Source organism: Pristis pectinata, chromosome 2 (genome assembly GCF_009764475.1).
Source record: "Pristis pectinata isolate sPriPec2 chromosome 2, sPriPec2.1.pri, whole genome shotgun sequence".
NCBI lineage: Eukaryota > Metazoa > Chordata > Chondrichthyes > Rhinopristiformes > Pristidae > Pristis > Pristis pectinata.
Window position 1 is genome coordinate 68216287 of NC_067406.1, and position 72089 is coordinate 68288375.

At 41.9% G+C, this 72089-nt stretch overlaps 1 protein-coding gene, 1 long non-coding RNA gene and 1 pseudogene across 2 annotated transcripts; 1 reads left to right on the plus strand and 2 right to left on the minus strand.

The window, feature by feature from the left end:
* Window positions 1-212: 212 nt before the first annotated feature.
* On the minus strand, window positions 213-19859 carry chrna9a (cholinergic receptor, nicotinic, alpha 9a). Its single transcript, XM_052040337.1, is given in 6 exon segments — window positions 213-511; window positions 653-862; window positions 8926-9458; window positions 11593-11747; window positions 12855-13023; window positions 19759-19859. Coding segments are annotated over 6 exon segments (1467 nt in total).
* A 23015-nt stretch (window positions 19860-42874) lies between these two features.
* On the plus strand, window positions 42875-42971 carry LOC127567586 (uncharacterized; annotated as a pseudogene).
* A 17243-nt stretch (window positions 42972-60214) lies between these two features.
* LOC127567346 (uncharacterized) lies at window positions 60215-63055 on the minus strand. Its single transcript, XR_007955863.1, has 2 exons — window positions 62927-63055; window positions 60215-61211 (listed from the first exon to the last, which is right to left on the minus strand). It is a non-coding gene; the product is annotated as an uncharacterized LOC127567346 (long non-coding RNA).
* Between the last annotated feature and the right edge of the window lie 9034 nt (window positions 63056-72089).

Here is a 72089-nt window from a genome sequence, read left to right on the forward strand (position 1 = left end):
ACAGCTGAAGAAAGTGTTTGCAGATGGATTCTACATGCCCTAAATTCAGATTCAGAGAAATAACTTAAAACTTCATGGACCTATTACTTTAAGAGACTTAAAGGGTTATTCCATTTCCAAATTTCACTAGCACCCACATATGAAACTACATTACTACTGGAATTATAATTGACTAAGCAATTAAACATTATATAATGCATGTCAAAATAAAATCATGTTGCCTTTCCTACAATTAAAATGCTCATAAAGAACACCATGACAAAGAAAATCCACATGAAGAAACGATCCATTACTTTAGCCACTTTTTTCCACTCTGCAGATTTTGCATTCGTTGCTTTTTGCTCTCTAAAACAATTGGCTATAAATTCAATGTTTCTTGCCACCCTGCCTCTATGTAAGTAACAGAAACAAGAGGACATGTTAAGATCCTCTTCACTGGCACAACTATTCCCTATGCTTCCTTCAAAATGTCCATTACTTTCTCTGTGGTTGCAAACTGGACATCGATGCACTGGTATCACAGACAGTGCAGAATCTTCTTTCAGCATTGTGTTGTTACATTGGCAGTTTTTAGAAAGCTGGTCCTTTATTGTTAAGTCTTTCTCTTTTCTAAATTTCACATTTGTTTTGGAATTATCCGTCTGCAGTTTACAGTTCTTTTTTTCATCTTTCTTTTGCACCAATGTGCAGGTTTCACCAATGTCATACACAAAAAAGATCTTTGACATGTACTGCAATATGATCACCTTTGCCCATTTTGGAACTGGCTTGGCTTCTGGCCCACAGTGGTGAATATTCATGATGAAAATTGTCAGTGCAGTGGAGGCAGTGATCATTGTCATTGTTGCTATGTAGTATTTACCTGAAAAATAAACAGAATGATCTAATCACAATATTTCCTTCAAGATTATGCACAGAATTTTAAAAAAACATTTTTTTCTCATTAAATCTGTTGCATCTAGTGGTAATGTGTGAAAGATATTCCATTGAACACCAAAAAAAAACTGAATTTATTCAACTAATTCCCCCAAATTTAAGGAAGCCAAATCATTATGTACATATTTTCTCTTATTCTGCCAGCACAATCCATCCATGTCTCCCCTTCACTGAAAACCGAGTTTTGCTTTTTATTTGCTTTGCTGTTTCTTGCCAGTTACCTCCTTCCTCTCTCTCAAAGACATGGATTTTGTCTCAGACTTCTCCTTGAAAGCCACCACTTTCCAATGCCATGTCCATGTGTACACTGGAGCGAGTAGATTTTGAAATTATCCAGTAATTAGTGCCACTTTTATTTACATCAAGAGCATCATCAGAATTTGCTCATCTAATGTCACAAGTCACTGCCAAAACCAGCTGCAGTTATCAATACATTAGATAATTTTCCTAATGTAACCAGGATGTGATGGGATCTAAACACCTGTAATATTGCCCCAGCCAACGTCATCTAATTCATCTCAGACTGTGTCTGCAATGTTTTGGTCCTTACGGTGACTATTCACTATATAAACTAGGCAATATAAACTATATAAATTAGGTAATCACAGGACTACATCTGTGTTTCTAACTCAGTGCCCTAAACAAAACAGAACGCTGGAAGAACTCAGCGGGTCAAACAGCATCTGTGGAGGCTAAAGGTGTAAGTTGACATTTCAAGTCGAGACCCTATATGTGCATCTTCTTTTGTCTTCATAGTTAGGGTTCTAAATATTGGAGACAATATCATCAAAATTCTTTAAAATCCCTTACGGGGGTCTACCAAAATAGCCACACTAGGTACAACAAAAAGCACAGCATCTGGCATGAGATGTGACAGCTCCTTCTCAACTAGTTGGCAGCCTTTGACAGAGTTGACCACACAGCCTTCTCCACCTCCCCTTTCCAATTGTCCATCTGGATGAGGCTTATTCACCTGATTTCATTCTTATTCATCACTTATAGAAACTCCATCTCATGTAATGGGTTCTCTTTGTGCTCCTGAATCATTACTATTGATGTCCCCAAAAAGATACTTGTTCTTCACTCTTTCTATTACCATATTGTTTTTCCTCGACTGTTTTTGAAACCACCGTGAATTTCCATATGCTTGCTCTTCTACGTAACCAACACCTCTCAATCCCTAAAAAGCTATCAGAACGCTTAACTAGATGAGCAGAGCTTTAGAGCAAAGAATCTGCTGGAAGAACTCAGCGAGTTGAGCTGCATCTGTGGATGGAAAGGAATTGTCAATGTTTCAGGTCGAGACCTTGCGTCAGGACTGAGAGTGAAGAGAAAGGATAGCCGGTATAAAGAGCTGGTTTTCAAGTAGGTATTCAAGATGGGTTTAGTGCTTAGCTGGACTGAATCTCTGCTCTAGCTGCCCTTTGCCCTTTTTCATCCCCCCTCTCCATCCTGGTTCCATCCACCCATTAAACCCATACTTCACCCAGTGGACCCCCGCCCCATCTGGCTCCATCTGCCCTTCACCTCTCCCTTCATGGTTCCCATCATCACCTTCCTTACTCATCAGATTCTGGTACTTGTAGCCTTTGCTCATCACCCTCCAGCCTCCGTCTCCACCTTCACCCTCTCTTCCCCCCACGTGGCTCATTCCAACGGGGGCTGGTAGGTGTTAGGTGGACCAAGGAGGGGTGAGGGACGATGGGCAGCAAGAGACACGTGGGAAAGGGTGAGGGGCAGAGTTGGGAGACAGGCAGGTGTGTGATTGGTGGAAGCGGACAAGGAATAAAAAGCAGATAGAGCCAGGTAGGGGGAGGGCAGGGTGAAGGTTGTGACAGAGGCTAGAGGGTGATGTGGGACTCAAGAGGCTACAAATCTGAAATCCGATAAGGAAGGTGATAATGGGATGAAAAACACAATGATGCCGGAGGAGCTTGGCAGGCCAGGCAATATCTGTGGAGAAAAGCAGGGGGTCAACTTTTCAGGTCAGGACCCTTCTCAGGACCTCCAGCATCATCATGTTTTTCATCTAGATTCCAGCAGATGCATTCCTTTGTTTCTCAGGTGATAATGGGAACCATTAAGGGAGAGATGAAAGGCAGATGGAACCAGATGGGGGAGGGGCTCTGGTGGGTGAAGTATGTGGGTAGTCGGTGGATGGAACCATGAAGCAGAGAGGAGATGAAAATGGGTGACTGGGGGGGCTGAAGGAGAGAATCAGTCCAGCTAAACACTAAACCCGTCTTGACAACTCACTTGAAAACCAACTCTTAAACATGATTTTGATCATCTGGCCTACCATTTCCTCAGGTTGCTCACAATGTCAAATTTGTTTGTCAGCTCTCTGGAAGATGTTTTGCTTTGTTAAAACCAATATATAAATCCAAGTTATTGATGTGCGAGGGCAGTTTAGTCTAAAATCAATGCAACTTAGTTTAGTTTCCTCCCTCCCCCTTTTATAGCATGCTGCTTAGCTTTTTCAAATTGAATTCCTGAATTACTGCAATACAATCATTAAGACAGAGGTAAATAAAACAACTTGCATCACAGTAACAGTTTAAACATATAAAGTGTGCTAAAATTAGTAAGTAGAAGAAATTAAACTGTGACATTCAAGATGGAGAAAATTAAAACAACCTTATGACCCATGGGCAACTGAATTGAAGTTTATCCATGATATAATGGAATCATCTTCATTAAACACTTTAGTGTTTTGGCTCTCTAATAAACAGTGATATTTAACAAATAATTTATGTTCAAAGAGCAAAAAATACTGTTTAAGTCAAAGGCATAATGATATTAAATAAAGCACAAACTAAAACAGTTTAATATTTAAACTCTCAATCAAAATAATTAAAACAATGTATCTAGTTATTACCACATCGCAGCATAAAGGAACTCGCTGCATACAAACTGTCCACAATGTGTTTCACATTATAACAGTGATTGACTTAAAGTGCTTCAATGGCTGGAAAGCATTTTTGGTAGGGAAAGGCACTACATGCATACATTTATTTTATTCTAATTTTAAATGCTCTTTCTATTCTGGTTATGAAGAAAAATTCAAAACTGTGTTGCGTCGATGTTTTGAGGCCAAGAAAGCATTTACTGAACTGTCACGTATACTGTTGGAAGGATGTGGTCAGTCTTAAAGTGAAGCCATCGATTTTGAACAAAATGTATAACGCAGCCAAAATAGATTGCTTGAAATTACCCTTCTCTACAATACAACTTCTATATTCATAACATGCAAAGAATGAGCCCATTTTACCTTGTATAATGTTAGTTAATCCATCTAAGATGCAAAGAATAAGAAATCTTTGCTGGAAATCAATGTTGTTAATTCACATTTTTGTGCTAAAAGATTATCACTGACAGCAAGAGTAAACAAAAAAATAAGAAACACTTGCACTTGCTTAGTGCCCTTCATGATTTCAGGACATCCCACAGACAGTGAAATTCATGTGTTATCGCCAAAAATAAATAAAGAGTTTCAATGCAATGGGTCATTTGACAGTAATTAGGAACTGATGCAGTGTTAACAATTTCATCAAACTGGAAGGAATGGGACACAACTTTTTCTGCTTAGCATATTTCATACATAATCACAGAGGACAGCAACTTCATGTCTGACCAACACATCAGCCTAAAAATTCATAAATGTAGAGTTTGAAATTGAACATCTGAAAACTTTTTTTTAAAACCAGAACATTATAATGAATATTGGATTGAAAACTGGCTATCACATAGAAAACAAAGAGTTGGAATAAATGGGTCCTTCTCAGACTGGAGAAGCACGTCTAGATCGGTTCTTGGCCGTCAATTGTTTACTATCAGAAGGCTAAGGAAATCTGGCATGTCCCTGTTGACCCTCATCAGTTTCTATCGATGCACCACAGAAAACATCCTCTCCAGATGCATTGAGAGATGCATAGATAGATTGAGTGAGTGGGTGTAAACTTGGTAAATGAAGTTTAATGTGGAAAAGTGTGGTCATGAATTTCAGCAAGAGGAATCAAAAGGCAGATTATTATTTAAATAGAGAGAGACTGCATGTGAGCAAAGCTCAGAGGGATCGAGTGTTCTAGATAGCAGGCAGGCCCTACAAGCAGTTAAGAAGGCAAGCGGCACGTTGCTCTTTATTGCAAAAGGGTTGATGATTACGAATTGGGAGGTTTTGTTGCAGTTGAACAAGGGTGTTGCTGCAGCCACACCTGGAATACTGTACACAGATTTGGTTCCCTTGCCTAAAAGGAAAGGGTACAATAGCATTGTAGTCGGTTCAAATAGGTTCACCAGGCTAACTCCTGGGATGAGAGGGGTGTCCTTTTGAGAGAGGCTAGACAGTTTGGGTCTGTATTCCTTGGAGCTTAAAACATGCAAGATCTAAAGGAACTTGACAGGCTAGAGATGTTTCACTAGTGGGAGAGTCACTGGTGTAACATAGCTGCAAAATAAGGGGCTGGTCATTTAAAACAGGCCCATGGAAACTTTTTCTCCCAGAGGGCAGTAAATCACTGGAATTCTCTGCCCCCAAGGGTGGTGGAAGCTGGATCATTAGAACTATTTAAGGCGGAGATGGATAAATATTTGAAAGGTCGAGGAATTGAAGATTATGGAGAACTGGCACAGGAGTTGAGGCCAGCGTAGATTAGCAATAATCATATTGAATGGTGGGGTGGGATTGAGGGGCCCGATGACCTACTCCTGCTTCTATTTCCTTGTCTTCTGTGAGTTCATACCAGCCTGGAAGCTGACAGAGCACTTTTCGTCAAGAGTCACCCTTGCAGTTTCTGTATCAGACATGCATCAAATGACTTCAATCCCCAGTGAAGTGTTGCTTAGGCAAGTAGTGCACATTGTCCTGGGTGCACCTATTGTTGATCACTTCAAGAGCCACCATGTAGTTCTGAACTGGATAACCCACTACAGGTAAATCCTTCACTTACCTCTACTTCTTCTGTCAGCCTTCTGTATCCCCACTGTAGAAATTATACCAATCCTTCCACCTGCCCACTGCACTACCCACCAAAGCCTCTGATTGACCCAGGTCCCTAACTCCCCAATCCTCATCTCCTCCTGACAAGGTGCAAACTTCCAGTCAATCACCATGACCAACCACTCCACACCCTCAAAAAGTCTTGATCAGGTCCCGACTGCCACCCAAAGTCTCATCCCCCAAGCCTGGCCCTGGCCCTAGACCCATTTTAATTACACACACTGCAGTGAATAAAGGAAAACGTGCAACAGCCATTCAGCAGTATGTCTCGAGCCCATAATTGAAACAATCACTGGTGTGTGGCGCAACAGTCATGCAACAATCTAGCCGGGCATAGAACAGTTTCTAAATCACCATCTTGTCATAGCTCTTGAAGTAGCAGAAAACCCACCGAGTTTTCCCAATGTTTGAATCTAACTCTGTGTTCAGTCACCAGAAGTTGCTGACTGTCTCTCACTTTAACAGTGGTGTGAACAGGAGACTAGTCATTGTTGTTACAGTAAAATCCAGACCACTTATGACCTGCAAGTGGGGTTATGAGGCTTAATTTCCAGGTGACACGAAATTCAGAAGCATTGTAAAGAATGAAGACTGATGTAGCAGACTGGTGAAATAGGCAGACGTGGCAAATAAAATTTCACACAGCGGTGCACAATGATTCATCTTGGCAAGTAAGAAAGACAGTATGACTGAGCTATACAATTCTGAAAGAGCTACAGGAACAGCACGATCTGTAGTTAAATGTGAACAAGTTTTTGAAGGACAAGGTGAGAATTGTATTAAAAATGCATACGATATGTTGCACTTTGTACACATAGACAGAGAGTACAAAAGTAAAGTAGTCATGTAAATTATTTATAAAACAGTGATTAGACCATTGCTGGAATATTGTGGCCCATTGTCGGTGCCAGAACACAAGGAAGAAAAGGATATAAGCAATCGAGGCAAGAATAGGCCAAATGGCCCCTGAGGCTTGTTCGATCATTCACCAAGAGCATAACTGATCCTGCATCTCAAGTACAATTTCATACCCAATTCTCATATCCCTCAATCACTTCAAGCACCTAAACTCTTATCAGTCATGATTTTACTAAATTACTAAGCATATACAGCCCTTTAAGATAGAGAATTTCAAACACTTACAATTCTTCTATTCAAAGCCTTGAGATGAAGCAGAAGTAGTTTATTGGAACGGTGCCAGGAATAAAAGCCTTTAGTTAAGTTTCGAGACAGAAGGTTGAAGAGAAATTTAGACGAGGTGTTCTGAGAAGAAGGAATTCTGAAGGGAAAAGCCTCCTATTTCAGAAGAGAAATGTGATTGCAGCCATTTCAGAAATTTGACCTGGCAATTCCAATTGCAAATCGCCCTGTGGCAACGGAACAATTTCCAATTCAGTCACACACAGATTGATGGCGGTCATTGCTTGAGGACCAAAATAAGCAGAAACCCCTTCAGCCCTTTCATTCAACACTATCTTCTTGCCAGCTCGCTGACAGTGTTATCCAGAGCTCCACCCTACCCAGTAGGTGAATGCAGGTGAATAGCAATTCAGAAAGTTGATAGGTGACTAGTTGATCATTATCCTCAAAGGACTTCTGTTTAAATTTAATATGCCATGTGTCACGGATTAAAGTTTAAATGGGCACATTTGAACAAAGATTATATTATAAGGGCATATTTCTGGATGATCACTAATCCTTCCCTGGATGACATATGTTTGTGGTTAGGGAAGCAGAATACCCTGTGCGCAGGCCATGGGTGTTAGAACAGCATACTTCTTCACAGTGGTATTGGTTTATTATTGTCACTTGTACTGAGGTACAGTGAAAAACTCATCTTGCATACCGGTCATACAGGTCAATTCATTACACAGGGCAGTTACATTGAGTTAGTACAGAGTACATTGAGGTAGTACAGATAAAAACAATAACAGTACAGAGTAAAGTGTCACAGCTACAGAGAAAGTGCAGTGCAATAAGGTGCAAGGTCACAACAAGGTAGATCATGAGGTCAGAGTCCATCTCATCATATAAGGGAACCGTTCAATAGTCTTATCACAGTGGGGTAGAAGCTGTCCTTAAGCCTGGTGGTACGTGTCCTCAGACTCCTATATCTTGTGTTGGAGAAGAGGAAAAATCTCCACTCATGTTTATTGCAGTGTTGCAAATTGACCTGTTGACTCTAATACCCCAATGTATCGTCAATCGCACTGTGTACAGGCAGAAAAAGATTGGACCGGATTTTGCAGGGACATTAAGAACTGCTGTGAAAAATTGACAACTGACAGGAAGCAAAGCTGAGAGCATGATCAGGGCATCTGTCAAAGGATTTCTCAATGGTTTCACCGGGAGGGCTTGTTCTGGCTCAGTCAGGTGACCAAATTATAACTCATGAGGCCACAGCACTGCTGAGGTTCTTGCCAATCAGACCCAGCATACGCTCAGTGAGAAGGGATCTGTACGAGCCAAGTTTGGGAGTTTGTGTAACTTAGCTGTGAGTGCAGGTCCCACTGGGCCAAATCTAGACTACTACAGGGAAAAACAATCCATTTCACTGAAAGAAGTGTAAGATAGGAATATTTGGAGTTAATTTCATCATGTTTTAGCCTGTTCCATTGCTGTGACTTTGGCAGAGTGTACTTACGTGCAAAGATAATATTACTGCCAAAGTACAGCATGAGAAGCCCAAAGAACAGAACCTTCTATAAGCACTGTTCAGTTAAGATTAGATGTAAATAGCTATGTGCAGATTCTGCAAGGTTTATCGAAAAACAAATGCAATGACTCCACACATACAAGCTTCACTTGAAAGGTTAACTCCAAAACCTAAACTGCCACAACTTTCTTTCAAACCTGGTTTAGTCTGAGAGATTCTACCTTTATGGAAACTAACAAACTGCAAAATGTATGCACAGCTTAGTTCTGAGTAGATAATTCTTGGCAGAACATTTTACTGAGAACGTTAACAGCACTCTAGAATAGTCACTTACCAATCAATGGAACACTTTCAGATGGAGGCATACTTTCTGCAACCATCAGCTGAAACACAGTCAGTGCCAGCAGTACTGTCACACCAAGTGACACCTTCTCTCCAGAGTCAGCTGGTAGGTAAAATCCTAATGGAGCTAGGAACGAGATCATTACACATGGGATCAACAAGTTAAAAATGTAGAAAGAAGACCTCCTTTTGAGAATTAATGTGTATGTGACATCTGGGTATGGGTCTGAACAACAGCCATATGTGATCACATTTTTTGTTGCTGGCATTCCATGTACTTCCCATTCTACATTCTCCACAAAATCAGTCAGGTCTCCACTATCAAGTCCATTCGTGATGTCAACCTGATTTCCATTGTATGTCCACGAGCCAAAAGTAAGGTTACACCTCTGATCATCAAATGGGAAGTATGCCACATCTACGACACACGAGCTCTTGGTAATCGCTGGCGAGTCCCACGTAATCTGCCCATCGTATCTTAAGACCACATTAGTCTCCATGGATCCAGTAGATTCATCATCAGCTCTGAAATAAGTTACCAACAGAACTTACAGTTGGTTACAAAAATACACCTTCATGAGAAAAATTCAATAATATCATTGCTGAGTGGTTTAAAATCAAACAAAAAGGTGAAACACTTATCAAGAGTTTGGAAGTACGCTGGAGAAATTAGAAGCAATTATCTCATGATACAGAATTAACAGGTATCATAAAAAAAAATCTGGCTGTTCACTGGAATCTGGCTGGAACTGATAGATGGAATGGATGAACTCTTGACCCTCACAATCTACGCTGTCATGGCCTTGCACCTTAGTGTCTATCTGCACTGCACTTCCTCTGTAACTGTAACACTATATTCTGTGTTCTGTTATTGCTTTACCCTTGTACTACCAAGGTACTGATGTGATGAAATGATCTGTATGGATGGCATGCAAAACGAACTTTTTCACTGTACCTCATTACATGTGACAATAATAAACCAATTTAATTTGCCAATTTAATTTAATTTACCAATGAAAGCAAAACATATTGACAATACTTTTTTAGGAGACAAAATTGGTAAATGTGAAGGATCGGTGGTATTGGTGAAGGTAAGAATTCTTCTAGATATTCATAATTTGATCTCTTACACAGGGAATGAAATTTCCAATACCAGGTACAAGAGTCCATGAACCAGTACGCCTTCACAGCAAAAGGCAGTGCTAAATCTAGTAAAGAGCACTAAAATTAATAGGTCAGTGAGTTAAATGTGGGCAAGCTAATCAGGAGCAGTGATGACAATAGGTAAGGTTTAAAAATTCAACTAGAAAGTGGAAGAGTTTAATATTTAAACATGGACAGCAAACGGGAATAAAGAAGATTCTAGTAAGAAGGTTAGAGTTAAAGTGGAATGGCAAAGAGAACTACTAATCACAAATGGTCAAAAAGGTTAGAGAAATATGCGATATTAACAAAACAAATTTCAAGCATAATATTTTTATTTCAGATTTCCAGCATCTACAAGCACAATATTGTTATGGATTAAAAAAAGTTTTAAAATTACCAAAATTGAAGAAGATGTCACATAGGGCTCAGAAGGATGATAAAAATAAGAAAAAAAAGAATAATGGAATAATGTTAAATAAAGGAAAAGGCATCCGAGAAGGGACTACAAAAAAGAGAATCACAAGAAGGCATTAAATGGAGCTTTAGAGAATTCCACAAATCAATCAGCAAAAGTGCATTATTTATATATGAAGTGGGACTCCTGAGAGGGAAGGTCAGTGATTCAATGAAGGACAAACTAAAAAGCAAAGATATTGAATAGATTTTTATTGCCTGCGCCTGTTAAGTCTGAATTATGATCCAGACTTTGCATTATCTGTTAGCTTCACTGTTAGAACACAATCAGAACAATTGAGAGCTTACGCCAATTATTCAGCCAATCTACAAAACTGGACACAGATCAATGAGCAATGCACCAGCATGATCTGGCTGTGGCTTGTCTTGCTGATATTGCAAAAACAAATCTTACACTTCATGACTGAAGCACATTAGGCAGTTTTATGAATTATTCTGTACTGTACAGTTATCCTATATGGGATAACCCCATCAGTAACTACAGTTTCCCAGAATGTAACAGTTTTAATATCAAATGCCCGTTCCACCAAACACATGCACTGAACACAGACAACAAGCTGCAGAAGGGCTACCGGGAAACCAAAAGCACAACAGGAGAGAGGAGGCTGAGACCTGCAGAAGAAGGGAATAAGAAAGTAGGGATTCAAGCAGAGATGAAAGAGGACCATGCCCGTATAAGTCAGTAGACCACACAAAAAAAAGGACCTAAAGGTTAGCCCCTTACATTCAAACCTCAGAACTGTGATGTAAATTTCTAGTTTTACGTAAAGCTTAGGACCAATAAAATCACAGAACTCTGGGCCAGCACAAAGTTTTCTGCAAAACAGATTCATTCATACAAAACCAGCATAACCATCAATAAATTAACCTGAACCTACATACATATGCAGGAAAATGAAGATTGTCCGTGTGAACTTGAACAAAATAACTCCTTTTAATATAAACGGAAGTACAATATCAGGAGACTGTGGTATTAAATTTCTAATAAACTATGATTTAAAAATGAAATATGTTCAGCAATTGATGGCATTCCACATACTTGTTATACAGAACAATATCAGGTCTCCATACAGAACTACTAGGTATTCGAATAGCATCAAGTCCATCATACTTGTCTCGATCCCACTTGAGGAAAGCATCAAACCAGATTTGTCGAATCCAAAGGTAAGCAGTCAGAATTTGGTTCCTTTCATCCTATGTGCAAGAAATATAATCTCATAAATCATAATAACAAACTTAAATCAAATACCACTACAAAATATATTTACGTTCCTCATCACACTTCATATACCCTCTTCTTCACAATTATCCTTACCTCTGAATCTATGTTCAACTCTGCAGACTACATTTTCTAATAGCCAATATCAGTAAGGCATAATCAATGGATGGAAGCCTTCTTCAAACACTCTAACTGGTATTCTTACTGCTCTTAGAGAGACAAAACTTGGAAATAGACTTTGGCCCACTGAATCCATGCTGATAATCAATCACCCATTTATATTAATCCTACGTTAATCTTTTTTTTATTATTCTGCCCACATTTTCATTCTCTCCCTCCAAATTCTACCACTCACCCACACACCAGGGGCAATTTATACTGGCCTATCTATTCTGATGAAAAAGACACTGAATCTATTGACATTAACTCTGTTTCTTTCACTATAGATGCTGCCTCATCAGTTGAGAATTTCTAATACTTCTGTCTGTATTTCAGATTTTTTAAACAGCCACAGTATTTAGCTTTCGTGGTCCTTACTGTCTGGATCAGGACTTTAGCAGCATTCTACCATTAATACTGTTGGATCCATCCAACAATGACACAAATTAATTAGCAGTTAAGTCTCCTTTTCAATTGCAGTTGAAAATCCAATTAACAAAACATGCGTGAGCACATTTATTAACCTGCATTTTGCAGAGTATTGAAGAGTAACGAAGCCTAAATTGTCATTGTTCACCATCATTAGCCCACATAAATGAAGTAACTTTGGGATTTACACATATGCATGTTGATTACAGTGATCCAGACATCACCCTCTGGTTCACAGTGGCTAGGAGGGGTGCTGCAATGTTAGGCTCTCAGCACCATTAGGCCGGAGAATGGAAAATCCTGTGCCCAATTGACCAATCAGCAGTGAAACTTGATAAATGAACAAGCCGTTGGCACTTACTATCAAGCTTCACGGTGAACAGTGACCACTTGGGTAGGGAAACAGAGAGACAAGTAATCCTGTGGAACTGTATCTTGAAAGATGAAGTACTTTTATGAGAATTTATAGAAAGAGCTATCGAAGCAGATCTTACCATATCTTTAATTTGTGAGAGGGTGACCTTCAGAGTGACATTCAGTGCTAGATCTGTATCTTCTACAGGCCTGAGTGCATCTGTATAATCTTCAAATAAATTCTTAAACAGCATTTGAGCATATCTTCCATCTGCTGACTCAGTACCTGTTCAAACAATAATCAAGTTCCTGTTTAGTCAACCACACAGGTTTATTTGGAGTTGTATATTGTTCAAACCTAGTTAGGATGGCAGATTACCTTCCCTGAAGGACATGAGTGAACAAAATAGTTCTTTACAACAAAGCAATAGTTTTACAGTCGTTAGCTTTTAATTTCAGATTAATTAAATGTATACTTCCAATCTGTCCTGGTGGGATTCAAACTCATTTCTGCATTACTAGTCCAGTAGTTTCTCTACTCTTTAACTATACAAACATATGAATTAGGAACAGGAGTAGACCACCCAGCCCCTCAAGCTGCTTGTACCACTTAGGATGCAAAATTGAAGTTAAAGTCAGATCAGTCATAATCAAAGATTATGACTGATCTGACTGTGACTTCAACTTTGCATTCCAATCTACATGCAGTAAATTTCACCCCTTGTTTATTAAATATCTATCTAGCTCTGCCTTTAAAAAAACTCGAAGACTCTGTCTCTACTGATCTTTGAGGAAGAAAGCCCCAAAAACTCACCACCCTCAAAGGGAATTTTGTTTTACCACATCCCTGCCTAAAATGTGCGAGCCTTTATTTTAAACATCGACACCTAATTCTCCATTTTCCCACAAGAGGAAACATTTTGTGCACATCCCCCCTCTCAGAATCCCTCAAGAACTTAATTTTCCAAACTCTACCATAGATAGTCAATTCAAATCCAGAACTGGTTAAATTGTTAAATGAGAAGGCTTAGCAGTTCATTCAATCCACTAAAACGAGGTAATGTGTGATGTAGTGCATTTGTGGCGACTCACCTTCCGCACAAGCGAACCGGCTCGGCGGTCGGGGCGCACGTCGTCTGAGCGGCGAGGCCCAAGATGGCGCTGGGCCTTCGTCTTCCCCGAGCGACGGGGGAGAACCCGTGCGCGTGAAAAGTTTTGATGATGTAGCGCATATGTCATTTCCGTTTTGGGAGGGCAGGAACCGCGCCACTTAAAAGGCCCACACAAGGCGGGTAAATAAATCAGTCTTGTTCTACAGCTTGCAGACTCATGTCTTTATTCTCGCATTGCGGTAGCAGCCACTACATTGGTAACCCCGATGGTCCAAACGGATTTTGGAGCCACACAATGACCGACAACGCAGCAGCCAACGCAGTGGCGCTCAAGCTGCCCACCTTTTGGATGCTTTGGCCCCACGTGTGGTTCGACCAGGCCGAAGCCCAGTTCCAACTGCGGCAGATCACCTCCGACTCCACACAGTACTACCACGTGGTCAGCTCCCTGGACCAGGAGACTGTTGCCCTGGTCGGAGACTTCATCCAGTCTCCTCCGGAGGAAGATAAGTACCCGACTTTCAAGGCCCTTCTCATTCAGACCTTTGGCCTCTCCCGTCGTGAGTGCGCCGCCCACCTGCTTCATCTCGACAGCCTGGGGGACAGATCTCCATCGGCCCTGATGAACGAGATGTTGGCCTTGGCTGAGGGACACAAGCCCTGCCTAATGTTCGAGCAGGCCTTCCTTGAACAGCTACTCGACAACATTCACCTGCTGTTGGCCGACGCCGACTTCAGCAACCCACGTGAGGTAGCCGCCCAGACAGATGTCCTGTGGAGGGCCAAACGCAAGAGCGGTTCGTCCGTCGGCCAAATCGCCAGACCATGTGCCCAACGCCTACCTAAACCAGTCCCAGCAGCCGAGCGACCACACCCCAGAAACACAGACGACAACACTGACGACCTACTGTGTTTCTACCATCAGAGGTGGGGCGCGGACGCCCGTTGATGCCGCCCACCCTGCAAGTTTCAGGGTAACACCAGGGCCAGTCGCCACTGATGGCTACGGCAGCTGGCCACCAACACAGTCTCCTATTTGTTTGGGACAAGCAGTCCGGACGTCGCTTCCTTGTCGATACTGGAGCAGAGGTCAGTGTTTTACCTCCAACTGGCCGCGACACTCGCAGTAGGCAACGGGGACCCGTCCTCAAAGCCACAAACGGCACAACAATACGAACTTTCGATTATAATTACAATTCGACAACAGCCGTTTTACCTGGAACTTTACCCTTGCCGCCGTCACCCAGCCACTCCTGGGAGCCGACTTCCTCCGGGCCCACAACCTGTTAGTCGACCTACGAGGGAAACAGCTAGTGCACTCCAGAACCTTCCAAACTTGCTCTCTGGGAGAAGCCAGCCTACCAGCCCCACGCCTGGACTCCATTTCCCTGTCTAGCAACGAGTTCACCAAGCTCCTAGCTGAGTTCCCATCGGTTCTGGCACCTCAGTTCATGAATTCGATGCCCAAACACAGGGTGCGGCACCACATCACTACGACAGGGCCGCCCCTTCACACTCAAGCACAACAACTACCTCCAGACAAGCTCCGCCTGGCGAAGGAGGAGTTCCGCCGCATGGAGGAGCTGGGGATCGTTCGCAGGTCAGACAGCCCCTGGGCCTCCCCCCTGCACATGGTTCCCAAAGCCACCGGCAGGTGGAGGCCCTGCAACGACTATTGCAGGCTGAACGACACCACCACCCCAGACCGCTACCCTGTCCCTCATATCCAGGACTTCGCGGCAAACCTACACGGGGCCCACATTTTCTCCAAGGTGGATCTCGTCCGGGATACCACCAAATCCTGGTCCACCCTGCGGACATCCCCAAAACTGCGCTTATCACTCCGTTCGGCCTCTTCGAATTCCTTCGAATGCCATTCGGCCTTAAGAACGCCGCGCAGACCTTCCAGCGGTTGATGGACATGGTAGGCCGCGACCTGGATTTCGTGTTCATTTATTTAGATGACATTCTCATTGCCAGCCATAACCACCAAGAACACCTTTCCCACCTCCGCCAACTGTACTCCCGCCTCAGTGATTTCGGCCTTACTATCAACCCAGCCAAGTGCCAATTCGGCCTCAACCCTATCGATTTTCTCAGCCACAGAATCACCAGCGATGGAGCAACACCCCTACCCGCCAAGGTAGACGCTATCCGCCACTTTGCCCGTCCCAACAGGGTCAAAGGCCTGCAGGAGTTCATTGGGATGGTCAACTTTTACCATCATTTCATCCCTGCAGCAGCCCATATCATGCACCCTTTGCTCTCGCTGATGTCTGGCAAGGGCAAGGACATCGCCTGGAATGACGAGCCCACGGCTGCCTTCGTTAAGGCCAAAGAAGCACTAGCCGACGCTGCGATGCTGGTACACCCCAGGACAGACGTCCTAACTGCCCTCACGGTGGACGCATCTAACACAGCGGTCAGTGGGGTACTGGAACAACTAATCGAAGGCCATTGGCAACCCTTGGCATTTTTCAGCAGGCACCTTAGGCCACCTGAACTTAAATACAGCGCCTTTGATCGAGAATTACTAGCGCTGTACCTGGCGATCCGGCATTTCCGGTACTTTTTAGAAGGCAGGCCTTTCCCCGCTTTAACTGACCACAAGCCATTGTCTTTCGCCTTCTCTAAGGTCTCCGATCCCTGGTCAGCCCGCCAGCAGCGACATTTGTCCTACATTTCCGAGTTCACAATGGATATCCAACACGTCTCTGGAAAGGACAATGTCGTTGCTGACGCGCTCTCCAGACCGACCATCCACAGCCTGTCCCTGGGTGTAGACTACACGGTCTTGGCTGAAGCACAGCAAGCTGACGACGAGCTGCCCAGTTACAGAACCGCAGTCTCAGGCCTGCTGCTCCAAGATTTTGTAGTTGGCCCAGGTCAACGGACCCTCCTGTGCAACGTCGCAACAGGTCAGCCCCGCCCTATAGTTCCTGCAGCCTGGCGGAAACGCGTTTTCAACTCAGTACACAGGTTGGCGCACCTGTCCATCAGATCTACTGTCCAACTAGTCACCAGCAAGTTCGTCTGGCATGGCCTGCGCAAATAGGTCAGTGAGTGGGCCAAGACTTGTCCGCACTGCCAGACATCAAAAATCCAACAGCACACCAAGATCCCGCCACAGCAGTTCGAGCCTACCCATAGAAGGTTCAACCACATTAACGTCGACCTCGTTGGTCCCCTGCCTGTTTCAAGAGGAGTGCGGTACCTCCTTACCATCGTGGACCGGTTCACAAGGTGGCCAGAGGCAACCCTTCTTTCAGACATCTCGACCGATTCCTGCGCCCGGGCGCTGCTCACAACTTGGGTCTCGCACTTTGGTGTTCCAGCCCACATCACTTCAGAGGTGCCCAGTTTACCTCCAGCCTATGGTCTGCACTAGCGAACATGCTAGGAACGCAGCTGCACACCACCACAGCCTACCACCCTCAGTCAAACAGGTTGGTAGAACGTTTCCACCGCCATCTGAAATCAGCCCTGATGGCCCGCCTGAAAGGTCCTAACTGGGTCGACGAACTTCCTTGGGTCCTGCTCGGCATACGCACTGCCCCCAAGGAGGATCTCCACGCTTCATCAGCTGAGCTCATGTACGGTGCGCCCTGGTCATCCCAGGGGAGTTCATACCCGCCCTTAGGGGGCAAGAGGAACAACCTGCGGCAGTCCTAGGAAGACTGCGCGAGAGGCTCGGCAGCTTGGCACCGATTCCCACTTCGCAACATGGTCAGTCCCCATCCTGTGTGCCCAAGGAACTACGAGACTGTAAGTTCGTTTTCGTTCACAGGGGCACACCACGGGCACCGTTGCAACGACCATACGAGGGGCCGTTCTGGGTTGTCAGAAATAATAGGTCCACCTTTATTTTGGACACTGGGGGCAAGGAAGAAGTCTCTACGACGGACCGCCTCAAACCGGCCCATTTAGACCTACAACAACCAGTCGAGGTCCCAACACCGCAACGCAGAGGCCGACCACCCAAGCGACGGCTAGCACAGCCTGTGAACTTTGGGGACCGCATTGCTGGTTCTGGGGGGGGGGGTTGTGTGGCGACTCGCCGTCCGTGCAAGCGAACCGGCTCGGCGGTCGGGGCGTGCGTTGTCGGAGCGGCGAGGCCCAAGATGGTGCTGGGCCTTCATCTTCCCCGAGCAACAGGGGAGAACCTGCGCGCGCGAAAAGTTTTGATGACGTAGCGCGTACATCACTTCCGTTTTCGGAGGGCGGGAACCGCGCCGCTTAAAAGGCCTGCGCAAGGCGGGTAAATAAATCAATCTGGTTCTACAGCTTGCAGACTCGTGTCTTTATTCTTGCATCGCGGTAGCAGCCGCTACACATTTATATTTTCCTCTTAATCCTCAGGAGGTTCTTAACTGATTTAACCAAGGTGGAATTTAATTACATCCATCAGTCTGTATATTCACATCTCAGCTTATCAATAAACATCCAGCCTTGCCACACTAAACTATTTTAGTCCATCTTCAGAAGGACTGGAGAAGTGCAAGTGAGGGACAACTATTCCAGATCACAAGCATGAGGTTATGCTTATCTTAGACATTAGGCCAACCTATGCAATCTGTGCAAGAGACTGATGGGTTACAGTAGTGCCCAGCACAATTGTACATCCATTAGTTCATCTGCTGATACTTTTATTGCTTCCCAACAAGAGCAGATATTATTGAAAATACAATTCATTTATTTCCTTGATCACTATAAACACATTGCTGTTTTATGGTGGTACTTCTGATAACAGTGTGTCTTTTTTAACCGAGTGGAATGGCAATGGCTGGCTACTTTTTTTTATAATTCATTCATTTTCTGAAATCTGGGTATTACTGGCTTTAATTGCCCACCATTAATTGCCATTGAGTAGGTGGTGGTGAGCTGTGCAGGTGAAGGTATTCCCATGGTATTGTTGGTAGGCATTTCCAAGATTTAAACCCATTGAAAAGAAAGGCTGGTGACATATTTGCAATTCAGGATGATGTGCGAATCAGAGGGAACCTGCAGGCAGTGGTGCACTGGGTGCCCTTGTCCTCTTAGGGTCACAGAGTCATAGACTAATGCAGCAATGGAAACAGGCCCTTTGGCCCAACTGGTCCATGCCAACCTGAATTCACATCTCAACTAGTCCCATTTGCCCGCATTTGGCCCATATACCTCTAAACCTTTCCTATCCATGTACAGCACAGTAGTGTAGCGGTTCAATTCTGGCCACTGTCTGTAAGGAGCCTGTACATTCTCCCCGTGTCTGTGTGGGTTTCCTCCGGGTGCTCCAGTTTCCTCCCACATTCTGAACATATATGGGTTAGGAAGTTGTGGGCATGCTATATTGGTGCCGTAAGTGTGGTGACACTTGTGGGCTGCCCCCAGCACATACTCAGTAATGCAAAAAGACGTATTTCACTGTGTGTTTCGATGTACATGTGACTAATAAAGATATCTCATCTTACCGGTCCAAGCGTCTTTTAAATGTTGTTATTGTACCTGCCTCAACCACTTCCCCTTTGCAGTAAAGGTTGTGAGTTTGGGAGGTGCTGTCAGAGTAGGCTGAACGAGTAACCACAGTGGATTTTGTAGGTGGCACACACTACAGCCACTGTGTATGTCAGTGGTGAGAATGAATCTTTACGTTAGGCTGCTTTAATCTGGATGTTGTCAACCTTTTTGAGAGTCACTGGAGTTGGACTCCTCTAGGCTTACAAGTCAGTGTGTGCCTCTTGATGTACGTGGCAAGCATCTACTAGCTGTTGAGGAAAATGGTAACTTAATGTGGGTGAGCTGCTTCCAATTTCAGTTGAAGATTGACTAGCCACAATATTGTAAATAGTATTTAATACTCCATCTCAAAGTGGGTAGGTTAGTTGACGTGATGCTCAGCTTCCAACAGTTCAGAAGAAGCCACAATACACTACAGTATGAATTAACCCCTTACCTAATTGTGTTGCACGTGCTGTGGCAGTAGTTAGCTGTTATATCTTGTTTGACTTCATGTGGATGGGTCAGATTATCCTGAGCAACAACAATCTCCCACATTTCTGCTTCAGTCAGTCAGGCTCATGATGCTTCCACTCCCTTGGCTGGAGCCATGAGAGTAGAACTGAGGACAGCAAGGAAAACCTATCGTAACCATCTGATTCCCAATGTGATGACAAGATCAATCAACCAGTTTTTGATCGAAGTGCATGTCATCTTTGGAGTCAGTAGAAGAGTTGGGCTTAGCTCCTCTGTCATTTCCATCAAGCAGGAAGGGCAACTGGAGGGTTCTGGAGGCTGGATCATTGGGGGTATTTAAAGAGGAAGTAGATCAGGGAATTGAGAGCTTTGGGGAACTGCCACAGAAGAGGAAGGTGCAGTAGATCAGCCAAGATCATCAGGGTGGACTTGAGGAGCTGAATGGCCTCCTCTTCCTTTCTTATGTTCTTCTTTTCACACTTCAGGCAATACCACAGAAGGCTGGTGTTGCCACACAATCCACACTGCATTACAGCTTGCGTAAGTAGTCAGGTATGGCTGCAATCATGTACATTCCTCCACAGTCATTGCCAGACTTTGGAGAACTTTACACAAATTACAAGGCAAAATAATGCAAATTAACCAGCAATTTAAAAAAAAACACATTTTAGTTATTTCAATGTTCTGGGAAGATAAAAATTAGTTCTAAAATTCACCAATGAAACAATTCCTTGAAAAAATAAACATGAGAAATGCTTTAATTCTATTTTGAAAGCTTTCTCTGAGGAATGATGTTAGTGGTTCAAAAAACATGTCTGCCCCTTTTACGTAGAAAACAAGTCGGAGGCGGCAAGTCTGTTGGAAAGATGCTTAAAAATTAGTCCTTAAGTGCCTTTTGCATAAACTATTTTCCTTACTCAAAACTAACCACTGAAATTCGATATTATGTAGGAAAATAACAAACCTTAAAATTAAACTTCTCTCCTTACCATCAAGGAAAGTACACATTTTCCTTTTTTTATGTTTTGAGACAAGCAATGAACCTGGCCTGACGAAATACAATTTGATATTTCCGTTAACTTACTGTAAAAAAAAATGCACAAATAAAAATAACCAGAACATAATATAGTCTTACCCATTATGAAAAGTGCATTAAAGAAAAAAATTAATTCGTAGGTCAAGACTCTGGTGGACAACTTCATTCTCCGATATCTAGAAGGAATACCTATTCAAAAAGAAAATATTATCAATAAATACAATAATTGTTATAGAACTAGAGAAGTCCTTAAATTGATGGGCATAATCACCAAGTGTTATCCGTTGCAGGAAGAGTCCGCTGCAACCCGCCGAGGTGCTGCTGCTTGGAGCTGACCTGTGCCTCGTGCAACGCAACTGTTGCGCGCGACCAGGTGAGCTGTGAGTGACAGGCGGCTTTGCCCAGGGGTCCAGCCGGTGAGTGACAGGAGGCTGCAGGATAGTGAATGTATCCAACGGGCTAAACAGTTAAGTTCGCCTCAGGAAAATAATGCTGCTCGGTGTTGCAGAATAACATAATTCTTGCATTAAAACCATTAACTTACTGTAAAAAAAATGCACAAATAAAAATAGCCAGAAAGTAATATAGTCTTACCCATTATGAAAAGTGCATTAAAGAAGAAAATAAATTCGTAGGTCAAGACGCAGGTGGACAACTTCATTCTCCGACATCTAGACCTCAAATCAACTAGGAAGGTGTACTTTTTTAGTCGATTTGGTGTAAGTGGGTGAAACTTGTTTGTAATGTTACAGTTATTAAGCTTGCAGTTCTAAACAATTGGCCGTAATTTTTCAATTTTTATTTCCGTGTATTCAAGAAGTGAATGAATCACTAGCTGCTGTTGAACAGATCAACTGGTAAAAGGCAATAAACGGTCTTGGAGCAGGAGGGAAAAATGGGAGTAACAGACAAACACTCAAGCGGTAAAATTCTCCAGCCAATGAATTATGCAAGTGAATGCGAAGACAGGTGCCTTGCGGGGATCATGGGGTCACTGGTGTACATTTTCAGTGTCTGGTTACTCCTTTGGGACACCACGAGTGAAATACTGTTCGGTTGGTGCTGAGTTAAATGAAACACACAGCAAGACACACAACAAACGTCATATTTAAAAGAGAAATCAAATTTATCAGAGGAGTCTGTTCAAATCACTAAAGCTAACATGAAATACAAACAGAAAATTCTGGAAATATTGACTAGGTGACGTGAATCGAGTCAACCCATCTGGTCAATAAACATCAGGAGACAAAACAATTTATTTATAATGAATCTCAGGAAACCGAACATTTGATTAAAACTCCAGCAATGTTCCTTGATTAAAATCAGGTGGATTTCTTAAAAATAATGTATTGGCTGGAGGACAGATGCAAACAATGGCTGTAAGATCAGTTGCAGTGGCTCACCATAGTGTTGACTCCAACCATTCTGAATTGGAGTACTCATTTACTGGAGTACAAATTGTCACACTTTGCAACTCTTCCTGCACATGCAGTGCTCCTTGGTCTGCATTCAGATACAGGGAATACATCAACAACCAGGATTCTAAACACTAAGTTCCCAAACTCAGCCAAGCTGCTTTGGAGTAATGCCAAGTGGAAATAGGAACATGTCCCTGCCTCAGAAAGATTGAACTGGGGAGTAACACAGTAGATCCAATGAAGAAATTCAAGAGAAATACATTTCTTCCAAAAATATGGAACTTGAAACCACATTAGAATGATTGAGTTGAATACTTAGGAGGCATTTAAGGAGAAATTAGGTGAGTACATGAGAGAGAAGGGAGTCAATGGATATGTCAATAGGATGAGGAAGTAGTGTAGGAGAGGATCAAGGGAACAGCAGTGGAGGACAAGCAATTGGGCCAGAGGACCAATTATGTTGCCCTACACAACAAAAGAAAGAATATTTCAATCCATCCCTTCTGCCCTTCATTCATGCCAATCTCTGGGGCCCAAGACTTAAAACACCTGCCACAAACTCTCTGGCGTTGAATGTTTGGAACTGTGCAAAAGAAACTTCATTCAAAGAGAGGAAAATCTAACAAATGATTGCTGTAATGTTTAGACAGGAAGAGATGGCTAAAATGCATTTCAATTTGAACTAGAGAAAGTTGGTATTTTGGTTGTATGTTGCTTGCTTTAAATACAGCCTTGCAAGAAGGCAGTTAGGGCTGGATTGTGTATGCTCTGGCTGGCAATTCCACGTGGAGACTTGTAGCGGAGTCCAGTATTGCTGGTATCTCCCAGTATTACTCTGGGCAATTTGCTTCTGCGATCCTGAACTAGTTAGAACTGTTGTAGGATCAGGGGCCCTGTTTATTTGTATAGGGATTCCTAGCTTGGTGACTAGGACAAAAAAACTAAGTAGCGTGATTTATTCAACACACACAAAATGCTGGAGGAACTCAGAGAGCCTGAAGTTCAAATCCTACTTAGGATCCTGTAGGGTAGCTGTGGAAGTTAATTTAGATGCTGCCTGACCTGCTGAGTTCCTCCAGCATTTTGTGTGTTGCTCCAGATTCCAGCATCTGCAGAATCTCTTGTGTTTCTGTGATTTATTCAAGTCGTTTTATTTTGATATTTTAATTATTTTGTAGAGTTTTAACTTACTTAATTAATTTCTTCAAAATATATTTTAAAAATTATTTTTGCTCCAGACACAAAGCCTCAAGAATACTCAGTTTGAGGCTGACTTGCTACATCTTGTCAGATGACTCACGGGTGCAAAGAGTCAGTTTGATCAAACTAACATTTCTGATCTTGGTAACTGTGAGTGGAGACCATGGATAGAGAGTCCAGACAGTGGGCTGTATCTAATACAGCCTGGACCCTTGTAATGTTTGTCATGATACTAACTTCGCCATACTAGAGTCATACTAGAGAGAAGAAAGTTATTTAACCCATATCAGTGCTCTGAAAAAGCTGTCAAAATCAATCCATCACCTTACTCTTTCCCCACAGCTCTGAAAATGTTTTTTCAAGTATAATTGGTAATTGGTTTATTATTGTCACATGTACCAAGATACAGTGAAAAGCTTTGTTTTGCATGCCATTCAGAGAAATCATTTAAAAAAGTAAGTACATCGAGGTTGTACCAATGGGAAAACAAAGCAGAATGCAGAACATAGTGTTACAGTTACAGAGAAAGTGCAGTGCAGGTAGACAAGTAAGGTGCAAGGGCCATGATGTGGTAGATTGAGAGATCAAGAGGTCATCTTTATTATACAAGAATTCCGTTCAAGAGTCTTATAACAGCAGGACAGAAGCTGACCCTGAGCCTGCTGGTACATATTTTCAAGCTTTTATATCTTCTACCCAATGGAAGGGGGGGGGGGGGGGGAAGAGAGAATGACCAGGGTAAGAGGGGTCTTTAATTATTTTGGCTGCTTTCCTGAGGCAGTGGGAAGTGTAGACAGAGTCAGTGGAGGGAAGGCTGATTCTCATGATGGACTGGGCTGTGTTCACAACTCTCTGCAATTTCTTGCGGCCTAGGGCGGAATAGCTGCCGTACCAAACTGTGATGCATCTGGATAGGATGGTTTCTATGGTGCATCTATAAACATTAGTGAGGGTCAATGGGGACATGCGAAGTTCCTTAGCCTTCTGAGGAAGTAGAGGCACAGGTGTGCTTTCTTGGCCATAGCGTCTACGTGGTTAGATAGGACAAGCTAATGGTGATATTTACACCTAGGAGCTTGACCATCTCCACGTCAGCACCATTGAAACACCCCACTTCCTGAAGTCAATGCTTTGCTGACTTTGAGGGAGAGGTTGATGTCTAGACACCATGCCACTATGCTCTCTATCTCCTTCCTGTACTCCGTCTCATTGTTGTTTGAGATCCAGTCCACTACGGTGGTGTCATCTTCGAACTCGTAGATGGAGTTAGAGCAGAATTTGGCCACACAGTCATGAGTGTACAGGGAGTAAGGTAAGGTGCTGAGGACTCCCATCATATATCTAACTCACATTAATGATACTATGGAGTCTGCTTACACTACCTTTTGGCATTGTGTTCCCATATCACACTGTCTTGCTATTTTAATAAAAATTCCTTTTTCTAGATCAATTGCCAATTTATCTTCATTCAGTTTGATTTTACTCTTTGATTTGAGTAAGGTGTACTGTCTATACTTAGCAATCCACGTGATGTAGGTTTGAAACATTATATTGACTGTAAAATTGTCTTCCATGTCTGTCAAACCCTTTGCATATTAGTCATCTGTTTATTCGCTCCTTGTGCTTGTCATTTGACTTACATTTGCCCAATTGACACTGATCAAGTTTAATGCTATGTCCAAGTATCTAAGTACAGTTTAAATTACTCAGAGAAGATCTGACCTTATTGATATTACTCAGAGGAACGCATTCCTGAGAGTGCATTAAGAAGTAATAAATTGATTTTTATTTATGTTATTTTCTCTCTGCTGGAAGTAATTTCATCATTCAAGATTAATAATTTAAAAATTTTATTTTAGGAAACAGTGAAAATATGCTTCTAAGCCAATTGCAATTTGAATTTGAGAAGAAGAACCATTGTCTAATTATGTAACTACAGCACCAAATGAAATGATGTTGAAAGTCCATTGCCTTTAATTGAGTTTTCAGAAGAACAAAAGAAGGCTCTTCTTTTGCCTTTGGTGATACTCATTAGTGGATCGACCAAATGGCTGTAATACAAGCTTTCATCAGAGGTCAATTTTAGCACTGAGTGCCTTAACAAGTTTTATGTTTCTGAATCTCATTTACCTGCTCTAATTAATCATGAGTGGGCACCAGTGTCATGTTTAATCTCTAACAATTATTTCAACTGTATAATATAAATGCAGCATCATGTTGCATTGCCATTGAGACATCAGGATGATAAGGTAACGGAGACATTGTTTGATTGCTGGGATAGAGTCATTTGTTGAAGAAAACAAATGTATAATTTTCCATGTTCCTCTGACACTCTGTACTTTTTGTATCACCAAATCTACCCATTTCCAATGTGCTTCACAGTCCATGTTCCTCCTAGACTCTCAATGTATTTTCAAATCCATCAACATTGATGCATGTGCGGACATTCCATTGTAGGGAAACTGGGAATTAAGAGGTGGGCTACAATGGTTTCTCCTGCATTAACAAAATGGTTTATATATCACTTTTTACAAACATGGTGCACAGGAGTTAATGGAAGGGTCTGCAAAGGGAAACTTCCACCTGTGACTTCACACCATTTGAGAGATAGGTACTGCAAATTCAGGGATGAGAGTCCTTGGAGGAAGTCAGATTCTAGAACGCAGGAGATCATGTCCGAACACAGCACTTGATGTTAACAATGTTTTCTTTATTCTCCCATACGCACTGATACAGGTTTGTCAGGACCTTAGCTATTGCTTAATAAGGGCAAATGAACCCTTCAATGTTCTGAGATCTCTTTTTTGATAGTTTCCTCCCTTTCAAGAGTTTTGACAGGATCACCAGCAGACAACCCATTCCAAGGACAAGAATTGAGCTTCTAATCTGGCACCAGATCACCTCTATTTGGAAAGCAACAGTGCATAGCTGTCTACCGAGAAGCAATTACTCAGTACAATGAATGCTTCACAGACCACTAGTAAGGAGGAACAAGAATGGAAGTCTTTGGAATCCATAGCTAGTGCATCCAAAGCACTGAGAATACACATTTCAAAGTCACAAGTGGTATCCTTTGTGAATATGATAATAAGCTAGCCCTCTTTGTTTGCCTTAACTGATCAGGTTGACATAATTGATCCAATAAGCAACTTCCAGCTTGTTTTAGCTTCTGATTTATCCAGTCATATTCAGGTATTCATCTGTAATCCTTTCTACTCTTCCTCCTCATCTCATACTTTAGTGCATCCCTAGGTATCCACCCATTATTGATATCTAAAAATACAGTAACATTTTTCACATGTGGGTTGATGGCACTTAGGTCTACACCCCCATCATCTCTCTTGATCTCTGCACTGTATGTGAAGTGTTGGAGTGCTTAACTGACATCCTCTACTGGGTGAGCACAAATTTCCTCCAACTAAATACTAGCGATAAAGCTGTGGTTTCTAGTTCCCACTACAAGCTTCATTTCCTGGACACCAACATTACTATCCTTCCTGGTAAATGTCTGGGCTCCTCCCACCCTGTCTCTTGCAAGGACGCCTTCCCTTTTTCTCAATTTCTCTGTCTCTGCCGCATCTGTACCCATGATAAGGCTTTCCACTCCAGGACATCCGAGACGTCCAATTTCTTTTCTAACTGTGGCTCCCCCCCCCCACCCCACCCCCCCCCACTGTGGTTGAGAGAGCTCACACCCGTATCACTGCCACTTCCTGCATCTCTGCTCTCACCCCTACCCCTCCCAGACCTAAAAAGGATAAGGTCCCCCTTGTCTTCAAATTTCATCCAACCAGCTTACGTATCCAACACCATTCTCCGCCACTTCTGCCATCTCCAACAGGACCCCACCACCAAATATATCTTCCCCTTCCCACCCCTTTCTGCCTTTCTCAGGGACTGCTCTCTTTGCAACTCCCTAGTTCACTCCTCCCCCCCCACCCACTTGTCCCACTCCCCCCCCCCATGAACTTTCCACTGCCCCTGCCATAGGTGTAACACCTGCCCCTACACCACCTCCAACACCTCCATCCAGGGACACAAACAGTCCTTTCAGATGAGACAGAGATTCACCTGCATCTCCCTTAATATCATCTACTGCATTCGGTTCTCCAAGTGTGGCCTCCTCTACATTGGTGAGACCAAGTCCAGGCAAAATCCTGGTAAATCTTTTCTGCACTCTTTCTAGTCTAATAACATATTTCCTATAACAGGGTGACCAAAACTGTACACAATAGTCCAAGTGAGGCCTCACCAACATCTTACGTAACTGCATCATAACTTCCCAACTCCTATACGCAATGTCCCAACCAATAAAGGCCAGTGTGCCAAATGTCTTCTTCACTATCCTATCTACCTGTGACATCACTTTCAGTGAAATATGCACTTGCAGTACTAGGTCCCTCTGTTCCATAACACTCTCAGGGCCCCACCATTCACTGTAGAAATTCTACCCCGTTTTGATCTCCCAGTACCTCACATTTATCTGGAATGAAAGTCATTTGCCAATCCTCAACCCGCATACTTAGCTGATCAAGATCTCCCTGTAATTTTTCATAACCTTCTACACTGCCTACAACATCAGCTATTTTAGTATCATCCGCAAACTTACTAACCATGCCTTGTGCATTGACATTGAAATCGTTTATATAAATTACAAACAACAAAGGTCCCAGCACTGACCCCTGTGGCTGACTGTCCTGAATCAGACCCCATCTCCAAATGTTGGTAGATCCTGTCCCTCAGAATCCCATCCGGCAATTTACCCATCACTGATGTCAGACTCACCAGCCTATAGTTTCCTGGCTTGTTTTTGCTACCCTTTTTAAACAATGGTCCCACATTAGCCACTCTCCAGTCCTCTGGAACCTCACCTGTGGCCAGAGGTGAAGCAAAGATCTATGCAAGGGCTTCACAATTTCTTCTCTAGCTTCCCACAAGGTCCGAGAATGCGCCTGGTCTATATAAATGACTCGGATAAGAATGCACAAGGCATGATTAGTAAGTTTGCAGATGATACTAAGATAGGTGGACAATGAAGTTATCAAAAATTACAGGGGGATCTTGATCAGTTGGGTAAGTGGACCAAGGATTGGCAACTGGCTTTCAATTCAGATAAGTGTGAGGTGTTGCATTTTGGGAAATCAAACCAGGTTAGGACTTACACAGTGAATGGTAGGGCCCTAGAGAGTGTTGTGAAACAGAGGGACCTAGCAGTACAAATATATAGTTTGCTGAAAGAGGCATCACAGTGACAGAGAATTGCTAAAAAGCTGAGGTTAGCAATAAGCATCCTGGGCCTGAACAGTGAATATCCATCACACACCCCTCTTGCTAAGCAAAGATTTCTAGCCCAGCTAGTCCTTGCTGAAAGTAATTTTGCGATCAGTCTCCTTCCAGGATTCCACTTGGGAGCAGACTCTCATTCCACCAATTGTTTCAGTAAGCTACCAGTACTAGAGGAGCTTTTCTTTGATCGCGTCCTCAAGGGGCTCATGGATTACCTCCCGATAGAAGGGTTCTTGTGTCATCATGAATTATCTGAGTATTCACTTCCTTAATCTCAGCTGCACATATCTCTAAACTTTAGAAGAGTTTTAATCATCATTCATTTCATAAATGCATAACAACACAAACATGATTATGATATGATATGACATCTTTATTAGTCACAGGTACATCAAAACACATAGTAAAAAACATCTTTTGCATAGAGTGTTCTGGGGGGTAGCCCGCAAGTGTCGCCATGCTTCCAGTGCCAACATAGCATGCCCACAACTTCCTAACCCATTTTAGTCCATCTTTAATGTTTCTTCTTCTTCATCATCATAAACAGTCTTGCTTGTTTCAACTTTGAAATAATTCAAGCTTTGCTCAGTGTCCTTGTGTATCATTACTTCATCTTGTCAGCTGGTGATGCCTTATGTTAAAATGAAGGTAGTCCATTCCTATTCACATGATTTTTCATATTTTCCTTGGACATTACACAAGATTTATTTTATTTGAATTTTCTGGAAATAGGTCCTGTCAGCAAAACCACTGATTCTTGTTTCATTAGGTTGTGTATTGCTATCTTCTTCTGCCTAAAGATTTGTAACCTTGTGTTTTAGTTGAGGAGAAGTAAAACTCATTAGTTATATCACTTGACAGTATAAATCTGAGGAAAAACAGTTATAGACTTCTCTTGTATGTGTACTGATGTAAGGAGGGGTATAATCCTTCTGTTGTGGATTCTGGTTGGACATCCCATTCCAGATGACCAGAATAAAGCTTCAGAGTGTGTAGGTTAAGTTCAAGTTCCTCCCATTGGAGTGAAAACTCAACTGGGTGCCGTGTTGAGACATTCTGATCCCAACCAGACAATTCACATAAGTTTCTTCCCATTTTGGTGATTCTTGATTCTAAATATATATGTCTAGGTCTCCCCCCTTTACCTTATTTGGGACTGGGCCTGATTTGGAGGAAGTGATTCATCTTCCTAACTTTCTGTTTCGCTAGAAAACTTTAACTGCGCAAAGATTGTCCACTCTGTTCTGTCAGACAATGGAATTTTATCAACTGAGTATGCAGATTGTTCTTGTAACATTAAGTATAACATAAATGGTAGTATCGGTAGGCTTAGTGATCCTACTTGTTGCATTGTAGGAGTACCACATACACAATATACACCTACACCTAAATAGTACCAAAATACATCTAAATAATTCTACTTTGTGACAATATAATGCTTTGGAGGCCTGAGAGGCCTTGGGGTCATATCATTATTTTTGAAGAAGTTGTAACAGAATGGGCAAAAGGATTATCAGGAGTATAGCATTCCCTAGGAGTAGCCATCTTTCTTCTTCTGGTAAGTCTTTTACGATAGTAAAGGATAAAACACATGATATAGTAAGACATGTCGGTTTGAATATAAATGTCAAAGGGGTAAACCATGAGGGTATGACGCCATCATTAGCAGTGAACAATATATTAACAAAGTACAATATATAAAGTCTTAAGAACCATATTATATAGAAGGTTACCCATGTCAAAAAATATACATGTAGTACCCAAATGGGTCAGTAGAAAATACTTGTCAACTCATCTTTTCTTGAAATTGTGTTGTTAGATCGATTCTCCACGATAGATACATCAAGACCCACCTCAAGATGAGTCGAGAAACATGCCTATCCGAAGGCAATAATGGTGATCAGGATTAGGGAAAGCAGAGGAAGAGGATGACACGGTAAGGGTGGTCCCTGCTCTTCATTCTTCCAAGGTTGAGGATGAACCTGAGGAACAGGCAGAAGGCGAGGATGTAAGCCAAAACAGACATATGGGAGATAATCCATTGTACCGCAGGAGATATATTGGATTTAGCAGAGTTGGAGGAGCTGCCGCAATCATATAATAAACAGAAGTCATCCAGCTTCACTCCTTCACTGCTTCAGTACTTCAACAGTCGGAGCACTATAAACAATAATCTCAGTGGCTACAGGGTTAAATATTGGGAAACTCCAATCTCTAAACTAATTACCCTCAATTCCTCGATCTTTCAAATATGTATCTATCTCCACCTTAAGTACATCTAATGATCTAGCCTCCACCACCCTGTGGGGCAGAGAATTCCAGAGACCCACTGCCCTCAGAGAAGAAATTTCTATGCTCCTCTGTTTTAAATGACCAGCCCATTATTTTGCAGCAATGTCCCTTGTTTGTGACTTTCCCACTGGTGAAACATATCAACGGCCACCACGTCAAGCCTCCTTTGGGTTTTATCTGTTTTGAATAAGATGCCCCTAATTCCTCCAAACTCCAAGGAATACCGACCATCATTGGAGACACCCAGGACAAGCCCTTCCCGGCACAACACCAGATTGTGATCCTCTCGGGTAAATCCCTTCCTTAAGTTACATATGTTGCCCTCGAACCCCACTGCACTAACCCTCTTCTATCACTACCCATCCCACCAACCCCACCCAATGGCTCGCCGTCACCCAAGCCTGCTGATCTTCCCCTCCCTTCCTTATCACAGCAGGTCCCAAATGTCCTTCCTCACACCCCCAACCACCCATCAAGACAGACTCTAGCTATCTCTTACCTGCACCTTGACCATCCTTCACAGAGACTTAATTGCTCGCCACCACCCCCTCCCACTCCACCCCTTCCCTGCTCCAAACCCCTACCACCAGATCCTCCAACGTGGTCACAGAATCACATAGCATGGGAGACCTCCCAGCCCACTAAGACCACATCGACCATCAACGATCCCTTTCCGCTAAGCCTACATTGATCTCATTTTATTCTCCCCACGTTCCCATCGACTCCCAGATTCCACTATTCAAGTGCACACTAGGAACAATTAGCAGCACCCAATTAACCTATCAACCTGCACGTCTTTGGGATGTGGGAGAAAACCTGAGCTTCCAGAGGAAAACCATGTGGTCACAAGGAAAAATATGCAAACTCCACACTGACAGCACCCGAAGTCAGGATTGAACCCGGGTCTCTAGAGCTGTGAGGCATTGGCTCTACTTTTATTTATTTAAAAAAATTTTTTCATAAAAATTTATGCAGGAAATACAATACAAACAGTACATCTTTCTTTACATTCATAGTATCATCAAAACAATGCATTCTGTGCACAAAGCACAACTTCCACTCATGTGGCCTCTTTGTGGCCACCCATCAAGTGCTTGCAGGGCTGTTACACAACAGCCAGCCTGACAGTGTATGATGGTGGCAGGACTCTCGACTGCAGCCCTTCCCCACAAAGCACCAAGCTTCAGTACGTCCCTTGGCATATACTCCTGCAGCTTCAAATGCACCAGTCGGCAGCATTCCCTTATGGATATTGCCTTGCACCGGAAGACCAACAAGTTTCGGGCAGATTAGAATGCGTCCTTCACCGAGCTGATGATCATCCAGCAGCACTTGATGTTTGTCTCGGTATGCATCCCTAGGAACAGCCCGTAGATCAGGGAGTCCTCTGTTATGCTGCTGCTTTCAACTGACTCTGCCACTGTGCCACCCACCCCAATTCTAATCATAACAGTCCAATCTCCCCCTTCACACACAACACTGTCAGTATGACTTGTCACAGCTTCCGGAATAGAGTACTGGGCAGCACACATCAGTTGAAGCAGACCTGCAAGGCCTGTTAGGTCTCAGCTGTGACTGGTCTGCAGGGGGGAGCCAACTACCAAAGAGACCCGCTGCTACACCCACTCAGTATCTCGGCTGCAGTCTGACAACGATGGATCGTTAGAGTCATTGCTGAGTGCACCTTGCAGCTTCTGACACCTGGCAAACAGGGTAGAGGATGTGGCAAACCACATGTGTTGGGGTTTTGTGCAAGACGTTTTAATGCACACAATCAATGGAAGAGCGAGTGGCAACTCCAGGCTTAGCAGTAGCTCCTCACAGGGGAGCTTGCTGTGCCTGTCGAAACACTCTAAGTGGTCAGACTGCCACTGTAAAAGCTTTAGCTGGAAACCTAATGTCATTCTTCATGTCTTCTGACCAGCACACTTGGTTGAAGATGCATGATTAGCGGCTTCAGCAATGTCATCGCTGGATGTACTCTGGGTGGGGTCATCAACATCCAAGATAAATGGTAGCACAACTGTTAACTGAGCCACTCAGGTCCTGAAGGACATAACTGCTAACTAGGTCTGCGGCATGTAGTGAGTGACCAACTGCAAGACCTTATCCTCTTTCCTACAACCATCAGGTTCTCGAACCAACCTGCACAACCCTAATCCTACCTCAGCAACAGAACATTATGGACCACCTCTGTGCACTACTGTGGACTTTGTTTCTGATCGTGGTTTTTTTTTTTGCACTAATGTCTTGTCTTTTTTCTTCACTTTCTTGTATGACTTATGTTCTGTGTACAGTCTGAATGTGTGTGCCTGTGATGCTGCTGAAAGCAAGTTTTTTTTTACTGTACCTGTACCTCACCGTACTTGTGCATATGACAATAAATTCAACTCCATCTCCCTTTCCTCCTGAGAATTGGTAGCTGAAAACTGGACATCTATGAGGCCCTGTGGACCATCAGCAGCAGTAGAAATGCAACCTACTGCAATCTGTAACCTCATTGCCTGGCGTATCACTCATTCTGCTATTATGATCAAGTCAGGGGTTCAACCCTGGTTCAATGACGAGTGCAGAAGGGCACGCTAGGGGCAGGCCAGGTGTACCTGAAACTGATGCGGTGCCAGTTTAGTGAAGCTGCAACATGGGACAACATGCTAATGAGTAAAAGCAGCATGCTGTGGACAGAATTAAGTAATTCAGCTTGTTTTGAGATCTGTTCAGTCTTACCACATCTAGTTGTGAATGGTGGTGCACAGTTAAACAGCTAATGGGATGAAGAGATTCCAGGAACATCCCCATCCTCAAAGATAACAGAACCCAGAATGTGAGTGCGAAAGGCAAGGCTAATGCATTTGTATCCACGTTCAACTAGAAATTCCAGATAGATGATCAATCACTGTGTCCTCCTGAGATTTGCACTATCACAGAAGCCAGTCTCCAGCCAATCTATTCACTCCACATAATATCAAGAAATAGCTGGCAGTGCTGAATATAACAAGGGCAAAAGGATCAGACAACACCTTAGCTGTAGTACCAAAGACCTGCACTTCAGAATTATATTTAAACAAAAATGACTACAAAGCAAATGAGGAGGTCCTGTAGTCATGAATATAAACTTACAAATATATATTTATGTATTTCAAATCATTCTCATGTTACTAAAGCTTGAAACCGATAATGAGAACAATAGTTGCTCGATATGCTTATGGTTGTAACCAGATCATTAGAATGACCTCATTTGACAGAAAATGTACTATTAAAGCCAACACTTTTGCATCTTTTCCTAGCACCTCCACGAGTTGGAAAAGCCTGTGGCAATTTCCCATTTATTTCAGTAAACAAAGAGGAAATTGCAGTTGAAATTTTTATTGCCTTATATGGAAGTTGATTGCTTTAGCTTCTCTCTGTGACAGAGACTGCTTTGCGTGACTGTTTGGCCTTTGTGGAAGAATAATTTTTGCTTTCTATTCACATAAGCCAGTGCAGTATTTCCATTTCTTCTTTCAACAAAATAAGCTCTTCCTCTCTTCCTCTGCCAGTTCCTCTCTTCCTCCTGTCAATCTCTCTTAACCCACTGACTCCAAAACAAACTCTACAGCAGTCTTCTCACTTGCTTGTCTTCCCACCTTTTGAACTCTGCCTTCATAATATGGGTAAATGATGCTTGGTCTGTTCGAACAGGCTTTATAACTAGAGATGCAATATTTGTTCCCTGTTAAAAACGTTCAATCTTTTTAAGTTCACACATGGAAAGCATGTTGCTGCTTTGATATTTTGTATTTATCACAGGTAGGCCAACAGATGGACATATTATGGGTTGTAATGTGTGGTGTATTAAATCTTCTAATTGATGGAAATCACTGCCCAGTCAACTTGATATAATCTATTCAGTTGGTAGCTGATTAGCACTCTTTAATAATTAAATATGTTAAATTATATTAAAAATAAATCATTGCACTCTGAATATTATCAGTGATCAGCTTTACATGTGTTACCTTGTGCCAGTGTATTAATGCACCAATTAATACACCACTCAGCTTTATGACAAACATGACTATTTCTAGTTACATTTCCTTTATTCATGCCTTTGATATCTTTAATAACAAAGGCAAGGTAACAATACTATTGTCCTTGCTTTCACCTGAGCACAGTGCAAACTTATTGAATCAAGAAGATCCATATCAAATTGCTAAATTGTGCAAAGCAGTTAGAAGTCCAATGTCACAAATCTCTACCCTCCTTTCCCTTGCTATTGGGAAATAAGTTTTGCATGGAATCAAGGGAGCAAAATATGAGGGGCTACTTGTGAAGATACAGAATACATACATATCCTCTTGGGTTTACTGCGGACAAGGTTAGCAGTGGGGAAAACAGGAGGTGCCTCACTCATTCTAATATGCTGCCTGACCCGCTGAAGTCCATCAGCTTCGTGTGTGTTGCCATAGATTTCCCGCATCTGCAACCTCTTGTGTCTCCACTATAATATGGCTGCAAATTGCTCAATTACTTTCAGAATATGGATGCAACAAAGTGATAGGTAACAACACACGATCATTCCAGTTCAATTTGCTGTTAAAGTCCAACAATATTGCAGGCAAAGTGATGGAAATTAGGTTAGGACCTAGAGTTGTTGGATCATTGTGGTCTCTGAAAGTGTTAGTGCTTATATGGGACACAGGATCTGACAATTCCAATCACTGCTGGCTATGTAGGAAGATAATGATATTGGCTCCTGCCCAGTGTATACAGATGAGGTGGCCCCAATGCTGGGAATCACTTGTGCAGAACACCAGACCTTTCTTTGTATGTGGTTTTATTTAATTCATATTTCTTATATATTTTATTGAAATGTAAATTGTTTACCTTCTGTTATCCTTTTTATACCTTTTGTTTGTTTGTTTGCTCTGAAGTATTTACTACTATTTTCTGAAGTATTCTCTGAAGTATTTACTACTATTTTCTGAAGTATTCTCTGAAGTATTTATCACTATTTTATACTACTATATTTTATACTACTGTATTACTACTAATTCCAAAGTATTCTCTGAATTATCTACTACTATTTTCCACTGTTCGTGCATATTAGGAGATATGAAACAAAAAAAAAGTCATTTTGTTCACGAAAACCACAAACCACATACTACGCATTTATAATGGATTCAGTCCCTTGATTAAGCATTACAGGGAAATTTTTACTAAGCTTCTCCCATATCAGGCTGGGCTGTTAGCTTTAAGTTTCAGCTGGACTGAGTTTGCAGTGGTGCATCTGAATTAGTTCCTGGGTTCAAGGTCTACAGCAAAGTGAGTGCACTGTTTTGTCTGTCCCTTTGGGAGTGCTGCATTATTGGAGGTGCCAATTTTCTTTACTGTCCCTCAGTAGATGAATATGAAAGGTCCAAAGGCAGTATTTGGAAAAAAAACACAAGAGCGTTTTTATAGTGGAGACACAAGAGAGTGCAGATGCTGGAAATCTAGGGGAACCCACACAAAGCTGGCAGAACTCAGCAGGTCAGGCAGCATCTATGGAGGGAAATGGACAGTCGACATTTGGGGTCAGTACCCTTCCAGCTTTTTGTGTGTTGTTGAGCATTTTTATAATGTCCTAGTCAATGCTCTTGCTTCAACACTAACAAAAGCACATTATCTGATCACTTATTCATTGCAATCTGAAGGAACTGGCTTACTTTTCACCTACCGATTAATTCAAAGGTAGTCTATTGATTATGAGGTATTTTGAAACCTGAAAAGTCTGTTAATGCTCCATTAGTCCTTCAAGAAGCCAAGAATGCAAGACTTCCTGAAGATGCCCCTAGCTCTGTCCTTTACTACTCCACTGGCCTTGTTCGGGGTTGATGGACTTCAAATAAGCTGAATTAAAAGTGCAAAGTGATGCTGGTATTTCTCAGATTCATTAACATCTGATAGAACAAACGGCCTGTTCCTGTTCCATGTGCTGAACCAAAGACTCAAGTCTGCATCGTGCAATATCTATTTATCAAAATTTTGATTGTAAACAGTAAATGAGACTTCTCACAAGTACTTACATGACAATTTATTGTGTGTTTGATAGCTCTTGGGATTCTGTGAATTTCAGCCAAGTTGTACATTGATGCATCTTGTTATTGACGTAAGCTGAAAACCTTCATCCAGCAAACAAATCTGGTTTTCACTCGCAAGTTTGGCCGAATTGAGCTTCCTCAGGAGTAAGGAGGGGATTAATGTGTGATACGCAAGGACATGAGAAATAGAAGCAGGAGAAGGCCACTTGGCTCCTGTGCATGTTCCCCCATTTGGTAATACCAAAGCTGCACCACTTCCCTGCACTAAACCATATCCATTTTTTCCCTTGATATCTAAAAAAACCTATAAATCTCTCTAGTGTCATACAAATTAGAAAGGTCTCAGGTTTTATCTTTGGTCCTGTTCGGTTTTTTAGCTGATCCCAGCCGAGGTAGTGGTAGGAATATAGGAGGGAAATTCAAGTTTCCAGGAAAGAGAAGAAGGAATTCATCCAGGGATCCTGCTCTTGCTCATAGTCAAATAGGAGACCCAACAGCATCTTTGGAGCCATAACTTAGCAAAGATCAGGATTCCCAGCAGGTGAACTGGGAGCACCAACACAAAAATTCTCTCAAACAATTCATTTTCTCTTAAATGTCTGCAGTTAACAAAGTGAAATACTTTGGTTTCAAGTTACTGCCACTTTGAGTGCAGTTTTCCAAGCACATAATAACAAAATGAGATGGGCTGTTAGCAACTCTGCAGCTCTGGCAACTATTAACTTGCATCCACCTTAGCAAGAAACAATGTGATGTCTATATTTGTGGTTCACATAGTTGGACCTTCTCTGAAATGTGCCATATGCTCTGTCCCAGTTGCATCCATGGAGCTGTGCAAGGACTGCTTTGTCAGTGATTGTTATAGTCACAGTGAATATAACCTTCTCCATGGGGAGCTTCTCCAGGGTAAAGCAGGAGATATCTACAAAGTGATGCAGAATATCTTTAACTGTTTCATAATGGAGGTCATATACACCCCCTGTTTCAGGGGAGCCGAGTGCATGTGGTTCTCTGTTTCAGAAGAGCTGCAGGCAGAGCAACATGTGGCTTTACTAGGACTGACAACTTTCCAATTTCACAGGGTACCCCTGAGACATACAGTAGTTATCATTTGAGGGCACCAAGATCTGTCATAAACAGGAAGGGGTTTTGTTCTCTGAATGTCCATTAGGTTTATGACCATACACTAGAAAATCCATGAAATCCTGTTGGCAGTCATAATGTATATATTTTGCAGCAGTGTGGTGGGCCATTGATAATTGATCCTCCACAACAAATCAATAAGTGATAACTGTGTGACAAGACAATCCATTGAGCCCATACCCCTTGACTCCCTGGTGCACAACCAAATCCATGTGGCTATCATGCCTACATTGCAAACTATGGTGCCAAATAGAATGTGATGGTGCAGACCATTTATGGTCTAAAGCATAGGGCCTGAACTCAATACCATATCAAAACTCATTTTTATATGTATGTTGTACCACCCTTCTCTTTTGAGGATTCAGGCCTTACCACCAACTGTATGAGGAGCATCCATCAAAGAGGAGGCAAGGGATGGTAAGAGTGGGAAGACTATCCATGACCAGCTAATCTGCCCATATTGCCAATTACCACAAAGCCAATTCCCCATTCACCAACACCTCATTCCCCATTCCAATTCCCCTTTCACACTCCTTGTTGTCATCCCTCTGTTGCCATGTCCATGACTACAATCCAAAATAAAAGCCACACCAAGTAAACATTCCAGACCAAAGTAAATATATACATCAAAGCATTTCAAATATCACACAAGCACTAATTACTGATCCTCTGTATTCCTTTACTGATTGTTTTCAGCATGGCTTTGTTTACCCTAGTGCTTGTGTACAGTGCCGTTCCAGCGGCTGCAGTATGGCAGGTGGTAAGCTGCTGCCTTGTGGTGGTGGAGATCTTACGTTGTTCTGCAGGGCTGCCTCAAGCAGTTTTGAGCAGAGGAGGCACAGTTTCAGACTGAACTATCTCAGCATTAGCAGCAGCAATCTGGGTTAACTGATGGACGGGCAACAGCAAGAACATGAATGCTGCCAGCTGGGAACTTTTTCAATGAACTGATCCTGATGCAACAGGCTGCAGGCTTCTAATGAACCCAGGGCACTCAAGGTCAGATAAGTACATGAAGGCCCGTGATCAACTTTGTAGCAAACTCCCAGAGGCCCAATGACTTTCAGTTGTCAGACCTGGAGTGTTCCCAGGGGAGCACAGCAGTAATTCTGCAGTCGTCATTGGCAAGACCATCACTTATTGTTCTTGATAATTTCCTCTGAGGATATAGTGATGAGCAGCTTTTTGAATCACCGAGTTTGCATGTTCTCCTTGTGAACACATGGGTTTTGTCTGGGTGCTCCAGTTTCTTCCCATATCCCAAAAACATAAGGGTTGGTAGGTTAATTGGCCACCATAAATTGCCCTGAGTGTGTAGACAAGTGGTAGAATCCGGAAGGAGTTGATGGGAATGTGGGAGGAATATAATAGGCTTAGGGTAGGATTAGTGTAAAGTTGGTGCTCGATGGTCAGCACAGACACAGTGGGCCAAAGGGCCTCTGTGTTGTATCTCTATGACTATGGATGGTGCTGTTGAAGTAACCTTGGCAAATTGATAGATCAACTGCAGCCACATTGAGAATGTTAAAGGTTGTAAATTGACTGGCAATGAAGCAGACTGCTTTGTTCTGAATGACGTTGTGTCTGTTCAAGGAACACATACATGTTGACAAAGCTGAAGCCAAGTTGCAGGCCATTCTGGGTCTGCTTAAATCATTTTACAACATGCAGTAGGTTGGATCATAATATTTTGATATGCAGAATCTTCTGAAGCCAAGAGTGTGCCAGATTTTCAATAGTAGTTTATGGTTTTAATGTGTGCCTCATAGATCTCAACAGAATGAGTAACAAACTGATTAAGTGTTTGGCATGAACCTCAGCAAATATGCAACAGGTTATAGAACAGAATATTACAGCACAGTACAGGCCCTTTGGCCCACGATATTGTGCCAACGTTTCATCCTGCTCTGAGATATTCCCTCCCACATAGCCCTCCATTTTTCTACCATTCATATGGCTATCTAAGAGTCTCTTGAACGTCCGTAATGTATCTGCCTGCACCACCTCTGCCAGCAATGTGTTCCATGCACCCACCACTCTGTGTAAAAAAACTTGCCTCTGACATCCCCCCCATACCTTCCTCCAATCACCTTAAAATTATGGCCCTTCCTTTGAGCCATTTTCACCTTGGGAAAAAGTCTCTGACTGTCCACTCAGTCTATGTCTCTTATCATCTTGTAGACCTCTATCAAGTCACCTCTCATCCTCCTTCTCTACAAAGAGAAAAGCCCTAGCTCGCTCAACCTATCCTCATAAGTCATGCTGTCCAATCCAGGCAGCATCCTGGTAAATCTCCTCTGCACCCTCTCTAAGGCTTCCACATCCTTCCTATAATGAGGCAACCAGAACTGAACACAATACTCCAAGTGTGGTCTAACCAGAGTTTCATAGAGCTGCAACATTACCTGGCAGCTCTTGAACTCAGTACCCCGACTAATGAAGGCCAACACACCGTATGCCTTCTTAACAACCCTATCAACCTGCATGACAACCTTGAGGGATCTATGGATGTGGACCCCAAGATCCCTCTGTTCCTCCACACTGCTAAGAGCCCTGCTATTAACCTTGTATTCTGCCTTCAAATTCGATCTCCCGAAGTGTATCACTTCATACTTTTCCAGGTTGAACTCCATCTGCCACTTCTCAGCCCAGATCTGCATCCTATCAATGTCCTGTTGGAACCTACAGCAATCTTCTACACTATCCACAACACCACCAACCTTTGTGTCATCAGCAAACTTACTAACCCATTCTTCCACATCCTCATCCAAGTCATTTATAAAAATCACAAAGAGCAGGGGTCGAAGAACAGATCCCTGCAGAACACCACTGGTCACCGACCTCCAGGCAGAATATGCTCCATTTACAACCACCCTCTGACTTCTATGAGTGAACCAATTCTGAATCCACACAGTCAAGTTTCCCTGGATCCCATGCCTCCTGACTTTCTGAATGAGCCTTCCATGAGGAACTTTATCAAATGCCTTACTGAAATCCATGTACACCACATCCACTGCTCTACCTTCATCAATTTGCTTTGTCACATCCTCAAAGAATTCAATCATGCTTGTGAGATATGACCTGCCCCTCAGAAAGCTATGCTGACTGTCCCTAATCAGCATATGCTTCTCCAAATGCCCATAAATCCTGTCTCTAAGAATCTTCTCCGTAATTTGCCCACCACTGAAGTAAGAGTCACTGGCCTGTAATTCGCAGGGTTGTCCCTACTCCCTTTCTTGAACAAAGGAACAACATTTGCCACCCTCCAATCACCTGGCACTACTCCTGTGGACAGTGAGGACGCAAATACCATCGCCAAAGGCACAGCAATCTCTTTCCTTGCTTCCCATAACCTTAAATATATCCCACTCAGCCCCAGTGACTTATCTATCCTAATGTTTTTCAAACGTTCCAGCACATCCTCTTTCCTCACGTCGACATGCCCTGGCGTTTCAACCTTTTGTACGCCATCCTCACAAACGTCAAGGTCTCTCTCACTGGTGAATACTGAAGCAAAGTATTCATAAAGGACCTCCCCCACCTCTTCTGACTCCAGGCACATGTTTCCTCTCTTAACCTTGATTGGTCCTATCCTCACTCCAGTCATCCTCCTATTCTCCACATATGTATAGAACACCTTGGGGTGTTCCTTAATCTTACTCACCAAGGACTTCTCATGTCCCCTTCTGGCTCCTAAGTCCATTCTTAAGCTCCCTTCTGGCTATCTTGTAACTCTCCAGGGCACTGTCTGATCCTTGCTTTCTAAACCTTAGGTAAGCTTCTTTCTTCCTTTTGACGAGATGTTGTATATCTCTTGTCAACCATGGTTCCTTCACTCTACCATCCTTACCCTGGCTCAATGGGACAAACTTATCCAGAATCCCATGCAAGTACTCCCTAAACAACCTCCACATTTCCATTGTGCACTTCCCCAAGAACATCTGTTCCCAATTTACACTCCCAAGTTCCTGCCTAATAGCATCATAATTCCCCCTCCCCCAATTAAATACTTTCCCGTATCATCTGCTCCTATCCCTCTCCAAGGCTATGGTAAAGGTCAAGGAGTTATGGTCACTGTCTCCAAAATGCTCTCCTACCAAGAGATCTGAAAACTGATCAGGTTCATTGCCTAGTATCAGGTCCAGTATGGCCTCTCCTCTAGTCGGCTTGTCCACATACTGTGTCAGGAATCCTTCCTGGACACACCTAACAAACTCTGCCCCATCTATCCCCTTTACACTAAGGAGGTGCCAATCGATATGAGGGAAGTTGAAATCACCCATGACAACAATGTTATTATTTTTGCACTTCTCCAAAATCTGCCTCCCGATCTGCTCCTCAGTGTCTCTGCTGTTATTGGAGGGGTCTGTAGAATACTCCCAATAGAGTGATCGCTCCCTTCCTGTTTCCGACTTCCACCCACACTGACTCAGTGGACAATCCCTCCAGGACATCCTCCCTTTCTACAGCTGTGACACTGTCCCTGATCAGCAAAGCCACTCCCCCACCTCTTTTACCTGTCTCTGTCCCTTTTGAAACATCTAAACCCTGGAATATCTAGCAGCCATTCCTGCCCTTGCAACAGCCAAGACTCTGTAATGGCCACAACATCATAGGTCCACGCTCTAAGGTCATCACCCTGTAAAAGGTAACTGGAAATCGGCAGCGCATATACTAAAATTGGAACGATACAGAGAAGATTAGCATGGCCCCGGTGCATCAAATGTGTGATTTGCACCCAGAACATCGAAAAAAGTATCGACAATTGTCAGATGAAGAGTGGCAGAAGACAAAAGAGAGTAGTTGGAGGGATATTGCATGTAGAAGAGGGATTGAGTTATGTACTGAGGGTGCACCCAGAGGCTGGGAGGTGTTAAAGGCCGAGTGTGAACGGTATGACAAACAAGCAAAGAAGTGCAGAGATAATGAAGCCCAGGCACAGCGCCAATTAACTATAAAAAATGGCCAAAGGTAATAAGACTGATAATGACCCTGGGGACCCATTGACAGGCATGATGACTCAATTCTTGCAGAATGATGAGGATGAGGAATTGGAAGATTCCTTGTGGGTGAGACCACCCCTGTATGCCCCCCCATGGATCCCAGGCTCTGCCACCGCAGGAACTGGCACAAGCACCCCGTGGTGCGGAGAAATCACCCGAAGCCCAGCCTCCCACCAGAAATGAGCAAGGAGTAGGAGGGGTAGCTGAATGTGTGAAAACAGACCCCCGAGCAAAGAGGGAGAAAAACCCTGATGCTAGAATGTACCCTCTTTGTGTACTCCCTAATCCCCGAGCAGCTGTTCAAGGCCAACCAGATACTGTGCAGAGTTAAACACCATGGAAACCCCAAGAGACGTTACTAATAGTCCATCACACCCCAGATAGAAACAAAGATCCAGTTGGATTCATAAATTATATACAATCTACTCAGACCATGTACGGGGCATAACCCCAAGATCTCTTTTCCCTCTGTCATGCCATATTGAATCCTGAAGAGAGTATAAAGTGGAAGGCAGCAATGCTGGCTCCTGGAGGAGGAGGAGGTCCTATTGTTACATATGAAGATTTAAGTCAGCAAAATAATGATCTGAATCAACAAGTTAATACTATGTTGACAGCCTTCTTGGAGAGTTTGAAAAGACCCGTTGATATGAGTAAGGTTCTTGAATGTAAACCTACTTCTAAAGAGACAGCCCAGGAATTTTGGGAACATTTTACTGCAGCATGTCAGACATATGCTGGAGATCAGGCAAACTATAATGGACAGCCATCTACCCAATTTAATGCCATTCTGATGCAGTGTATCCCAGAGAAAACAGCATCATTAGTAAAGACCAACTTGGACTGGTGCAATAATACAAGGGAACTATCCCGCAGGGCAGTACTGGCTTTTTGGTCCAACAATAGAGAGGAAACTGGACCATCAATCAAGCCCCATGTGAAGTATGAATTTCCCCCACGTGCACCGATGGGAGTTGATGACTGGGATGATTGGCCATATCCCAGCAGTGGTGATCCTCCAGGCGAACCAACACAGATTCTCCTCCAAAGATCCTATCAACAAGGGAGGAGAAGGCCATGGGATCAGGGTCAGGGACCTCAGGTCGCCCAAATACTTTTAATGGACTGCCACCACCACGCAGGGAGGTTTGCTTTAAGTGTGGGCAAGAGGGACACTGGCGACAGGACTGTCCTACTAATCGCCAGGAAAATACAGACGGCAGGTATGAGAGAGGGGCACCCTTTACCACCAACAACCCTTTCAGACAGCTGCCCGAGTTTGCAGGAAGGCCTCTGCCATTGATAGTAAAGGACGGAAATGAAGAGCCCATTGTGATGATGAAGGTGCAGGGTGTCTCTCTTCCATTTTTAATTGATACAGGGGCAACCTTATCCACCCTGGATTAGGAACTTGTGGAGGAATATGGATTCCCTGTAGCTACTCGTACTGTTCGAATGTCTGGACTGGAAGGTAATCTCAAAGACCATCCGACCACGGCACCCTTACAAATGACTTACGATTACGCTTCCTATACGTTACCCTTCACCATTACGTGGAATCTGGGTTGCAATTTGGCTGGAAGGGACTTGCTCAGAGGACTTGGAGTGGAAATATTGTGTACCGATAGGGGGCTATGCGAGTTCACCCTCTGAGCAGCCATGAGTCCTAGTGGCAGTCAGCCCTCCCCAATGGTGGTCAGTAGACCTTCCCCCGTAGCCGCTCTTTTCTGACCTGCCTAACCCTCGTGTCACCCTGTGCTATGATCCCACGGGTCACAATTGGGAGAAGGAGCACTTCTATGAGCCGTAGGAAGGACACACGGTTAATGTACGCTTGACAGGGAAAGTTGAGGGACAGCAAGGAACAGCCCTGATTGCAGAAGTGCCAGATATGTTGTGGTAGCAAACAGGATTAATCCATCCACATGTTACACTCACTGTTAATAGGGTACATACGGCTAAGGAACTCTGTGTCTTGACACAATGCTTGGTGAATCTTGTTGATCCTAATTTGACTACTAAGCAGGAGTTCCCTTAAGGTGTATTGACGTATTGGGCGACAGCTCAATAAGTCTTTGGCATATTGAAACATCACCGGTCACAGGACAAGACGGAAATTCCCGATGAGGTCTGGTCTGCATCTCCGTATGAGGTAGGAAAAACCACCTGTGCGCTGGTACACATTTTGGTAAAACCCAACGTCCAGCTACCCTCCATACCACAATACCCTTTGAAGCCGGAAGCATGTGAAGGTATCAGGGAGTTGGTGGACTCGTTGGTATGTCAAGGCATCCTCGTACTCTGTCGTTTCCCCCTGCAACACATCGATTTTCCCGGTCCCAAAACCTGGACGCTCTGAGTGGCACCTAGTACAGGATTTGCGTGCTATCAATGACATTGTGATGCCGATGCGTCCTATTGTGCCAAATCCAGCCTATTTTCTGACACACCCACCCTCTGAGATTTCAGAGCCAGATCATGACTGTTTGCAGAGAAATCATTTCCTAACCTCGGCTCGTGAGGATTTAAAGGACCATCTGATTAATGGAGCCACAACCTGGTTTGTGGACGGCTCAGCCTTTGTAGATGACAGGGGCCAGCGACGATTTGGTTATTCTACAGGGTACTGATACAGTGATAGAAGCTGCAGCCTTCCATCATCCTCTCTCTGCACAACAAGCTGAACTCCTTGCTCTTACGCGTGCCTGCATTAAAGGAAAGAATATTTCCCTTAACATTTACACAAACTCACGATATGCGTTTGGGGTTGCCCATGATTTCAGTGCATTGTGGCAGCATCGTGGATTTTTGACCTCCTCAGGCACCCCTATTAAGAATACTCTGTTTGTTTCTAATCTCCTAATGTTTCTATCCCAACCTTTCCACCTAGCAATAATTAAGTGTGATGCACACACTAAAGTCCCAAGACCCCATTTCCCTGGAAAATGCCTATGTGGATGCTATCGTGAAGGAGGCTGCTATCCAGGGAGCCCTCGCTGTCTATTCAGGTGGAGACAGACAACTCTTGAATAGACCAGCCCTGCCTGACATGGGGAGTGTAGGAAAACTTCAGGGGGAGGCCCCTGTAAATCAAATGAAATCGTGGAAACAGCAGGGGTGCACCAGAGATCCCGACACACGGTTATGGACCACCCCTGCTAGACAAATTTGTGTACCAGATGCATTTTTACCTATGTTACTTAACTATATACATGCAATGACACATCTGGGCAAGGAGAGAATGGTAGGAGTGGCACTACAAACGTGGTGGCACCCCAATCTGAGAAAGGAGGCACAAAGAAAGGCACAAGGATGTAATATTTGCCAGAAAAATAATCCTGGTAAAGCAATTAAGTGTCCTCCAGGTAGAACAAGAATGCCTATGGGCCTGTTTGAGTGCATACAGATTGATTTTATAGAATTGCTTAGAGTGCACAGCTACAAGTACTGTCTTGTTATCATTGATCTTTTTAGTAGATGGACAGAAGCAATACCAACAGTAAACGCAACAGCAGAAGGGCCGGTAGGAATTATACTGCAGGAAATAATATCTCGGTTTGGACTCCCAACCATTATTAGTTCAGACAATGGGCCACATTTTACTGCTAAGGTAAACAAGGAGTTATGCCAGCATTTCAGAGTAAAGCAACAATTTCACTGCACCCATCATCCAGAGGCAGCTGGAATTGTGGAGAGAGCAAATGGTAGATTGAAGAATAAGTTGGCCAAATTAACTGAGGAGACAGGACTGAAGTGGTTGAAGGTGCTCCCTCTGGCCCTCTTTGAAATAAGAATTACACCGCACACTAGTACAGGATTAATCCCAGCAGAAATATTATTTGGAAAAACGTTGCGCACACCGTGGGCTGCAGATAAAAATATAGAAGTGTGTCTTGACCTCCATGCCCTTAGTGAGAGAATGATTAATTATGTACAAAAGTTAACTGATGTTCTTGAGACTACATTCGCAGGTATGTAACACTCAGAGAAAAGAGGAGAACAACACAGAAGGATCCCTACTGAGAATCCAGCCCGGAGATCATGTCCTAATAAGAAATTGGGAGCGGAAAAAGTTGGCACCAAGGTGGAAGGGCTCCTTCCGAGTACTACTCACAACACCCACGGCGGTAAAGGTTGAAGGGCAACCTCGGTGGATACATCACTCCGACTGTAAAAAGATTGGCCTTGGGAAAGGAAAGCATGGCGTGGCAAATGTGGACAATTATAGTATCTATAAGTATTTTGGGCATCCTTGTAATGAATACACTCATGCAGAAGGGAAAGGGTTCAAACCATGTAGCTAGATGGGAATGCCATGACAATACTTATCTACCTTAATATTTATCTACCTTGATCCTGAATGTAGGTGCAACATTTCTTTCTTATGTTAACTTTGCTATAAGTGGTTATCATGGAATGATAAAAGGAGGGAATGTAAAAGGTAACTGGAAATGTAGGGGTTAATGACTGGAAATGTAAGGGTTAATGGTGTTCAGCTATTATCTCTTCAACCATAGCTATGACTGTAAGATGTGCAGGTGCTTAAGGCATGTCTTGTTTTGCTAAAAGTTTGTTGTAAGCAACTGCCCTAGTTAGTGCAATTCACCACGTAGGCTTCTTTAAATTAAGTATAAAAGGGGGGACACTAATGTGTAAATCTCCGAGTGGGGATCAGTACAGAGCTTGGGTTGCACTGTTTACTCTTTCTCTGTATCCCTCACTCCTGCTAGCATTAAAATAATAAAGCATTAATTATACGCTCCCTAGTTCTGCTGTTGTTTGCTTTATTACAGCGCGGGTCGACTTTCACAACCCTTGTTCCTGATGCTTCTCACATTAAAGTAGACACACTTCAGCCCATCCAACTGACTGCAATTTTGGCCTTTCAAATACCCATCCTTCCTCACAGTCTTTCTACACACTGCATCTACTTGTACACTAAACGCACCGACCTCTGACCTATCACTCTGGTTCCCATCCCCTGCCAAACTAGTTGAAACCCTCCCCAACAGTTCTAGCAAACCTGCCCGCAAGAATATTAGTTCCCCCTCCATTTCAGTTGTAACCTGTCCTTTTGTATAGGTCGTACCTTCCCCAGAAGAGATCCCAATGATCAACAAATCTGAAACCCTGACCCCTGCACCAACTCCTCAGCCATGCATTCATCTGCCAAATCAACCTATTCTTACCCTCACTGGCACATGGCACAGGCAGCAATCCAGGGATTACTTCCCTTGAGGTCCTACTTTTCAGCTTCTTACCTAGCTCCCCATATTCCCTCTTCAGGAACTCATCTCTTTTCCTTCCTATGTCGTTTGTACCAATATGTACCACAACCTCTGGCTATTCGCTCTCCCCCTTCAGAATGCTGTGGGCCCGATCCGAGTCATCCCTGACCCTGGCACCCGGGAGGCAGCATACCATCCGGAAGTCTCGTTCACGTCCACAGAAACTCCTGTCTGCCCCCCCTTACTATGGAATCCCCTATCACTACCGCTCTCCTCTTCTCCCCCCTTCCCTTTTGCACCACACAACCAGGCTCAGTGCCAGAGACCTGGTCACTGCAGCTTTCCCCTGGTAGGCCATCCCCCCAACAGTATCCAAAGCGGCATATCTGTTATTGAGGGGAATGGCCACAGGGTACTCTGCACTACCTGCCTATTCTCCGTCCTCCTCCTGACAGTCACCCAGCTACCTGCCACCTGCAGCTTAGGAGTGACTGCCTCCCTGTAACTCTTATCTATGTACTCCTCGTTCTCCTGTAGGAGCCGAAGGTCACCCATCTGCAGCTCCAGTTCCATAACACAGTCTATAAGGAGCTGAAGCTGGATGCCCCTCATGCAAATATAGTTATCAGGAAGACTGGGTGTCTCCCAGAACTCCCACATCTCACAGGCTGAACACACCATTGACCCTGGAGCCATTCTAACTACTCTGGCCTGGCACTAAAGGAATAATCAAAGAAAGAAACTTACCAGAGACTTACCTCCACATCTTCTCACCGTAGCCTCCTGAGCCAAGGCCTCAGTTCCCCCCCCCCCGGTCTAACACTGGCCCACTCACCCAATGGCCACTCCCAAAATGGCCATTCCACTTTTACCTACCTTCCTTTTATTTGCTGCTGTTAATCAGCCAATCAACTGGTAACAACTAGCAAATGTGCCTTGTTTAGATTCTTGCAGGTGAAACTCACAAGCACACACACAGAGACTCACCTCTTTTCAAAACTCCCCCTCCAAATCTGGCAATATTATCTGGTAATATTTTGTGGCTTGCTTACATGGGTACACACCTGATATTACAAAGCCAAATATTGCAGATGCTGGAACTCTGAAATAAAAGTAAATACGTTTGAATTAACACCTGTGGAGAGTGAAAGAGAATTAATGCTTCAGATCTTTTTCTTGCATGTATGGTCTTCTGCATTTTCTCTCAGATCGTGTAAGTGGTGCATGAGACATTGAGCCTGCCCACATTTTGTGGGCAGTCACTGCTGTTTCCCGGGGAAAGTTCCCTCACATTCAACTCATGCACAGCTCAGTCCTCTCAACGGCCACCAAAGGGACGATTGAATGTTACATTGATTCATTACTTCAATAGAGACTCCAGACATTGTTTGTCCCCATGTATCCATTATACATTTAAGAAGCCACATCCCTTTAATTTTCTCACATAGTCATTTTGCAGCAATTAGCACACTTCCTAGGATCCCCCTCGCTATGTGCTCTGCCAGGCAGGAAGTCAGCTGCATTAATTGACCAACCAGCAGGAAATTTTGTATCAGTGGGAGACAACCAAAGCAGCATAAATTCTTAGATTTTTATTTAGCATACAGTTTAGAAATTCTGGATAGCTCACTCCAAACACGTAAACACACCTTGATTTGAGAGCTCCAAAAATAAGCAAAGCAGTGTGTGAAAGCAATACTAAGTATCCTTACAGGCAATGTATCCTGGTAGGTTAATTGCCTGCAGTAAATTGTCCCTTGGTGTAGGTAAGCGGCAAAAAGAATTAAAGGGGAGTTGATGGGCATATGAGAAAGACTAAGTTGCAGGGCTACAAGGGGAGGGGAAATGGGACAGATGGGACTGTTCTGTGTGAGCTGGGATGGACCCAAAGGGCCAAATGGCCTCCTTCTGTCTCACAGGAATTATATAATTTATTGGTGCATCACTAAAGCCGCAGCAATTTCAGTCATTTATAGAGGACCCCAGCCTGGCCACATCTCTACATTGGGATCTAGAATACAATCTGCTATCCTTATCCAATCCACATGTCTTCATGGCATTAGACTGTATTTTTTGGTGCAGCCTATTAGACTGCACCAAGACTTCATCATTCAGTAAGAACGGATTTTCAAGTGACAGAGATTACTGAAGAGGATAAATGTGCTAAGGTTTTCCTGGGGACTTTTCTTCGATAAACTGTTTCAACAATCTGCGCCACATTACCTGTATCCTTACTGAATTGAATTTTTTTCTTGGCACTGAATTACAAATAACTTTGTCTTGGTTGCTTTCTTGATAGCTTCAATGCACTGTATAGAACACATGAGTTTCACAGAATGTGTTTAAGTAGATTTTGCAATCTTTTACTTTGGATTACTATTTTGCAATCTCAAGTGTTGAATCTAGTGACATATCTTTGTTGAAGGTCTGCATTCCTTCTTCTGCCCTTGCTTTTAGGTGATTGAAGGGAGAGTCTGCTTCATAAAGAGCTACAGCTGTACAAGCAGAAGGAAGATTATGGACATGGTCAATTCCTCACTTCCAATTCTAAGTTAGACAGGGATACAAAAGCAACATTCTGTGAATGCTGGAAATCAGAATTAAAAGCTGAAAATGCAGGGGGAAAAAACTCAGCAAGGTAGGCATAGGAGCCGCCTGAGCTGCTGCATATTTCCAGCTTTGATAAAGGCATTATCGATTGGACCATAATCTGGTAAATTAAATTGCCTGCCTGATTTGTACTCAGTACAAAGAAAAACAAGAAAAGCCTTCCATTTATATATTCCCTCTTACTCCCTTTTCAAGATGTACCAAATTGCTTTAAAGCCAAATACATAGTTTTGCCCATACAGACCCCCAAAAAGTAACACAAATAACTCTATGAGAAAATACCTTTCTCTGCAACTGACCATTGTTTTCACACAGTAAGGAAAATAGAAACTAACCACATGAGAGTAAGCATTACAAGTGACATTAAAACTTAGCAGCATTTCTTGTAGTGGGTGTTGGTGACTCATGTGGGTAATTTACACAAGGGTAATACATTTTTCCTCTTTTAAAACTCCAAAGGAAACAGTGAGCTGTATTTAATGTTGAGTTCCTGTATTTCCCCTTTCCACATACACAGACTTGTAAATCTTTCATCTACAATCAATTGAGTTAACCAAACATTTCCTCTCTTCACTGCTCTCATTTTATTTATTGTGCTCAAAACAAAATACCTTGAAGCCCTGACATCTTGTTGGACTGTTCCTCAAATATCAAAGTATGTTTTATTACATTTATCAGCAAAACTTCAGCATCAGTCAGTGTATATGAATGAGCAGCTGACCTGTAACTGCCTGTTTTATGTCCAATCAAAGCAGTAAGTTCTGTCCAATGTCATCTAACATCTCCATTTGAAGATCGAATTTCACAAACAACATCCCTTCTAAATGTTCCAGCCCCAAAATCCTCAGGCTGCATCCTCAGCAGTTGCATCAGTATCTTGCTCAGAGTTGGTCTCATTGGATACAACAGCCGTTATTGGAACACAGGATCTCAAGGGGATGATTTCAAAGGATATATAGAATTTTCAGAGTGCTCTGTACCGCAAATTAAGAGTTATTTTTAGTGTCAAAAAATGTAATTTCTGCAGATCAATGTCAACCAATTATTTGATCCAGTGAGAGAAGGAAAACAAAGCACTTGCATTTATATAGCACTTTTCACATCCTTGGAACATTATAAAATGCTTGGCAGCCATTTGGCAGTTTTTTTTCCAAACCTAGTAGGAACAATCAGGATTATTTATCATCCCATTTGAAGGACAATACTGTCAACAATTCAGCACTACCTCGCTACTGCAATATAACGCTAAATTTTTGTACTGAAGTACTTCAGGTGGAACCTGAGTCCACAAACTTCTTGCTTAGAAGTAAGAATAAAATCATAAAAACCTACGTTTGGCAGCACCAGGGAATCCTCTGTTCAGTTACCCTAGATAAATTGGAACATAGATACATAGAACATAGAACAGTACAGCAAAGAACAGGCCCTTCAGCCCACAATGTTGTGCCGACATTTCTGATCCCTCCTACCTACAGAATGCCCACATCCCTCCATTTTCCTCTCATTCATGTGCCCATCCAAGCCCCTCTTAAAAGCCCCCAATGAATTTGCCTCCACCACCCTATCAGGCAACGCATTCCAGGCATTTACCACCCTCTGAGTAAAAAACTTAACCCCTCACGTCTCTTCTGAACCTACCCCCTCTCACCTTAAATGCATGCCCTATTGCCATAAAGATCCACTGTCCCTGTCTCAGATCCTGTGCTATCAGGGTGCAATTAAATTAACAGTTAGAATAGGACAGAGAACAAATCAAAAAGTTATATTATACATGGTGTAAAAGGTTAATTAGTATGCCAGCTATAAAGTTCCAGAAACCTTGCATAGTTTTTGTTGTTGTCAGGAATATTGTTGTGACATTAACAAATTTTTTGGACTATAAACACAGTGGTATTTAAATACCCCAAAATTTCTGCCTGCCTGCCCCTGTTTGACACCATTTGTTCAGCACAGTCCTGACATTATCTTCTGCTGGGAGCCTGGCTCCCAGTAGTTTACCTAGTCCCCAGTACTTCACCTAGCCCAGCACAACATCACGCTGACCCAGCACAGGAAGAATCACTGAGAGTTGGTGAGACCTTGCCCCACTACTCCCTCATCCTGACACCCTCAATGGATGTCAAAGCTGTCAGTGTGATCAAAGTCATTGAAAGTTTGTGAACTCTTTTGACACTGAGAAACATTCAGTAGCACAGGGAATGTACAAAAAAAATTTATATGTTGTTTTAAAAAAAATTAATTACAGTTAACAAGCTAATAGAAACATCCAAACAATAGATATCAATTAAAATCAATAAACCTAATTGAAATAAGTAATAAAATAATATGATTTACAATCATTGTTCCAGATTTAAAGCAGACCCAAGTTCAGTGGACTGATTCCCCACCTGAGAGCTGGACAGTCTGCATAAGATCACACTCTCCCTGTTGGATTTCGTGAGGAGTCTACCAGAGCAGCTTAGGGGCAGACAGTGTAACAGTAAAGACTTCCACAGAGATACCTGGCTAAGTCCAGCACTAGTACTGGCCCAGAGGATCTACCCTGTTACTCTGAAACATTCTAGTTATCACTATGGCAAAAAACAAACTGCTGGCAGAACTCGGCAGGTTGAGCAGCATCTATGGGGGGAAAGGAATTGTCAACTTTTCGGGTCGAGACCCTGCATCAGGTTGTGTCTCTACAATGTGAGGCACACTGCTGGGAGCTCCAACATCCATTTGGCATTTCTCATCTGTAGTCCAGGTGTGTTTGTGAACCTCTTTGCGGCATTCTTCCACTTCTTTGGTCATCCTTCACACTGATGTTCTGAGCCAGGTCTCCGGTAAAGCAAAGTGTGCAGGAATCTGGACTAGGGAAGGATGTTGAGTCATTACATACTACACGTTGGCACATCAGACTACCACCACCAACTGTACAACAACAGCAGCAAAAATTTCCATTTATTAAAATGTCCCAAGATGCTTTACAGGAAGCTTATCAAACAAACAGCAAAGCAAAAAAGCAGTTGCTGGAAATCTGAAATAAAAACAGATTCTGACTCTTCATCAGAACAGTTCTTTGACCTGAGACATTAACTCTGTTTCTCTCTCCACATATGCTGCCTGACCTGCTAAAATTTCATAGTATTTTCTGTCTTTATTTGAGATTACCAAACAAAATTTAGTACTGAGGCACATAAGGAGCTAAAAAAAAGTCAACTAAACAAAATTGTAATCATTGAGGCAGTATTTAGGGAGAACCTTAAACAATGAGAGAGGTGGAGAGGTAGAAAGGTAAGGAAGCTTATTCGAGGGTTTAGCCCTGGCAGCTGAAAGCATGGCTAGTGGTAGTGGAAGGATTAAAATTAGGAATGTGCTAGAGTCTCTGGTAGGAGTAACTACGACTCTCTTAGTGGCTATATCTTTCATAGTCACTGAGGTAACATTCTGAGCTAGTTACTGGTAGCTGTGGACCTCTTCCAGGTTCTGGTCCACAGTGAGTCACACCTCCACATCGGTCCTGCTGGATGCAACACACTGCTCTGTGTGGTAACTAAAGTGACTTATAAGATCTAGTATGAACCTGGGACGAGGGCCGTGTTTGCGGCAACACCCCTCATTGCTCCCCCAGCGGAAGAGATCCTGATTGTGTTATGGTTACGGGCTGAAAGTACTTTAGTTTTTGTGGCGGCGGTGACCTCGCTTTTGATATGTGAATAAAGGGTACCATACCATGCGAGTGATAGCACTCCAAACCCTGAGCCAGAAGTTAGAGCTACACGTTCCCTACTGGCCCACACCATCAGGCCCCCATTGCCAACATCATCAAGCCCTGCCTCTTCCTATGATTCGTAGGTAGAGACCCATAGCTCATGTGGACATGACACGAAACGTGCACTCTGTCGCCGGTGACGAGAAAGAGTGTGTCAAATAGTACAGAACTCAGGACTAAATGTGATTACGTTGGTTAGAAAGGTGGAGGCTGGGAGGGATTTGTAAAAAAGGGTGAAAATATTAAACTTATCAGTGAGGGATGGAGTGTAAGTGCAGGAGTGATGGGTGATTGGGACTTAGAACTTAGAACAGTACAGCACAGGAGCAGGCCCTCCAGCCCACAATGTTGTGCTAAACTAAGTAAACGCCTAACTAAACTAATCCTTTCTGCCTACATAACATCCATATCCCTCCATCCTCTGCACAGTCATGTGCCTATTTAAGAGCCTCTTAAATGCCTCTATCATATTTGCCCCCACTACCATCACCCACCACCACCATGGCAAGGGTAGTGCTAGACAATGTTACAGAGCCAAGAAATGGGTGAGATTGGTGACACGTGGTCAGAAGCTCATCTCAGTGTCAAGTGCAAGACCATGGTTAATCTGGTTAATTCTTGGAAAGTCAGCAGGAAGAGGGGCAGAGACAGTAGCCAGGAAACAAAATTTATTTTGACGACTGAAAGCTCTCTTTCAAACTATGCCATCAAATTGAGGGCATGAAGGTCCTCAGTTGACAAGTTCTCAGCTAAATGAATGTTCCCCTTTCAGTTCTTTAAATGTTACCAGAATATGAAATGTAGAATAGGGCATTGTGTAGCGGTTAGCGTAACTCTATTACAGCGCCAGCAACCCGGGTTCAATTCCCACCGCTGTCTGTAAGGAGTTTGTACATTCTTCCCCTGTGTCTGCGTGGGTTTCCTCTGGGTGCTCTGGTTTCCTCCCACATTCCAAAGATGTACGGGTTAGGAAGTTGTGGGCATGCCAGAAGCATGGCGACACTTGAGGGCTGCCCCCAGCACGTTCTCAGTAATGCAAAAAGACGCATTTCACTCTGTGTTTCGATGTACATGTGACTAATAAAGATATCTTATCTTATCTTATCTTATCTTGCGCCTTCATACTCCCAGGAGCCAGCGTTATCATTAAGTTGATATTTAGCTTTGCTGTCCATATCTGCTTTGTTTATGGAATGATATAATAAGCAGTAGTGATTTTATTGACAAATATCATTCTCAAGAGTAGAGATGTCTTGCTTCAATTCTAAAAGTCCCTGCTGAGACTGCATCTGGAATATTATGTTTTGGTCAGGTCTTTCTATCTAACATAGGAAAAATTTGTGGTAGAGAGAGGTAATTGAAGATTCACCTGAGTGTCAGATTTGTCACACAAGGATAGATGAACCAGACTGGGCCTTTAGTCTAGAACAATAAGAGGAGATCTCAGTGAAATGTACACAATTCTTCCAGGAAATTGGGAAATTGAATGGCTGACAGCAGATTTGATGTTTTGCCTCTGCAGTGTCTAGAACCAGGGGAAACAGTCTCAAAGTCAGAAGTCAACCACTCTGGACAGAGATGAGAAGTTATTTCTTCGCCCAGAGGCTGGTGAATCTTTGGAATTTTGCACCCAAGAGTGATGTACAGGCTTGGCTGCTCAGTACATTCAATACTGAGATCAATGGACTATTAGATATTAAGAGAATATATTTGAGCTGCCAAAATGGACTCCAACAAAGTCATAGAATTGTATTATACTATAGTTTTCTCTACATATGTAAAAGAAACATTACTACATACAAATAAACTTTACTTTTTTTTAAGAACATGTTTTAAAATCTAAACTGTTTGTCAGTTAAGCTCAGATATGCATCACTACAGACTAAGGACAGGAAATGCATCTAGACTTATGGTTTAACCCTTCAGCACAGATAAGGGTGAAGCGCCAGAAAACACACAGTAGTTCCCACACTCCACAGATAAGGAAAGTAGATAACCTGGAGTCTTTTCTGGCCATGGTAGAGAGCTAATTTGTCTCCTTAATTAAAGAAAGAGATCCATTTAACTTTTCTGATGTTAGTATTTCAGCAGATTTAGTTAGAGTAATAAAGAAATGTTTAGGAAATTAATGCCACATTTCCCAAATTTCATTTCTTACTTTAGCTTTTCCCCAAGTGCAGTATTTTGCTTTTACTGCTAGATGATTGAAGTAAGTACATTTGTCTGAAATTCCTCTGCCATTACTCTGTTTGAAATAAATTAATAGGGAGAGAGACTACGTAAAAATCTTTAGATGATACATTTTGTACTTAATGGTACCAATATAGATAAACAAGCACAGTTGGCAGTCAGTTCCATACTTTTGCCAATTGTTATAGGTCAATTGTGTGTTTTTTTATTATATTAATACAAAGTAGCATTGAATCAATGTAGAAACAAGAACATGACCCACAATGTCAGATTTCAGTCTGAGCCCAAACAAAAATCTCTTTGCAGTTTACCTACAACCAAAGGTGAGATTCTCATCGCAGGGAGGATTTTTCTCAATGTCCATGACCTGCTACCCACTTCTAGCTGCTCAAATCTTCTTGAAAATAACCAGGTACTTCGGAGAAGTCTAGGCAAGTGAGTGATAACGTGCGGTGAGGGATGGTAGAACCATTTGCCCTGTTTAATGTTTTGGGTCGTTAACCCTGCATCAAGATTGAAAGTGTGGAAGATAGATAGCCTGTATAAAGAGGTAAGAGGGAGGGGTGAGACAGGGCTGGTAGATCATAGGTGGAACATGTGAGGTAGGGGATGATGGGCAGATGACCCAGGACTCTGTCCTGATGCAGGGTCACAACCCAAAATGTCAACTATACCATTTGCCTCCACAGATGCTACTGAAGGTACTGAGTTCCTCCAGCAGTTTGTTTGCTCCATATTCCAGCATCTGCAGTCTCGTGTTCCCTGTTGCTCTTTTTCAGACACATATAGTGTTGGTTATGATGGATTTCTGACAAGCAGAAATCATATTGTTTTCAGTAGAAAGATTGACATAAGGGGGCTGGAATCTTCCAGGAAATGCCAGCAGCTCTGCTCCAAAGTGCCTGCGTTTCTCAGCTTAGGCACCACTGGCATTTTGTTCCTGTATCAACACTGAAGTCCTGAACTCGCCAGCCGCTGTATGCTGGGGTATTTTCAAACAGGCAGTTAACCCATTGAAACTCCCCAGCTGGCAAATCTGCCCACTGAAACTGACTCGAAGGAACAGGCATAATATACGTCATTTTATATTTCTTTAATTAATTGAATTTATTTAAATGTTTTAATTGTTTAAAATATTTTGTAAGTCTATTTTAAATTTTTTTAAATGTTTATAATTTATTTTTTTTCTGAATTGATTTATTGATTTTCAACAGTTTGTGAATGTTTCTAAACATCAGGGATATCCAGAAGGATTCAAAGTTTAAGATGACATGGCAATGGTAGGTTTGCAGATGACACTAAAATAGGTGGTGTAGTGGACAAGGAAGAAGGTTATGGGCTGAGGAATGGCAAATGGAGTTTAATTCAGATCAGTGCGAGGAGTTGCATTTTGGAAAGTGAAATCCAGGTAGGACATTCACAATGAATGGCAGGGCCCTAGGCAGTGTTGTAGAACAGAAGGACCTTGGAGTACAAGTACATGGTTCACTGAAAGTGGAGACAGGGTGGTGAAAAAGGCTTTTGACACGCTGGCCTTCATCAGTCAGAGCATTGAGTATAAAGATTGGGAGGTTATGCTGAAGTTGTACAGGATGCTGGTGAGGCCACACTTAGAGTATTGGGTTAAGTTTTGGTTGCCCTGATATAGGAAAGATGTTACTAAACTGGAAAAAGTGCAGAAAAGATTTACAAGGATGCTGCCAGGACATGAGGGACTGAGTTATACGGAGAGGTTGGACAAGCTAGGACTTTATTTCTTAAGGTATAGGAGACTTAGAGGTGATCTTATAGAGGTGTATAAAATCATGAGGGGCATAGATAGGGTGAATGCACTCAGTCTCTCTCTCCACCCCCCCCCCCCCCCCCCAGAGTGGGGGTATCAAGAACTAGAGGGCATAGGTTTAAGGTCAGAGGGGAAAGATTTAAGAAGAACTTGAGGGGCAACTTTTTTTTTTAAAAAACACAATGGGTGGTATCTATGTGGAATCAGTTGCCAGAGGAAGTGGTTGAGGCAGGTACAATAACAACTTCTAAAAGATAGTTGGACAGGTACATGGATTGGAAAGGTTTAGGAGGTTATGGGCCAAATGCTGGCAAATGGGACTAGCTTAGATGGGGCATTAGATGGGGCATCTTGGTTGGCATGGACCAGTTGGGCTGAAGGGCCTGTTTCCGTGCTGTATGACTCTGACTCCAAGTACAACCTGTTAACGCAGCTTGATCTGATCTGCCCATGTGATGACATTATGTTGCTATGCAGGCCCTTACCCGATAAGAAGGGGACAGTACTTAACCAGCAGGTCAACTATGGCAGAGACACAGTCAAATTCCACCTTTTTAAAGTTTCATGAGCTGCAGTAATGAACCTGGATTCTTAGTGTCTCATATAAATCTCAGTTATGAAAGCTAAGCAGGAAGCAAATTATAAAAATGGACTTTCTGCAGTTAAATTAGACTAAACCTCCATATTCCCAGGTTTTATCAGAACTCCACAACTCTACAAATATACTCTTCTGCTTCTCCCTGCCTTCTTAATATTGAATCAGGAGTTAAAAGCCTTCTAAGTAGGAAGTTGCCAATGTCATTTTAAACACACTTTGGCAGCAGGTATAGTTAAGCAGCATCACATAGAATTCTGTCCAATTTTCTCCTCACTACATGGTTGAAATGAAATACCAGAGGAAAACTGATGAAAGTAGAAATAAAACCTTGACCCATCAAGGACTCAACCAATGAAAGGAGGAAAGGGGAGAGAATGAACAGGAAGAGAGTAGGAAATGCTCAGATTTAGGGGATGAAAACTACAAAAGGCAAGAATTTAGTGGGATTTGACAACAAAAAATAGCAATTGCTTATAAACATTAAAATTACTGCTGTTGTAAATGCTTACACCAACAGAAAACTAAACGAGTCATGCAAAAAATTGTGTTTCAGAACCTGCTGCCCACCAGACTGAAACCCCTGCACTTGTTTTGTTAGATTGATGCCTGCTGTCAGTCTGTAAACAATTGTCATTAGCTGTATGTAATATTGCTTCATGAGCTTGATATCACTTTTCTATTTCCCTGAAATACCCTGGAAAAAGCTGAGAATGGAGGTTAGTGATAATGACAGTGTGCCCTTATACAGGCAGTTCCTGGTGTACGAATGGATCCTGTTCCTGAGAACTGTCCATAAACCGACTTTTCCATAAGTAAGAAACAAACAACTTCAATGAGGGTCAATTAACATGAATATTTATTTGTCTTCTGTGTAGTTACAATGGTACAGAATCAGAATGTCCCATATCCAATAGCTAGCTTCGATGGCCTTAATGCATCAATGGACGTTACATTGTTTCATGAAGTATTTTACAAGTGTCAATAGAAGTGATTGCCTTGTCAATTTCCAAAGCAAATCTCTAAAGTGACCTCCTGCTGTGAACTGGCAGCCCTGGTCTTAGCAGACATGGGTTTCTGTTTGATTATTGAAGGGAGATTACATGTAAACAGTCTTCGAAGACTGGTTGTCATTTGAATTAACTAGCTGCTACCCTTATTCCATAACTCCTGAAGAGGCTTGCATTTCTATGGTTAACTTCCCTATCTTGAAAAATTATTTAAAAATCTATTGGAGAATTTGCATAAAGTCAGATTTCCATAAGTCAGGCCTTTCATAACCCAGAGAGGCCCTACGCTACCTGCCTTATCTCTAGCCCCAGGAATAGCCAAATAGCAATGAAGGAGAACTGATGCATTTGCAGGGGGTCAAGTTCAGCAAGGAAGCAGAATTTAGGCTGTACCATCTGATTCAAACAGGATCTAGAGCAATGTCCACCACAGTGGCAAAAAACCTGTGTAAGAAACAATTTTCACTATTTATGCTCCCTACTGACTAACACAGGGAGAACTGCAGTCTAGCCAAATTGATGTCCATGGATAGTTCATACAGTGATTGAAACTTTATTCTGCAGGTTCATCATGTTCATTGCTGCCTCACTGAAAAGTAGCAACACAATCCATGTAGTTTTCCAAAGTACAAGGGTTCAACCTCAAATGCCACTCTACAACTGTCTACCTAAATAGAAATGGATTAAATCCATCGAAATGGAGTTGGTCATTGACCACTAATTGTATCATATTCATCAAGGATAACCTTTGAAGCAGGCACTCACTAATAGAATGACTGTTCTCGTATCAAGGCTCCTTTCTTCAGTCCTGGTTACATCACTGCTGTGCCTATGGAAGGAAGCAGAGTGCAGATATAGCAAAGCACATTCAGTCACTATAATATCAGTCATAAACCATGATTGTTACTCCAGATTGTATCATGTGTCTAACTGTTCTGAGTTGCAACTATTTTTTATAGTAAGTATTAGATATAGTCCATGAAGAGTCCTTGAATAAATTCATTTGAGCTCCTCATGTCTAGTAGAGTCAGCATTGGTCTTCCTTAGAGATCAAGAACCCATTGAACACACCTCCTTTATACATGTGGCAACTACATTCTCTTGCTTCCTATAATTAAACCATCTGGCTGTCCTGAACTTGATTGACTTGAGTGATTCCCATTGCAAGAGTAACAGCAAATCTGCTGTTCATACCATTCACATTCACCTGACCCAAACTCAGTGCTGGAGTTACTACATTAATTTGCACTATGTTTATGGCCAAAATTCCTCACATTTTTAGAGACCACTTCCACAGATGTAGCTATTTTGCACGCTTAACTGAACATTGAATTTTCAGTGTTAAGTATCAAACTGGGTATGCTCATCCTTTAATCTACATGCAAATTTATCCAGCAGTGCATAGTCAAGAAATGAACTGAAGTTGCAATGCCATGGCAGATCTTACAGAGCAGCTATATAATACTGCTGTCTCTCTTGATCCCCGATTATAGGTTTTAGACTTACAACCTTCCACAAATCTCTCATGGCACTGGGTTGAAATGATTGTGATTTCTGTATCACTTGGTTAAATGGGATGTCAATTGTCCCATTTGCCAACATCATGCAAGTTTCTGACCCTGTTTACTTTCTTGCACTCACCTAAGGCCTCATTCTAAGAACCTTCACCCTCTCCATCTACTACAATAGATTAGGCATTGGAGGTCTCCCGTGCCTTGTCATAATCACTAAGGTTTCCAAAATAACTGATTTATGACTGGCCTGCTATTTTGTGTTGTCTACCACTTCAACAATTATCACTCTTGGCTTTTTATCCATACTCAATTCTGTGTGCAATACCTTTTTCTCTTGCTTCATTCTTGAGTATGAATATAGAACATAAAACATAGAACAGTACAACTCAGCAACAGGCTTTTTGACCCACAAAGTCTGTGTCGACCGTGATGCTAATTTAAACTAATCCCATCTGCCTGAACCTGGTCTATATCCCTCAATTCTCTGCCTATTCATGTGCCTGCATCTTAAATGTTACCATTGTATCTGCTTCTACCACCTCTGCTGGCAGCGCGTTCCAAGCACCTAGTATGCTCTGTGTAAAAAAAAACTTGCCTCAAATCTCCTTTAAACTTTCCTCTCACCATAAATCTATGCCCCCTGGTATTAGACATTTTCACCCTGGGAAACAGACCATCTACCCTATCTATACCTCTCATAATTTTATACACTTATATCAGGTCTCCCCTCAGCTTCTAACATTCCAGAGAAAACAACCCAAGTTTGTCCAACTTCTCCTTATAGTTAATACTCTCTAATCCAGACAATATCCAGGTGAACCTCTTCTGCATCTTCCCCAAAGCCTCCACATCTTTCCTGTAATGTACCCACCAGAACTGCACGCAATTCTCCAAACGTGGTCTAACCAAAGTTTTATACAATTCCAGCATAATTGCCTGACTTTTATACTCAGTACCCCAACTGATAGAGGCAGGTACTCGTATTGCTTCAGATGAGCCCTGATTAAAACTGTAGGCTTGAAAGACTCACCTACTAAAGCAGTCATATTATCCTTGGGGTCCTCATTACTTCAATGATTGTGATTCTTCACTACCTTGGTTGCCAGTGTGTGACATATGTGCTCAGTGAGTGTTTAACCTCTTATGAAGATCATCTGACAAACAAAATCTGAAATAAAGCAGAAAATGCCGGAAAATATGTGAGGAATTCTGCTGAGTATTCATAGCATTTTCTGTTCTGTGCTTGGAGAGCTACTGAACTTAGAAAGCAGCACCAGTGCTTCAGTTGCTTTATCCAGATCTGCCATCCTGTGCTGCAGTTGAAATGATATGCTGAGTATTGCATTCACTTGGCCAGCTGTGGTTTGCTGCTTCAGTCATCTTCTGGAAGCTATCCTTGACTACTGAAAAGGACAGCACTCCTTCCTCTCGCTCTGTAGTCTGAGCTCTAGCTCAACAATGGTAAATCCAGTTGGGCTTGACCATGCATCAGAAAATCTGGAATTCAAGATGCAGTTCTCACAAGTAATAACCTCGCCATTTGTAATGGTCCCTGGCTGCTTGAAGCAAGTTCCATCGAGCAGCCTGCTGCACTGGTGGAAGTTCATACTGAGTAAACAAAATGTGTCAGGCACAGACCCTAGATGTGAATACAAATGGTTTTACACAAATCAGCAACAAACTACTGCTTCCTCCTAGTAATAAGAATTTCTAGCATTAGAAAATTGAGACTCAGACAGTGCACAAATGATAGACAGGCTTCAACTCCCACCACACCCTCACTTGATCTCCTTGGCCATTGTAGGTGCATGTGAAACATGTTACACAAAATGGGCCTCATTATTACACTACATTATTCCTCTTTTGCACCATTTAATTTTGTAACTTATAGTAATTTTATGTCTTTATGTCTTGCATTGTACTGCTGCCGCAAAACAACAAATTTCACGACATATGTCAATGATAATAAACCTGATTCTGATGGGCCTTCTGAATTTCAGACTTTCGTTAATTGATAGCAAGCTTTAACTTCATCTCACCTCAAAAGGCAAGCATGCTCTGTTTTCTATGAACTTGTACAAAAACGATTAGTGTTTTGGATCTCTGAAGAACATTTGGCAGTTTTTTTTTATCTCCATGTAACACTGTAGCAGGTGTTTCCTGTACAAGACAAGCATCTCCCCTTGTGGTCAGCCAGCTTGGGCTTACTAAAGTTTCAACAATAATGCTATTCACAAAGTTCAGCTAATTCCAATGATTATGTTGCAAGATTTATTTAAGTAGCACAATAGATTTAAATTAAACTTTGCTTAATTTTTTTGCCCAACTTTGCACAAGTTCTCCCTTTACTCATCTGAAGCAGATTGACAAGAAGCAGGAACTGCTGAAGATCTTAAAGAATTTGAGAGGCTTATGTTTCATTTAGATCCCAGCTTCTGTTACAGCCTCAATTTTGCAGATTCTACTGCTTATTTTACAGGACACAGATCAGACCGTCAGTCTCCAGCAGCCTCAGACCTAGAAGGAAATGCAGCTGGAAAGGGATAGAAGAGTTTATAGGTGGAAGAGACACCAAAAAAAAATTGAGAGGCCTCAAAACTTGCAAGTTAGCATCAGAGTTGTACAGCATAGAAACAGGCCCACTGCATCTATGCTAACATTCATACCTATGCATACTAATCCCACTTCACTGCATCAATTCCATATCCCTCTATGCTATGCTCATTCAAGTACCTGTCTAAATGCTTCTTAAATGTTGCTGCCTCCAGCACCTCTCTGGCAGCTCATTCCAGATACCAACTGCTCTTGCTGTGGAAAAATCATCCCTCAGATCCCCTTTAAACTTACTCCCTCTCACTTTTAACCTATGCCCTCTAGTTTTGGACTCCTCTACCATGGGAAACAGACAGTGGCTATATATACCCTATCTATGCCTGCCATAATTTTATATACCTCTATCATGTCACCTCTCAGCTTCCTTCGCTCCAGGGAAAACAGACCTGGCCTATCTAATTTATCCTGATAACTCAAGCCCTCCAATCCAGGTAATATCCTTGTGAATCTTTTCTGCACCCTCTCAAGCTTAATTACATCTTTCTTATAGCTCGGTGACCAAGTGCAACCTAACCCACATTTTGTACCTTTGTAACATGACATCCTAATTCTTGCTCTCAATGACTCGGCCGATGAAGGCAAGCATGCCATTTGCCTTTCTCACCAGCCTTTCTACCTGTGTTCCCACTTTCAGGGAACTATGTACTTGTACCCTAAGGTCTCTGTTCTACAACGCTCCCCATGGTTATGCTAGTCACAGTGTATGTCCCACCCTGATATAACTTCCCAAAATACATCACTTCACACTTGTCTGAGTTAAATTCTATCTGCCATTCCTCTTCCCACATTCCCAGTTGATCAATACCCTGTTGTAACCTTAGACAAACTTCTTCACTGACCACTATACCACCAACTTTGGTGTCATCTGCATACTCACTAATCATGCCACATACATTTTCATCCAAATCTTTAATATGTATGACAAACAAGGGACCCAGCACTAATCCCTTCAGCACACCACTGGTCACAGGCCTCCAATCTGAAAAACAACCCTCCACTACCACCCTCTGCCTCCTACCAACAAGCCAAGTTCTGAGAGGGTGGTGATGAACATGTAGGAGAGCTTACGTGTGGAGAAAGGTCTAGTGAAAACAAGCAGTTTCGTGAATTTAAGAGTGGGGAGACCACAGGAACCGAGATGAAATCATTAAGTATGAAACAGTGATCAATTTCCTTTTGAAAAGGTGTACATTTCTATTTCACCTTATTACAATATTAAAACAGCTCAAGTTGTATCACACAGTGAATTATGTTATGGAGTTTGATTAACGTTCCACCATAGGTAAGAGTCAGAGCAGCTCACAAACAGCACTGTATTGTGCTTATCCTGTTCTTCAGTATAACATGGGTTGCAGATCATTGATCTAACAATTAAATAATGTGGTTTGACTGCAAGAAGAGTACTGTCCAAGGCACCAGAATTTTCCCTATTCTTTGATCTGAACTTTAGGATATTTAATATCCATTTAAACAAGCTGCCATAACCCAAAGTTTAATGTGTCAGTCTTCACAGTAAAGCATTTGCTCACCACTGCTGTGGAACACCAACCAAGATCATAAGCTCTTTTTCCTGGAACGTGGCTCAAACTCAACTTTCTGACCTAGATGTGACATACTAACAAACAAGCTGAAAGTCCACTTAGGTCACTGTTTTGCTTTATATATTTTGTGCTTTCCCTTTATTTGGTTGTTCGGACCCTCTGTGTTTGAAACCCCGTTAGTGCATAAAAGGTCTTTGACCTAAAAAAGTTAACTGTTTCTCTATCCACAGATAGTCAGACATGAAGTATTTACAGCAATTTCTCTTTATTCCATTTGTGATTAGCTCTTTGGTTTGGGCAAACAAATGTGTCAAAACTGCTTTGCTAACTTAATCACAAAATTTAAGCAAGGCAACATTTTCTATACATTTGTCTTGAAACCCAGGCCATCTTTTCCATGATTTTATCTAATAATGGGTTGTGAAAATACTGGTTTACCGGACACAAAGTTAATTTGAAGTGTAATGTAAATCCTTGCTGAATTGACACTTCCTTTCAGAACTCAAGTTTACATCTACTTTAAGCATGCCCAGTTTTTACTGTATTGTACATATCCTGTTCTTCAGTATAACATGGGTTGCAGATCATTGATCTAACATACAACTTCCAAAACCAGTCACAAGTGGAATCCATGTGTTAATTTTGCACACATGTAATAAAAATGTGCCATTCACTGCTCATCTCAAATTTCCAGTTCTGCTATAAAGTATCAGAGAGAATGCAGGGACTGTGCATGCATCATTTGTTAATTAAGCCATAACCGATATGGTAAGAGAATTAATGCCACTTAAAAATTTACATTGAATTAGCGATGGTTGACGTGGGCATCAAATCCTGTCAGGAAAATAAAAAGCAAACATTACAAGTGCTGGAAGTAGATGGATTCATGAAAGGTTAAAGTAAATGACAACTATGTTTGACTGATGCTGGAGCAGTGCAAATTAATTCCACTGCCTTACACATACGGTAATCCTATTTTAAAAATTCTAATATTTTTTCAAAGTTTTCCTAAAATATGTAATGGTCTCTGTGCCAACCACTTCAAGCAGCAAAATGTTAGTGCCTAGAAATTTATCCCCAGTTGGCAGTGCTAAACACACTAAATAATCACATCACACATTGTATTTTCCCTCTGAAATTCATTCTTTTGGTGGCGATTGAAATACATTCTCCAACACCGCATGTGTGTAAAGAAATTTCACCTCAACTCCCTCATCACTCTCCCCTCAATGGATGAGATAGGTTTCCCCCCATTCACTTTAGTGTGATTTCAAAAAAAACTTAAGTCCCCTCTTAGCTTTTTCTGTTTAAAATAACCCCACCATCTCTTCTGATAACTATAACTTATCATCTCTGACCTTAATTGGTGAATGTACAACGTGCTCATCTTGTGAATTTATTGTAATTTCCATAATGGAAACTCAAATCTGAATTCAGAACCAGGGCTGTGATCAAACCAATATTTTGTGCTATATTTGCTAACACCATAAAAATTGTTTCATATACAAAAATTCCTGGCAGAGGGAAATTTTCATAATGGTAAGGTATAGACTGTACAAATTATTTTGGAGCCGAAAACATGTACATTTTATACTTAAAATGTCAGACTGATTTTAGAGATTTAAAGAAGTTGAACTGAAAGTTTGTAAAAATGCTGAAGGTCAGCAACTTTCATGAAGTTGAACATTCAAGACAATCTACAAAACTGGGGCATTCCATGGGAAATGTGGAATTAAAATCTCTCTGATTGAGATAAGGCAGCATGAATTTGAGGGGAATTAAACAAATACAGTAACACAATAGGAAATGTCACTAACCCATTGAAAACATCCAGTGGTTGGACTGGGGGAGGTTTTGAAAACTCCTACTTAGTAGGGAGAATAACAAGCAAGTTGGATTCTGTGGTTACTGAGTGCCTAATTATGAGAGTGAACAGCACAGTATTTTACAAATTATATTCCAATGAATGTCAATGTAAATTACTTCTGGAAACAGGTAAATTAAATAAGTAAGCAATTTTTCATGTTGCTGTTTATTAAATGTGACAGTTTCAGTAGGGAACAGAACAAACTTTCACAAGCAAAACTAAGGCACAAGGTGGTTTATGCCTTTTAATTTCACAGTTAGTTGTGACGAGTTTTGCCTTTGTGACAGTTTTAATTCACTGCAATGAAAAGATATTTGTAAAATACATGCATCAACTTTCTGGATTATTTAACTATCAAATGTACATATTATTTAAATATCTCCAATCCTCATGGAAACCTATAATATCAACATTAATTAACAAAAGATAAAGTTATTTCATTGAAGTTTACAGATGTTATGACATTGTTACACTGATGTTCCCCAATACAAAAATCTAAAGAGAAATCCAACCATTTTATGTCCAGATTAGTCTCATAATGGAAAGCAATGCATACTTCATTGCAGTGAAAAATCAATTTTGGTGGAAAAGTCATTTTCATCTGGATCTTGGAGTACAGGGCAATCCATCAGTGTTTGCTGCTGACATTAGTTTTAAAAAAAAAGACCTTACTTCAACAATCCCTTTGGCGAGGCGTTGAGTGATACGAGAACCTGAAAGGCATAAAAGCAACAAAACATGGGAAGGACAAAACCAGCTTGACCCACAAAATAGAAATAAATTGACAAGTCAGTTAAGCAGTATCCGCAGACTTAGCAGAAATTGTCAAAGTCTTAAGAATTACTGAGAAACAGATAAAAGACTTAAGTATTGAAAAATATATAAAAATATGAAAAACATAATTGTTAAAAGATGTATGTAAACAAATTCTTTTAAACACTTTAAACATTTCTAAAAATTTAACTTAACAAGCCATTGCCAATTTATTTTTAATTCTAATATGAAAGAATATTCTTAAGCTAACAACCCATAAAATGCTGGACATTTTATAATGTTACTTTTCACATCAAAACACAGATTAAGAGTTGTAGTATATTATTTGCAGTCAATATACTACATTTGAAATTTGCACATCAGTGACCTCACACTGAGGTGCTGAGTGGTTGAGCTATCTCAACCTCTTCCTCTGGTCCACACCATCACAGAAGTCAGTCTTCAGCCATTTATCACTCTATACGGACAACTTTCAACTAAGTGACATTCATGCCACAAAAGTGCCAGGTCACAATCTTCTCCAAAAGGATTGAATGTAACTACCTATCCATCACCAAATCCCTAGAGGTCGATATCAACATTCTGGACGTCACCATTTACCAGAACCTTAACTGCACCAGCATACAAATACAGAGGCTTCAAAATTAGGGCAGAGACGGTGTATTTTGTAAATGTGATCCCTAAAGAGTTTTTCCACTACCTACAAAAGTACAGGTTAGCAGTGTGATGAAATACTCATCAGTAGTCTGAATGCATACAACTCCATCAACGCTCAGAAGAGACAGTGCTATCCAGGATAAAACACCCTGCTTAATTGGTATCTACTCCATGTCCTTAAATATTCATTCTCTGTATCACCAGCACACCTGGGCTCCAATGTGTATCATCTACAAGATGCTCTGCAGCAACTTGCTAAAACTTCTTTACTCTCATCTCCCAAAGCTCCAACATCCAGCATCAAGAAGAATACCAGTAGGAAGAACAGTACTATGGGAGTATCTTCAGACAGACTAGAGTGGTGCAAGAAGGCATCTCATCTTTAAAGGGATATTAGGGAAGGTAATTAAATGTTGGCTTTGTTATTGACCATTTAAACTAATTCCTCTATGCCAGTAAAAATGCTAACTATGAGCCTCTCACCAAGCCAAATGTGAGTAACATGTGACCATCACGAAACATGGAATGTAATCATGTTGTGTAACAAAAGCAACTGATACAGAAATATTTCCAGCTAATGACTTGTAAAGACTGCTGACAATAAAAAAAATATTTGTAGTAGTATAACATCATACAGCATAAGTCAAGACAATTTGACTCAGATCTGTGCTAACTCTTTATAAGAGCTATTAATTTAGTTCCTCAGGGCATTCCCCATAGCCCTCAAATTATTCTTTTTTGAGTATATATCCAGTTCCCTTTTGAAAGTCACTATTGAAATAGCTTCCACCACCCTTTCAGCCGGTGTATTGCAGATCATGTTACCAGAGTACAACAAAAAAGTCCCCGCACCCTCAATTAAAACTATAACTTTAACATTAGCAAAATATACTAACCACTTTAAAAGTTTTGAAAATATGAATATAGTTGAAATATTAGTCCACTAAAATTGAGCAGATTTTTATATTATCTGAAGGGTCTTCAACCTGAAATGTTAACTGTTTCTCTTCCCACAGATGTGACTTGCTGAGTATTTCCAGGATTTTGTTTTTATTTTAGGTTTCCAGCATCTGCAGTTTTTTTTAAATTTTCATTGTATATTATCCATATTTTATTTGAAGTAACTAAGTTAAAGTTTATATTTAATATTTACAATCTAACCAAAGTTAAAATATATAGATTCCTAAATAAATGTAAATATTCAATGAATATTAAAGCTATTCTGATATCCATTATTTTGTTTTTCATATTCATCAGATTTTATTCAAATCAGTTAAAATAAAGATCTCAAATTCAGTTGAAGCAATTTCAGTAGAAATGAAGTGGTGTTAACATGAACTAATAACCTTATCACTAACACATAAGCACTTCATAAAAGAATCTTCAAATAGGACATGTATAACAATTAATCATTACTTAAAAAAATGCAAGCCAATGTATTTTAACATAAAATCAAGTGCATTATCAATAAGGTTAGTTCACCATTGCAATTGTTGACACGTCATGAATTACAGGACATGCAGCGTTAATTATACTTGACTGCTTATCGCCACCGCATAAAACTAGAATGTATTTTTATCAATCTACCTTTCCTACTCAACCATTTTTTAAATCTAACATTATCTTGATTTTTTTCAGTAATTTAACACAGTAAATTAAAATTGGTGTTGGAAAATGTATGTCAGTGAACATTTCAGAATGTCAAAGCTATCACTAACTAAATTTGTCACAAATTTTTTTTTAAAAGAACAAGATAAAATTTTGTATTGTGAATAATAAATTATTCTGTCAAATAAAATTCATATCAATTGAATTGTGTTCACTGTATTAAACCCAGTTATAACAAAACCTAATCAAATCTCTATAATGTGCAGTTTTTGATTTTCATCTTCTAATCAAACATCTTTCAGGTCTAGTACACTAGAAAACAGTACCAGACAAATTGGTAGCGATCTGAGCCATTAAGCTAAGATGCAGCCTACGTATCCATAAAGTGAATGTTGAACAGGCAACAAAACGACATAATTGGTTTTAGTTTCATAGAGTAATTACTGCATAATGTGGGACCAAAAACTGAGCAATAAAATACTGCAGCATTGAAAGACTGCACGCATCTAATACTTACAAGAAAGAGGCTTCATAAAGACAGAACAATCCATAAAAGTACTTCAGTAACAAAGAGAGATACTTCCAAATTATGAAATCCTCAAGACATTTAGATAGATATTAAAATGTGATCAGTACATCCGCTCAAGATCTATTTTAAATCAGGTCATAATGATGAAAAGAGAAATACTTGAGAACAAATAGGCAGGGCTGTAACTGTAGAATACATTTATCTCACTAAAAGGAAACTAAATCTTAGAGAGTAGTTTTGTGAGTTGATGTAGATATTGTGGTTTTATCAGAGAAGAGCAGAATGCTGCTTTTTTCCCCAGATGTTTGTGCTGCCAAAGTAATTGAAATGATTCATCCATTCAATTATTTTGGCAGGATCATTTCTGTTCAAGTGCCAATATTAGATTTACTCTAAAATACATGATTACTCAAGAATTTTCAATTGATTCCTTCACTTTTTTTATCCTTACTCAGCCAAACAGTATCAGCTTTTAGATCAAATGGAAACATGTGGATTGGTAGATAACTGGAATCTTGGGGAGCTGATAGATTTTGAACAGCTGGAAGAATGTTTCAGCAATATTGCAGATAAAGCTACAAACCAGTATCTGAAGAGTACAACT